The sequence below is a fragment of the Schistocerca nitens genome, chromosome 1, assembly GCF_023898315.1.
Source record: "Schistocerca nitens isolate TAMUIC-IGC-003100 chromosome 1, iqSchNite1.1, whole genome shotgun sequence".
Taxonomy (NCBI): domain Eukaryota; kingdom Metazoa; phylum Arthropoda; class Insecta; order Orthoptera; family Acrididae; genus Schistocerca; species Schistocerca nitens.
The window spans coordinates 1,073,004,626-1,073,076,714 of record NC_064614.1 but is presented as its reverse complement, the minus strand read 5'-3'; positions in this window follow the sequence as shown (position 1 = coordinate 1,073,076,714).

Here is a 72,089-nt window from a genome sequence, read left to right as displayed (position 1 = left end):
ATGCCACTGCAACAAAAGTATACAACAATTCTCACGTTTCCTTTTCCCTACACTTCTTTTTTTTTTACTTTTTTAGCTGCTGACTAGCAATTGTTTCTCCATTTACTCCATTTCTTGCTTTACGCCCCTTAGTGCATCTCTTGCGTGATTTGCGTGTCCGTATTTTCTGCTACCATGCTACTGACGTCTCTAACCCATTTCAGCGACGTGTTCAAAAACTTACAGTACCGTACAATGGGAGTGCATACCGCTAATTACAATTCTTTGACGAATCGTACTTGAGACGTGCATGTATTCCAGTACTAGTTGTTCCATTATAACCCAGTTGTACAAATACCAACGCCTCCTTTCCTCTATAGTGAGTTTCCGACACTTAATATTAGTCAGTGAATGAGAACTCTCTCTCCACTCACCCTGGTTACAGTTTCCAGTTGCATGATGCGCTTCGCACTTTGTTTATGCTGACAGGTTCCATGCTAGGATACCACTGACCTCACTACAGATATCTGGATATTGGTTCCAAAATCTCCCATCCATAGCGCCACTTGCCGTTTGTATTTTTTATTTATCATTAGGTTTTTGTGTATTACCTATTATGCTGCTCATGCCCACTTGTAATTTCATTTTTTTGCTATCGCAACGATATTTGTTTTATTATTTTATCGTACTTTTACCCCCACACTGAGACCAACCTCGAGACATGCATGTCATTAGCTGATTAGCTCCAGTTCTGGCATGATGTCTGCACTTTTTGCTTGACTTCTTCATACCATTTCTGTGCAGGCATTATGAATCACATGTAAGCACTTACGAGCTATTTTTGTATTGATGCGTTCATTATTGTATTATATATCGCTCTTGTATCGGTTAGGACCACAGCAATATGCTGCATGCATATTAATGTTGACACTTGCACATAATGTGACGGTTATAAGTATGTAAATTTTTTAACTTTTATTCATTAAATTTTAATATTCTTATCTAACTTCTACTTATTTTTGGTACAATTCCCTGTATAACCTTCTGAACAAGAGGACTAAGTGCTTGAAACCAGTTAAGGACACAACATTTCTTTTGTGCAGCTGATTATTTCGATAAGAGGAGAGTCGGTTGCTGAAGATGGATAAAATATTAAAGATTTAAGAAAGGACTTTCGCAGAAGGCAGAAGTGTCTCCTGTAATAAAAAACTGATTTATAGCAGTTAAGGATTACTTTACCCTAAGTATCTGTTTCAAGCACTTTGATTATATATGTTCGTGCTGAACTTAGGATAAAACCTCTAGCGGGCATTGTCGGGAAATGGACAATGAGAAGAAAATTATCTCGGAAAAACATGTCAAGAATTTTTTATTCCACGCAGGAAAGAAAGGAATGGTTATGCTACTTACAAATCCAGCAGTCTAATAATAATTCAGCTCACGATTAAACCAGCGACAGAGAAAATACTCCCCTTAAATCTACGAAACACATGTAGACCGACACCGTTTGCCAACCTAAATAACCTTCTGTTGCAATCGAGAATATTTTACTGAATTTTAAAATACATCTCAGTGATAAGTGTGTTTATTGCGTGTTGTTAAATGACACTGTACATGGTTAGCGAAAACCAGTGGTGCACACCATGTCATCTCTTCGAACGAGTCCCGCTTCTGCATTCAGCAATACAAAATGTTCAAATGTGTGTGAATTCACAAGGGACCAAACTGCTGAGGTCGTCGGTCCCGAGACTTACACACTACTTAAACGAACCTATGCTAAGAACAACACACACACCTGTGCCCGAGGGAGGACTCGAACCTCCGGCGGGAGGGGCCGCGCGTCAGTGGCCACTCCGCGCGGCCTGCATTCAGCATCGCGATAGATGTTGAGATGGAACTATTGGTTCTGCCTCATTACTGTGTCGCGTTGTATCCTGTCTCACAGGTTTTATATGATGCATTAAGCATTCTCGTGAGTGTAGTATGATACAGCGAGCCTCTAGAAAAGGGATGGACGGCACTGTGTTCATTTATTTAATTATTTGATTGTGTACATCCTTTCCCTTATCCATATTACGTTGCTATAAATTACAGAATGAGTGTTTGTTTTATTTATGGGTTTGTCTACAGAACAGCTGTAGGACAGAGATGCATGCTTGGCTTAGATTTTGGTGCCACCATAACTCTTGTGGGCAACCGACAAAGATGCATTTGTAGCAGTAGAGTCTTCGAGGGTTGGTAGGATCCCTCACCTACTGCCCCTCAGGGAAGAGTAGAGTGACCATTAGGGGCACTCCGCCAGTTTCTGGCATTCGGCTCCTGCTCTGGCTAGAGGATAGAGGGCTCCGCCATGCAGTTTCAAACGTTGAAGAGGCTGAGGTATATTGTTATTAACATTACTAATCCGTTATTTTACAGCCAAGTTATAAGGTTATGTGGAGACTGCTTTTGGTAGTAATTTTATAGATAAATTAAGTCATTAGAAGTTTGGCATGTGTCGAGAGCATGGAGCACAATAGAACCTCGTAACACGGAGTCAGTCTTGAGGTGCCTTCAAGCACGTTTGCTTTATTTGAATTCTGTCGTCAATTTCTTTCCTTTAATAATTAATGTAAATTTGTTTGACAAATATTAAACGAATTTTCTCTGTAGCGTGGGCCTCACCCAGTGTGTTCGATCCAACCACGTGCTCACCACTACACAACAACATACAGAGGAGATTATAGTACATTTTCTCGTTGGCATTTTGCGTGTGTATTTTCTAAGATACTTACGTAAGCATGTGGAATTCTTTGCTTCTTTTTTATTTCTGTTCTGCTGCTCATTGTCTCCACACCACCACGTCAGCAGATTTGCAAGGAGACTTGACCACCTGCATCCTACATTATTTAACGTAGGAAGTGCGTGTGAAGTTTAATTTTGTTAAAAAACCGAAAACGACCCACATGGGTGAGTAACTGTAAGAACCATCGATTTCCGACTATGCTCGTGGAGTTGGGTGCACAAATAAGTGAGCAAAGGAAGGTATTGACGTAATTCAATGTAGTATTTGCATGTGTCTCGAGTGAAGTTTTGATTACGTTCCAAGAACGATCGACCAATGTGAGTTCCAGTGTACCACTTTGACTTCCAACGAGGTGCTGGCAGCACAGTCATTGTAAAATGATCGTTCTTGTTGAAATTCATATTAGGACAAATATGTCCGTGTGAAGAATTTAGTAGGACGTAATAAACTTAATGTATGCCTGATTTAAGAATATTTTTGAATGCGAAGCCCCATGTCAAACATTACGGTGTTTCATGGCATGTTCCCGTCAAAATGAAATAGTGCCAGTAACTAAGCTCAGTTGCTATTTGATTCAAAGTACTTCCATCAGAATGAGAATGAATGACGAGCAGTAGAAAGAACAGTAGCAACATATTCCTGTTTCAGCAGATATTTTAAATTACGAGAACGCTGCGTTGGAGATAAGCGCCATCAGCGCGTAAAAAGACAGTAAGTAATGTTCTTTTTTAGAATGAGTCCTGACTTGCATGCCACAATAAATTGCATATTCAGTTGAGAATCATTGGTTTCGTAGTCTAGTAATTTCAACTTCGAAAGCACTCCTGAAAGGAATATTGATTAGTTATCGCAATTGGTGAATTATAATCAATCAGTAAATAATTTCTGTGAAGTTATTGAAATATCATGTCTGACTGTAAGGGAAGTATCCCACTAACTTCCTAGGTTGCTTGAGGCCTCCATTCCGTTAGCCATTGTGTATAGAGTAAACAGTTTGTATTTGAGTTACTAGTCAAATAATTAATCTGAGCCAACCCCTTTTTTATGAAGTCCCAAGCATTAAATCAAGGATGGCAGCAAAAGTAAATCTTATAATTGGAAAGTAAGTGCATACAGTCCGGCAATGATCTCCCTATGAGTTCGATGCAAATAAATGAAGTACTATAGGACGTAACCAATAGTTAAGAAGCAAATCAGAAACGAACGGTTATCGTTCAATGTATCCGAGTGTAGAGCCTACGAGGAGAACGAACGATTACCTTTGGTTTGCTTAGACAGTAATCTGGCCAAAGACGGTACATTTCAGACAAATTAAGGCTGGTCGCTGTAATTTTCAAGGTCTCCGTGACGTTATCTTTCAACAAGATAAAGCAGAAGTAAATGTTGCCCATGTTGTCTTGACCTACGACCATATATCTGTCCACCACGTTCTGCAATCAACATGTTATGTGTTACCAAGAGACTGGGACACAGCCACTCGCTGATGTGACCATTGATTGACTCTGGTTGGTTGGTTGGTTGTTTCGGGGAAGGAGACCAGACAGCGAGGTCATCGGTCTCATCGGATTAGGGAAGGACGGGGAAGGAAGGCGGCCGTGCCCTTTGAAAGGAACCATCCCGGCATTTGCCTGGAGCGATTTAGGGAAATCACGGAAAACCTAAATCAGGATGGCCGGACGCGGGATTGAACCGTCGTCCTCCCGAATGCGAGTCCAGTGTCTAACCACTGCGCCACCTCGTTCGGTGATTGACTCTGGTACAGTGTTGAAGTAGCATGGAATGATGCGCCCTTGCCTGCGATCCAGCATCGGTTGGACTTGTTGCCACACTGTTATAGCCATTTTTGCCGATATGGGTGTCAGCTTTGTGTAGCTACTATATTACGCACCTGTATGCTCCAAAATCACCTACAAAATTCAATCATTTACTTTTCTTACTGTACTGCATATACATAAGAAGTGAAATTTCGCCATTTGCTATCTTACTTAGGCTGCAATTGTAATGGTCAGAAGTGCAAATAGCACTATGAACAGTATGTGGTTGCTGCTTTTACCTATTGCACAAACCTGTACTTCCAGACAGCATTTTAGAGTAAATTAGAATTGTAACACAATCCTTTTTGTTTCTGTCCCTCAGAGGAAAGTCATTTTTCCCTAAGGGGTGGAACTAGCCATCTCCGTATGCTTCGAGATTTTACTCGGCAGTCTCCGCCACTGTTCGTTTAAATGGAAACGCGTCGTTCAGTCTCTTACGAATGTAAGAGGGCTATATCCGTGCAGGAAGGAGAGCAAGTACATAAGCTAGCATGAATAACCCAGCACTCGCAACATTGCCAGTACATACGCAATCATTGGGCATGACGATTGTTTTCTCCCATTACATTGACCAAGCGATTAGCAGTGAATATTGTATTGTTTATAGTATGTATATGTATGAATTTGTTACTGTGTACGCCTATGCATATATGTAACTACATATACGTGTGTATAGTATATTATGTAAGTATGTATGATACAAATGGCTCTGAGCACTATCACTTGTTCAACATTAGCTGAGATGAACAAGCTCTAAAGACATGCACTTTAGAACCCACAATTTGTTCTTATTTGGTCCATGCCCCTTAAAATATGGCAAGGAGCTTCCAGATAAGAGATTTGTTTGACCGTATTGAAGAAGAAGAAGTGTTCACAGATCTTAAAAGTATGCGGTTTAGAGACCATATTTATTGAGGCTTTTTTGTTCTAATATCGTGTAATTTCAGCTGTATGCGTTTACGCCGTTAATTATGATACATCCTGTATATATCTAAAGAATTTCGAAGGATACTCTAAACCTGTAAAACAAAAATAAACTATTTTGTTCTCATCTACCATCCTAAAGTCTCTACTGGCCCAATTACAGCGATGCTACCTTCTTGTTCTGGATCCAGAACCAAGGAACACTCTCTTGCTTCCAAAACTTTAATGCTCTTACCCCAACCTTTTCACCTGGGACAGAAAGCTCACTTTCATGAACCTTTATCTCCACCTCTCTGATTGTATAGTAAAACATCCAGACAAGCCTAGCAACAATGCACAGTATCTCCAATTCGACAGCTGCCATCCCTTCCATATTATTAATATGATCCTGTGTAGTCTTACCACTCATGGATGGTGTATCTTCAGTCACAAACTAGTATGCTGAAGACTAAGGCCTTTACAGACAGGCACTACCAATCCGAATCTACTTGGCGAAACACATCCGTGCCATAAGCACTCATGTTTCTAATTCTCCAAACAACCCAAGTATCCAACTACAAAAGAACCCCCTACCACCCACGACACCCCCACTTGACCACGGAGTCTGCACCTGTCCCCACTCTACTGTAGAAGTTGAATTCAGACAGAGAGATTAGCAAGGAGTGGGACCGGCGCTAAACCTCCGGCCGGTTGCACAGTCGCGCAGCGGCGCTTGACGCGGCAGAGTAACGGCGCCTCGCTTCGCCTCTCCGGCGCATTTGCGACATGAGCGGCGGGGGCGGCAGCATCTGGCGCCCAGACGGGCCGCCCCCGCTGCCGGCCGCCCCCGCCTCTACCTCCTCCTCTGCCGCCGCCGCCACCGCCGTCCCTCTTCGGGCGGGCGCTGCGCTGCGCCGCGGTCATTATATCCATATTTGCAGTAAACTATCCCGTGGCTGTATATCTTGACTCAACATGCAAAGGTTTGTGCTAAATGGGCTCTAATGATGAACGATATAGGCACCAGGTGGACCTAACATCGCTTCCTCGACACATAAATAGCGGACGGCGGCGCACGCGCCTGCAGGCCGGCCAGAGAGAGAGGGAGGGTGGGAGGGAGGAGGCTGCGGGGCGGTGTCGCTGGCCAATGGCGGGGCTCGCCGTCCGGCCTTCTTAATGGGGGCGGCTGGCGGCGGCGGTGCGACGTCCCGCCGGACACTGCCGCCTCCGGGGGCGGACGAGCTCGCGGCCGCCGAAAAATAGTCGCCGTCTGATTTACGGCGCCACAGCGCGTCTCCTCCGCAAAATTAGTAGCGCTTTCGCAGAGCCGAGAGCAATTATCGAAAACTTATAGCGAAAAGAACTGCGCGCTGGCCCGCCGGAAGCCTTCCCTCGCTCCGAATTTATTAATCCATTCATTAGGAGAGGTTTCGGCGTGCAACTCTTTGACCGTCGTTGTTCCGCAACGCTGCGCAAACTATGCGGTCTCGAATGCTTTTTCCGTAAATTTCAACAGTCGGTCGGAATTTTTCTCTGCTTTGCAATAATCCCCTGCTCTTACTATCGGACACTTTTCACAGTACTAGCCGGATACAGGAAGTATGAACAGTATAACTAGTGCAGAATTTGGCTTGAGGGTAAAGGTGATGAAACGTACTAAAATAGAAAAGAAGTACTTGCTTATGATCAATGCTGAAAATGATGCAATAGTGGAAGAAGTAACGCAGTTCCTGTACCTAGGAACCAAGATGTCACAATATGGATGATGAAAGGAAGATAGCAGTAGCAAACTGTCGGAAACAGAGAATACTTTCTTCAGTCAATTAGCTCAACTTGATTTCTAATATTGATAAGAAATCGAGGAAGAAATTCTAAATGAATGCGTTTCGATCACAACAACGAATGAAAATAAAGCGGATAGTTTTCACGGTGTTAGCCGAATATAAGGAAGATCAGTTAGTAAGAAGAATGAATAGCGCACTTAGTATAGAATATGGCATGAGGATAAAAGGGATGAAACGTGTTAAAGTAGAACATACGGATCTGCTTAACATCAAAGTCTAAAATGATGCAATAATGGAAGAAGTAACGTGATTCTTGTACCTAGGAAGATTGTACAATATGGAAGATGAAAGGAAGACATCAGAAGTAAATTGGCGGAGACAGAGAAGTCTTTCTTCAGTAAAACAGCTCAACTTTATTCCTAATGTTGATAACAAACCCAGGAAGAAATTTCTAAATGAAAACGAAACGTTTGAATTCGGAAATACGAAGAAGGAAATAGTGCACGCATAGGAAACAACTATGGAATAGTATTGGGTGGACACATAAGAGATCTTGAACAAACAAGCGAAAGAGTAGTTCTGTGGAAAATCCTTATCAGAAGAACAGATGAAATGAAATGATCGTACGGCATTGTTGGCCGGGAGACCCCATTCGGGGTGTGCGGCCGCCGAAATTGCAAGTACATTTTGGCTGACGCCACTTCGGCGACTTGCGAGTCAATGATGATGAAATTATGAGGGAAGACACACAACACCCAGTCATCAGGAGGCAGAGAAAATCCTTGACCCTGCCAGGAATCGAACATGGGACCCCGTGCGCGGGAAGCGAGAACGCTACCACAAGACCACGAGCTGCGGACAGAAGAACAGATGAGTTAGTTGTGTGAGACATCTTCCACGGCATCCGGGAAATAGTTCTAAAGACCGGAGGGGGAGAAAAACAGAAAGGAAAAACAGATTAGAATATTCAGCAGACTTTGTAGTCAGGGCAGCCATATCCACGATATATCGTTTTGAAGATAAGATCGCATCAGCTGTAAGTCCTTTATTTATGACCACGATCGGTTTATCAGCATTTTAGCTGCATCAGGCACGTTAAAATCCAGACATGTTCCGATCGAGGAAAAGAGAATGGGATAGAAAACAAAACCGGGTATTGAGGATGTGCGATGTAGCAATTACCTGGAGCTGAAAAGATTAGCACAGAATTGGAAAGGAGGAAGGGCAACCTCAAACTAGTCGAAAGACTGACGACTAAAAATTAGGCTCAGAATTGCAATGACGCTATATGAATCGCATTCCATAAATGAAATAAACACATAGCTTCATCACAACGTGGGTTCTTACACGCCACATAATTGTGAGCAGTATGGGCGTGCGCATTGGAGGAGGGAGTTGAGCAAGAGTGGCACTTCACATCCCCAACTCCTTGGAAACTGGAGTACAGACGTAGATTCATTACATAATTCTTATAGATTTCAGGAAGTGTTTTCCAGTGATTTCGAAAACCCGTCGTTTAGCCGACTATAGCATTATGTGGCTCATCGCAGTGAGACAGTACTATAGCTGCTAGCATCTTCTGTTTCGAAAGTGTAACACCAGACACTCGATTATGGAGAGTGCACTTCATTCGTTAGTGAGTCGTCCGTCGTCCCTCCCATAATAATGAGCACGCAACTGTACTGCGGATCAAACGAAGGCGGAAAAGAAGCTGCGACTTCCATTACAGGCTTCTTCGAAGTCTTGTCAAGTTGGCCACGAGGCGTAACGCAACGGTAGTCAAATCAAATTCTGCATCGCAGTCTTCAACAATACCTGAACACAGCCCTCCCTGCAGCATTGTCTGGCTTCACAGAGCGCCAGGTGCGGTACCCATTGTTGCCAAATCAGCTTTTTAGAGCTAAATCTGGCGTCTTTTTTCATCTGGCGAATGAGTGATTTAGCTGTGATCCAGAAGTTTGACTTTTTCAGAATCATTTCCCTTTGTTTCTGGCTTTTTTCTTAACTATAAGAAAGATAAATCCATCATTACCAAAGAAAAAAATGCTTACATTGTAATGAGAGTTCAAAACAGGTTTTCATATCCCATGAAAATTTGTTATTAGATTGAACTGAAAAGCACAACAAAGCACACTAAAGCTATGCTGGTGTATATTCCGGGTTCGTCAGAATACACGTACACAAGAAAAAAAACATAACTAGTAAACGTAAACAGTCGAGAGCGTTACTGGAAACGTTGTTGCAGCGCAGCTGACATCAGCAGAGTATCATAATTTCAAAATATTGAACGAAGCTGTTCGAAGCAAAGCACACTCAGTTTTATGCTGGATGAATTAGAAATCGTACCCTTCACAGTTGCTATAAATAATGTGCCAGAGACTCAAATGACGAAGGAACAACGAACTTCTATTCAGTGCAGTGGTTTGCTAAGGTGTCAACCTAACCACAATGCACATACGATTTGGATAAAGCAATACTAAATAAACATTCATGGCTATAAATTAATTTTTAAAGTAGCATGTACAGTGGTGCATATCGTCCGCTTTGAACTTTTAAGAGTGCGGATCTATCTGTATTATCAAAGATACGTTATTCAAATAATTTTATACATTCACAATTAACTGTTTGCTTTACTGTAACGTTCAGCTGATTCAAAATTAAGATAATACATTATAATTAATACTAGTCTATTACACGATATAATTATTGCAAAAATAAAACTGCACATAATACATTTTTCTTTATTTCACCTTTTCGCTGGATTCTTTTTGTAGGCACAGTTAGCTTATTTCGTTTTGGAGAGTTGGCAACACTGGCGGTACCGTGTGCTCTGGCTATGCCTCAATGATCGTTTTCACAGCAGTTTTGTCGTGTTCATCACGAGAAGACATCCAAGAGTACGTTTCGCCCTTTCGTACAGCTGGAAGGAAGTGTAGCGTACGTAAGGGACTTTAGTGAGTTAGTTAAGTGCATTATGTTCATTTAACAACAGGGGGACGCTACAGTGAAGTCCGGACATTCAACCTCGAAATGAGGTTAATCCGATGGACTTCAGTTGGCAGACGCCGGAAACAACGATCATTCATATTATTTCTCAGGGCTGGCATGGCTTGGCGGGAGTCAGTATCCGATGTTTCAAATAGTACACAGTTACAAGTCGGCAGCTGAATCCGCTTCTAAATAATTCGAGCATTAGGACAGAAATACCTTCAGCATGGGAAGACGGCAGAGCAGCCAGCTTTACACTCTGTGGAGAGTTCCCGAGCAGTCCTTTCTCTATACGAAAACGTCCACTTCCGACGAACGTCTTTCTATATTCTTAGTTCGGCTTCGAGTGAAAAGGGCTACATGGGTAGCGACCAATATTGTAATTAATGTTTTCTCAAATCACAATACTGATTAGGTTCACTGTGAAATTATCCACACCTGTCTGTCACCTGGATGGGAACTGAATGGCTACCAGTATTTTTCTCTCGAAATTACAAGAAATTTGGTATGCAGAGATATGTGTATGTAATAATATACTTATTGCCCACATTTTTCCTGCGGAAAAGCGGCTCAAAAATATGATGATATTGATAACCCCTTATCTTAAGCAACATCGTCACATATTGATCACTGAGAGTACAAATACCTATAAATCTATCAGTCACAAATACCGTTGATAAACATACAGAGTTTTTTTCTGTTACTAAAAAAGCTGTATTAATTGCATTTGCTTTGTCTGCTACTACGTCCACAAACTAACGATGTTTCGGTGCTCTAGGAAGGGTAAAATGGGGGGTTTGTGTTCTACAGTGAGTGAAAACAAGGTATGTGAGTTGCACACACTAAGTGTGATTGACAAATCTGTTTTTACTGATTTAGTCATTGACAAATTTTGGAAACAGCCTTGGCGATTGTTAATCACCTTCAAGCAAGATCATGTGTAATATTACGTTTTGTTTAGTTTCGTATGACAAGTGTTTCTTCACGGATATTCTTTTCTTCAGCAGATCTTGTTAGAAAAAAGATTAATTTTTTTCAGTATTTACAACCGTAATTTGCAAGCTTTCTTTTGGTATCACTGAAGTTGCATTTTTGTAAACGGGAATGTATTTTCTTGCAAGCAAAGTCTTAGAAAGCAGTGTATAAGCATTTTTAAATTTTTCTCTCAGCATTGTCACTTTCGAAGAAGATTAGTCAAAGGCTCTTTACGATTGGTTATTTTTGTTTATAAGCAACATCATTAATGATTTTTTCCTGTTTCAGAACAGTCACAGTCAGTGTCAATTTAACATCTTTGAATATGAATTAAAATATCTTTTCTAACTATTTAATGATTCCTTTCCTACCCCACTGATCATTATGTAGAATATTTATTACACTTAACTGTGAAAGGATATAATTTTATATCATCAGTTTCAAAAATTTGTCTCAGCCATTAAGATTTTAATAATACAAAAAGGTTTACTTTTAGGGCAAGCATGAAATCGTGCATAACTATTAAGTAGCAATTTAAACTACCTAAAACAAATAGACTGACTAACCAGCGTTTTACTGTGGTGTAATAAATAAATGGACATTTTTGAGTTTTCACTCCCTCCCCTGGAAAAATTTCTGCGGACGCTCATGGGAAGCTCTGACACGAGATAGAAAAGCTGTTGGTGGAACCGTTAGTTTTGAATACACTTACTAATAAAGGTTGAAACGTCCCCTTAGAAAAATTTATGAATGACTGTGCTGATAAACTTCTTGCATTATTTGATTTTCAAACAGCTGAGCAAAACTGAACGTACTCAGACATTCACTAAAGTGACACACAATAGTTTTAGCGCAACGCAATCTGACTTTTAATAATCCCTACAAAAGAATGGCCCTGACCAACAATAATCTATACCTTTCATGAATCACTTACCTCACAAAAATCTTCATTACTCGAACAACTGCAATACAGCGAGCGCCAATACTGCCAGCTAAATAAAATATTCTAACTAATGGACTAACTACTGATAGGCGTAGTTAGCAAATGAAAGATTTTGATAAAGAACAAACAATGTATTTACCTTAATAGTGTTCAAAAGTCATATATACACTGCTGGCCACCGTAAATGCAACACAAGGAAAGACAAGAGGTAGCACAAAAAAATTTATTTTGTAGATAACATGTTGACCAAGTATCAAATGATTGCGTTTACAGACGTCTGTGACATGTGGCTCCTGCCAGAATCAGTAGCCAGAGTAGCCGCCATTGTTGGAGATCACCGCTGCCACACGTCTCGGCATTGAGTCAAAGAGACGTTGGATGTGTTCCTGGGGTACAGCAGCCCAAGCAGCTTCCACACGTTGCCAAAGATCATCTGGTGTGGCAGCTGGGGATGTAATCTGGGTCACTCGTGGAGCAACCATGGACCACATGTTTTCTATCGGCGAAAGATCCGGAGAGCGAGCCGGCCAGGGAAGCAATTCAATCTGGTTATTGACGAAGAACCTTTGGACGATGCGTGCCACGTGTGGTCGCGCATTATCCTGTTGAAATATGGCTGTGGCCGAGCCCTGAAGGTAAGGAAGGACAACTGGCTCCAGCACCTCGGATATGTAGCGCCGGCTATTTAAAGTACCCGCAATGCGTACTAGAGGCGTGCGAGAGTAATATCCAATACCGCCCCATACCATAATACCCGGTGCAAGACCAGTGTGGCGGTGCATAATGCAGCTGTCCAGCATCCTCTCTCCACGGTGTCTCCACACTCGAATCCGACCATCGTGGTGCTGCAGACAGAAGCGTGCCTCGTCAGTAAAGACAACGTCATTCCATTCTGCCGTCCACATCCGTCTGTCATCACACCATTGGCGACGGAGACGTCTGTGGTTCTGCGTCAATGGTAGACGAAGCAATGGACGTCTTGCGGACAGACCACTCTGCTGTAAACGGCGTCGAATGGTACGCGGAGACACTGGATGATGCGTTACAGACGCAATGTGCTATGCTATGGTTCGGGATGTCACTGAGCGATCCGTCACTGCCATGCGCACAATTTGCCTATCAGCACGTGCAGTGGTGCACCGAGGTGAATGCGATCGACCACGTCGGTCCGTCGTACCCTCCTGCATCCAACGGTCACATACCCGCATTACAGTTGTTTGGTTTCGTCCAACACGACTAGCGATTTCTCTGTATGATAATCCACAATCTCGGTAAGCAACTATCCTTCCTCTGTCGAACTCGGATACTTGATCAAACGATGTTCGCTGTTGTCTACGAGGCATAACTGATCGTCTTGTGAAACAACCACAAGGTAAACACACGTGCCGAACGTACACTCGTCGAAATCGCTAAGGCTTAAATGGCGCTATGAGGTGGCGCCACAGGCGCGCGTGAAGTGCGTCTGCGCTGAAATTCTAATCAGTTGCATATCTCATCGCTGCAAACTCATGGTGTAAATTTCACTTGATTCGGATGCTTCCTTCAGGGTGTTGCATTTACGGTGGCCAGCAGTGTGTGTATATATATATATATATATATATATATATATATATATATATATATATATATATATATATATATATATCCACCACTGCTGGCGGCTCACCTCCAACTGCGCAACGCTACGCGCTGTTAACAGCCAACTGCCCAACACTACAATAGCAAATTCCAACAATGCCACCCAGCCATAGACTGCACACAGCACAGCCATTGATTTTCATACAGAGCGCTACGTGGCGGTGGCGTTACCAATATAAGAACCCAAACAGCCTACTTACAAGGTGCTTCGGAGAAACATGATTCCATTTCTTAAAGAGATTGACAGCCTTATCTACTAAGATAGTGATAGCAGAAATGAACTGAAATGTCCTATTCTAGTGCGTAGTAAGAAAGGAATATTGACTGACGCGCTGCGTTCCTTAATTTCCGTTATCGCGTCCTTAAGACACCTAACTGTGACTTGGCGTGCGGGCAATTGAATGTAGCACGTTTCTCGAATACATGCTTTCTGAGTTCACCAAACAGGAATTCGGAAGAACGTTTTTTCTTCCAAATATTTCTATTTCAGTTTGAAGTCAGACAGACTTTTTGTGCTGTACCACTGAGGACTTTGCCGCCTGTATGACATATAGTGAAGTACGATACGTAGAATAATGTGTGACAAAATTACTGATTTTACCGTAGTAGTAGTTATTAAACGCAAAACTACGAGGACGTTCTCAAAATTAAAGCTTCCGAATTTTTTATTGTGTTCTCAACATCGGTTGAGGTATCACGTGTCATGGGTATTACTCAGTCGGTGTTCCCGCGTCGCTGACGCAAGTTGCAACCCTCTACATCTAGACTGCTCCTAATTGTAGCGTGTATCATGGCCTTGTGTAACGTAACCTCTGTCGGTGCTTGAGAAACAGCATGCTGTAATCCCACAGAAACCTGAAAGCACGAATTCGAAGAGCCCATCAACACATGGAGCACGTTCTCCTTCAGCATTACAATGCCAGACCACGCACGAGCGCTGCGACGTCTGTAACAATCCGACACCTCGGGTTCACTGTCATTGATCATCCTCCATATGGTCCTGAGTTGATCTCATACGATTTTCATCTGTTTACAAAATTTAAAGAACACCTTCGAGAACTTCACTTTGGTAGTGATGGAGCGGTGCAAGCAGAGGTCATGTTGTGTTTCTGTCAACGAAGTCAAAGATTCTACAGTGATAATTGGTTTTGGCAGACTACCTGTAACAACAATGTTGTCTCTCCAACCATCAATTATCAAGTTGATAGTTCATGGCTGGAGAGACGACGTTTATAGACGTTGGCCACTGACGAATAGTGTGTACGGATGGCGTTAACCCCCTCAGCATTAGCTAAGACATGAAGATGGTCCATTAAAGCACCGAAACTGGTAGTCATAAAACAAATGACATGGTAAGGACGGCTGCAGGTGTTCCATTAAATTACATAAAGACGCAGAATGTTAATGAAGTTTGTTTTATTTAAAAAGCCTTAACAGTATTCACATAAAAACATCGGTGGCATTACTCTTCAACACGCCCACGTACAAAGTGATACAGTGAGCGGTAACTGCTGTTCTTGGCGCGGGAAGGAAATATCTCGTCGCCGGATTCTGTCCTCACCGGGTCGACGGCTGTCAGTCGCAGCAAGAGACCCGAAGCTGTACCACATCTTCTGGGACAACTATGAGTGCACAATTAAAAAGAAAGAATATTTTAAAACTACTGAAAGTCAATGACGTTGTAGTCAGCTCTCATTCTGGCCATAATCATGTCAACATGATTCTTATTGCTTCTTTAATACGTGGCACTGCATTTCATTCTTTGATGGTGAATAAACCAGGCTACAGTTGGTGGGAAGACAATTAATAACAGTCGCTTTATATATACATATATATTTTCTGAAGTATTTATGAAGAAGTTTATTTTCAGTGGTGTCATTGTGAATATTTAATCAACTGATTACATACACTGAATTCTGCAGAAAGTAAGATGATTTATCTATGGTTTTTAAGTAATTCGCCGAGATATGTTTCCATAATATTGTCTGATGATCTTTAAAGACAAAGTGAGCTATTTCGTGCATGTGCGCGCAAAATACATTATTCCTATTACATGAAAGCAGCCACAAACTACATTAAGGTGGAAAATACTTAATATCAGATTTGACTGATAATGCTAAAACCAGCGAGTCGCTCAATGTAACTGAGCGCCAGAGTAAGTATTCTCGTTGGTTATCTGAACAACGAAGACAATTAACAAGAACTATAGAGTGTTTCACGGTTCATGTTCCACACTTCTAGAGGTTGTAAAGGAGACTTAGTAGATAAAATTTTACCCTACAACCTTAGCAAAATTAGTACTAGTATATGTATTCCACTGCCAGAGGTATCAGAACGGTTTTCACTTCTAACTTTCGATTCGTTCGTTTCTGGTACAGGGTCCCTTACGACAGATTGATGCATTTACCCTTCTCCATCATCCTAGAAAGTCTGTAAAATCATCACGGGATGACCCTGTATATATATGCATTTACAGGCGCTGGCGTCTGTAACTTTAACGCTCTGTAGCGTCGTTTGATGACTTCGGACATGGGTTTCTACGTAAAACTTGATCTGCTAAGGTCCCTCTGCAGCCTCTAGAAGAAAGTAACATAAACAGTGAAACATCCGTATATTACGATGGCTTTTGGTATGGATTACAACAAAAATATTTATCCGTTATACCCTATTCTGTCTCAAACCAGACGAATCTGCAGGCTATTACTGGACTGAATACTGTATCTTAAGAAGACATGGCAGTGTACGCGTAGCAACACACTGTCGGCGTAAAATTCAAATACGAGTTCAGTATCATTTGTAACGACATTCCATCAGTCTTCTGACTGGTTTGATGCAGCCCGCCACAAATTCCTCTCCTGTGCCAACCTCTTCATCTCAGAGTATCACTTGCAATTTACGTCCTTAATTATTTGCTGGATGTATTCCAATCTCTGTCTTTCTCAACAGTTTTTGTCCTCTACAACTCCCTCCAGTGCTATGCAAATCATTGGTTCAAATGGCTCTGAGCACCATGGGACTTAACATCTATGGTCATCAGTCCCCTAGAACTTAAAACTACTTAAACCTAACTAACCTAAGGACATCATACACATCCTTGCCCGAGGCAGGATTTGAACCTGCGATCTTAGCGGTCGCGTGGTTCCAGACTATAGCGCATGCAAATCATTCCCTGATGACATAACAGATGTCATATCATCCTGTCCCTTCTCCTTGTCAGTGTTTTCCACATATTCCTTTCCTCTCCGATTCTGCGCAAAACCTCCTCATTCCTTACCTTATCAGTCCACCTAATTTTCAACATTCGCCTGTAGCACCACGTCTCAAATCCTTCGATTCTCTTCTGTTCCGATTTTTCCACAGTCCGTGTTTCACTCACACACAATGCTGCGCTCCAGACGTATATTCTCAAAACTTTCCTCCTCAAATTAAGGCGTATTTTTGGTAGTAGTAGACTTCTCTTGGCCAGGAATGCCCTTTTTGCCAGTGATAGACTGCTTTTGATGTCCTCCTTGTTCCGTTCGTCATTCGTTATTTTGCTGCCTAGGTAGCAGAATTCCTTAACTTCATCTACTTCGTGACTATCAATCCTGATGTTAAGTTTCTCGCTGTTCTCATTTCTGCTACTTCTCCTTACTTCCGTCTTTCTTCGATTTATTCTCATCCATATTCTGTACTCATTACATTATTCGTTTCATTCAGCGTATCATGTAATTCTCTTTCACCTTGAATTTTAATTTTACTCCTGAACCTTTCTTTTATTTCCATCATTGCTTCTTCGATGTACAGGCTGAACAATAGGGGCGAAAGACTACATCCCTGTCTTACACCCTTTTTAATCCGAACACTTCGTTCTTGGTCGTCCACTGTTATTATTCCTTTTTGGCTCTTGTACATATTGTACATTACCCGTCTCTCCCTATATCTTACCCCTACTTTTGTAAGAATTTCGAACATATTGCACCATTTTGCATTGTCGAATGCTTTTTCCAGGTCGGCAAATTCTATGAACGTGTCTTGATTCTTCTCTAGTCTAGCTTCATTATCAATCGCAACGTCAGACTTGCTTCTAGGGTGCCTTTCCCATTACTAAAGTCAAAATGATCATCATTTAGCACACCCTCAAATTTCTTTTCCATTCTCCTGTGTATTATCCTTGTTAGCAACTTGGATGCGTGAGCTGTTAAGCTGATTGTGCGATAACTCTCACACTTGTCAGCGCTTGCAGTCTTCGGAATTGTGTGGATGATACTTTTCCGAAAGCCAGATGGTATGTCGCCTGATTTACACATTCTACACACCAATGTGAAGAGTCGTTTTGTTGACACTTCCTCCAATGATTTTAGAAATTCGGATGGACTGTTATCTACCCCTTCCGCCTCATTTGATCTTAAGTCCTCCAAAGCTTTCTTAAATTCTGATTCTAATACTGGTTCTCATATCTCTTGTAAATCGACTCCTGTTTCTTCTTCTATCACATCAGACAAATGTTCCCCCTATGGAGACCTTCAATGTACTCTTTTCACCTACCTACTCTCTCCTCTGCGTTTAATAATGGAATTCCTGTTGCACTCTGTATGCTACCGCTCTTGCTTTAATATCACCGAAAGTTATTTTTTTTATTTTATTTTATTTTATTTTTTTTACTTTCATATACGCTGAGTCAGTACCTACAAGAGTGATTTCTTTTCCGATTTCTTAACATTTTTCATGCAGCCATTTCATTATAGCATACCTACACTTCCTGTTTATTTAATTCCTCAGCGACTTCTATTTCTGTATTCCTGAATTTCCCTGAATATTTTTGTACTTCTTTCTTTCATCGATCAACTGAAGTATTTCTTCTGTTACCCATGGATTCTTCGCCGTTACCTCTTTTGTACCTACGTTTTTCTTTCCAAATTCGATAAATGTGTACACTGCACAAGTTCCCTAAACGCATTTGTTAAACTTACGAATGAGCTATGCATACATTCCACGACCCTAGCAGCACAACTCTGGTTTCTCTCGTTCTCTGCTGTCTCTGTGTGATTGCAAACAGAGGAGCATCAGTCCTGAGGCGGTCATACCAGCTTGTACACGGTTCCCTTTACAGGTTCTCTGTCGTTCCTCACAAGTCTGCTATCGAATCTACGTCTTCCATTAACCTCCGATGCTACAGGTTTGAGATGTTCATCAAATTTCATAATGCTGGTCATGCTTAATCCCAGACATTTAAACCATTCGAACGGAATCCAGTAGTTTACCAGGTATCATCTAATAGAATGCAATCGGTTTATTTCTATTTGATATTGACGTTATCTAGCATTTAGCGATAAACCGAAAGAGGATGCGATCTTTTTATCCGATAGGAGGATGGAGGCTGTAATCGCAAACTGGTCATCCTGATTTAGGTTTCCCACGGTTTCCCTAAATTACTTCATGGAAATGGCGATGTGGTTCCTATATAAGACCACGAGAGGTTGTGTCTCCGTCCCCTGATAAACTAGGTTTGTAGGTATGTAAATGATTGTGTATATGAATTACGAGTACTTGGTCTCTTAAACTGCAATACCACACGTCCAATGAATGTGTTAAAGTGAACTACAGGTGAATAATCTTCAACAGGTACCACTACCATATTTACACACTTTTAAAGAGGCTGCCAATCATTTCATCAAGATGAAATCCGCATTTGCTTACGACCGTCCAACTGCGATATTTCCTTGAAGACAACAGTGTCATCAGCCAACAACGCACGACTGCTGATGCATCCATCTTAATAATCGTTTAGGTATACTGAGAACATTAATGATCCCGTTACGCTGCCTTGGGGAAAACGAGATCGTACTCACGTTATTGTAGAACATTCAGTGTCCAGTCTAATTTCCTGAATTCTGTTCGTCACATTTCTTTGAACCAGACACATATATATGAAAATACGCCATATCATCAGTTTTTTTTATAAGTCAACAATACTGCATGCTGTCGAACGCATATCCTGCATATAGGAAGACGTAATCTACCTTTGCATCGTCATATAGTATGTACAAGATATCGTGTGTCAATAGGTGACGGGGGGGGGGGGGGGGGGGGGATGTTTCACACAATAGCGTGTTGAGAGAAGTTTGTACTCTGTATTTCATGATCTCGTATGGATGGGACGCTAAACGCTAATCTTCCTTTCTTCCTTGAATTTACGACATATTATCATTAGCTCCTCAAGGACTACCTTAACGTTGATGGGGAGGTTCGTGTGTATCAGTGATCCACTGATCTTTCCTGGCGGGATCTATGCTCTCGGTAGGTTCACCCTTGCCAGACAGATCAGTTGGTCAGATTCCAGACAAAGAGTAGTTCCCTTACGGGGCTCCTGTCTTGGGAGCATGTGGGTGGCAACCACATGGGCCCTTAGCTAAGTCTGACTTACTTGTGTCAGTCTTCTTCTGCTTTCTTCCCTATCGGCCTCCCTTGGCCAACTCTTACTCTTTCGTCCTCAGTGGCATTGGGTTTCGAGGCCTCAGGCTGTCTTTCATTTCTCTTTTCTATTCTACGACAATGAAAGGTTGGCAAAGAACCCAGGAGTCTGATCAGCCTGCCAATACCTGTTTGTAGAAACAAAACTCTGGGAAATATCCACTGAAATTTGAGAAATCAATCAGATCTTATGGATTTCAATGCAGCTCTGCCAACAGACCCTACCCCCACATCCTTGAAGGCATGAGTCGTGAGACCCCTAGACAATGTGTGACACACAGTGGATACAGACTAGAAAACCAATGGGAGATGATGAAAGGCGAATTTACTTAAATAATGCAACATATCGGCTAAGGGAGATAACCCTGAAAGAAAATTCTGGTCCTCCTACAAGGGGGTTGAGCAGATGGCTGGTTACCAACTCTCAGAAAGGACAGACAGCTCCCAGTACCCAAACGAGCCTCGGAAACAGGACAGTCTCAAAGGTAAATGACAAGGCTATGAAAAAGGACAATCGAAAATGGATAAATGGACACATCAAATTAGCAACTTGGAATGTGAGAGGAATTTCCCAAAAGGAGGTAGAACTAGTAAATATATTAAGCGACGTGAATATCGATGCTGTATCACTCATAGAAACTAAAAAGAAATTAAGAGGAAATAAATATGTAGGTTATTACATTATGTTCTATAGTGGTGTTGAACAACATAAAAGAGTAAGGAAAGGTGTAGCACAAGTCCTGCATGAAAAATGGGAAAAAGACATTCAAGATTGTACATATAGAAGTGAAAGAATACTTACAGTAAGGATGAAACTGAAAAGGGGTAAGGCATGAAAAATGGGAAAAAGACATTCAAGATTGTACATACATAAGTGAAAGAATACTTACAGTAAGGATGAAACTGAAAATGGGTAATGCCACCGTTATAAGTATATATGCACCTGACGAAGGGAAAAAAGATGTCTGAAAGCTTCTATGAAGAACTACAGAAGGCTTTGCGTAAATACAGTGCTACTGATCAGATTATTATGATGGGAGATTTCAATACCATAATAGGAAATATCCCAGTAGCAAACGTTATAGGTCTGAGGTCTGTTTGGAGAACCAATACGTAATAAAAATGGAAAATTAATAAGTACATATAAATCATCCGTCCGCCGTCTCTTCCTGACGGCGCGCAGCGCAATATTGTATGTGGGAATCCTTAGAGAAGGCTCCCCCCCCCCTTCCACCCATTCCTTAATTTTATTTAAGTTTATTTATTTAATTTGTATTTCCGGCCCAAATCTGTTGCTGATGCTCACGGGTGTCGAGTAGTAACTGGACGAATTTGTATTCGTCCTTCTTCTCCCGTAATTTCACTATTTCTGTTTTCAATCGTTCTTTTTTTCATTGTACCGAACAGACTTCACTATTTATCATAAGTCATCTCCTAGTGTGGATTCTGCTTCTATTAGTATATATCAAAGCAGGAATGCGAACCCTAATTGATGAAATCTTGTTCATAAATAACCATATTCCGTTATGTGTGGAATGATCATCCGTTAAAGACGCGCTTTTGTCTAGACAGGAAGTCGAGCTTCTAATCTGTATGTCAGCCAACATTATTTACGAAATTATGAAACCGTCAAATTTGGACAGAAATTTGTTTTTTATTTAAATGGCGACCAGTTTCGAACTTTATGTCATTGTCAAGCCTTCCACGTAAGTCATGCCATAACACCATGACGTGTGTACGCTGACCACATTCCTTGTATGAGTGGCTAAGTGCAAGGTGCTGTTTGCGTACGACAGTCCAGTGCTGCTGTTTTTATGCACTCACGATTTTGTAATTCCATTGAATCACATTAAGTTACTACCTGTTGCTAGCCAGTATGCTGTGCGTGAGTAAACATTATGTATCTAGACAGCCATGCATATTACTAAATCAAAGTTCCCCGCCGCGTTTTTCTGTCTGTTTGTGAAGGCTAACCTCAAGAACTACAGCAGAGATATTGATACAATTTTCACTAACAGACAAACTGATTTACGAAGTCGGTTTGTGGATATACTCATAATTTATAAATAGTTGTCCTTCGTTTCTTTGGGACTTCATTCTCTGACCTCTCACTCCACTTGTGTATCTTGTTCCTTTACATATTTCTGTCTTCAATTTATATTTCCATGGTCTTGGTGATTTGACCCCTTGTATGTATGTTAGAATTCTCTTGGTGAGCCGTCTTGGTGACAGCCTGATGATTTGCTCATAGTACTTCAACCTTCTTTTTCTGATATTTGCTGCTATGTTTGACATCTTCTCTGTAGTTTTTCTAGAGCGTAGTCTGTATCCCTCTTCTGTCAGCTTTGGGCCGAGAATTTTCCTCATAATTTTCCTTTCTTCCTTCACTATGCTTTCCATGTTAATTTTCGTATGGACTGTTAGCGTCTCACTTGCATACAGTATTTCAGGCTTGATTACTGTGATGGAGTGTCTGAGTTTTGTGTGAATGGACATGATTTTTTTAATTATATACGTGCTGTGTTTTACCGACCGCTCTTTTCATTTTTTGTAGTCGAGTCTTCTGTGCCATCTTTTCTCCTCCTGTAGGTTCAAGGATTTCATCTAGGTACTTGAAGTGTGCCACTCTGTTTATTTTGCAGTATTTTGTGTCTAATTTTGTTATGTTTAATTTTGAACAGAAAAATTCAGACTTCTCGAAAGAGGTCTGCAGCCCAATTTTCCCCGCGCATTCTTTTAGTGCTTTTATTTGTTTGGTTGCTGTTGCTTCGTTGTCTGATTAGTATGGCCAGGTCGTCTGCGAAAGCTAGGCTTGATATTTCTATTTTGTACCGGCATCTTCCTAGTCGTGTTGGTTTCCAGTGTCCTTGAGTTTTCAGTTCTTTTTCGCATTCCCTCATTGCTTTGTCCAGGACTAGGTTGAATAATAGGGTGGATAATCCGTCGCCATGTCGCACTGCAGTTTTGGTCATAAAGGGATCAAATGAATTTAATTTTCGATGTTGTGTCAGCTAATATCTGTCTGATTAATCGTGCTGTTTTTGGGTCGAGTTCCTGTTTTTTTAAGACGTTGAACACGGATTGTCGGTCAACAGAATCATACGATTTCTTGAAATCTATGAAGGAGCAAATGATTTATTCATTTCTGATGGCGTTGTATTTTATAATTGTTTTCAGACTGAGGAGTTGTTCTGTGCATGAAAACCCGGGGCGAAAGTCTGACTGGTATTCACCAATTTTGTGTTCTAGTTGTTCTTGTGTTCTCTGGAGTAAGCATGCTGGGAAAATTTTTTAGATGACTCTTATCAGGGAGATCCCTCTGTAGTTTTTCACATTCGTCCTATCTCCTTTCTTGTGCAGTGGATGGAAAAGTGCACGTTTCCAGTCGTCAGGAAGTTTTTCAGTTTACCAGATGGTAGAGATTATTTGCATAAGCTCCTGTAGTAACTTTAGTCCAAGGTTCTCTAGTAATTCTGCAATGATGCCGTCTTCGCCAGATGTCCTCTTGTTGTTTTTTTTTTTTTAGTTTATGTGTGTACTTGTTTATCTCTTCACATGGTGGTGGGTTCAAATGGCTCTGAGCACTATGGGACTCAACTTCTGAGGTCATTAGTCCCCTAGAACTTAGAACTAGTTAAACCTAACTAACCTAAGGACATCACAAACATCCATGCCCGAGGCAGGATTCGAACCTGCGACCGTAGCGGTCCTGCGGTTCCAGACTGCAGCGCCTTTAACCGCACGGCCACTTCGGCCGGCTCATGGTGGTGGGAGTGATTCTGGTTGGGTGGAGATATAGTTCTGTACTGGAAATCTTTTTACAGGTTCGGGGCTGTTAAGAAAATCGGAGAAATAGCATGCCAGTTCTTGACAATTCTCTTGGGTAGTTAGTGCCAGTTTTCCATGTAGTTTCCTGAAGCACAAATTTTGAGGTGTGTACCCTCAGATCTTCCTTGAGAAGATCCTGTAGAATTCTCTCGTGTTGTGGTTGCGGAAGTTTACCACTATAGCAACCAGTTGCTACTTCATTTACTTTTGCTTCTTTTGCCTAATACGTTTTTCAGCCTGTATTCTTGATTCTTGGAAACATGCTTTCTGGGGATTTTTTACTATTGTGGTCCTTGAAAGCTTGTCTGCGTATTTCCAGGGCCTTTTCACACTCTTGAGTCCCACCAAGGGTATTGAGTGTTCTTTTTCCGTTGTATTAGTTCTTTTGCGTTTTGTGTGATCCTTCTATGGAATTTTTCCCATGAGTTTCCTGGTTGTTTTTCCCATTCCTGTTTTACGTTGTATTCCACGATCCTTTTGTATCAAACTTTTTTCTGTTCGTTGTTTTATGGTGGATTTTCTTCAGTGTAAATTTTATCTTGAGTCGAATTAGATAGTGGTCTGAATCAATAATGGCAACTCTGCGTACTTGAATGTCATGGATCTCTGGGTAGGAAATCACTACATAGTCTATTTGGAATTCTCCCATCTCTTGTATAGGTAACCTCCATATTTTATACTTTAGACAATGTTAGAAGAACTGAATAATGTTGATTGGATACTTCCTGAGCCAGAAATAAATCGTTAATTTCGTAATGCAAGGAAATGTTAAGTGGTGTAATGGAGGGAAGTGTAATAGTATGAGGGATGAAAGGAGTATTTCGAAGGTAGACTAAGGTTTGACTACGGTTAAGCATATACAAACAGACATAGGTTGCAGTAGTTATGTAGAGATGAAGAAGCTTGCTTGCAGAGGATATGCTAACGTTGAGAGCTGCCTAAAACCATTCGGACAAAAGACCACAACAACAACAACAATCGCATATCAGACGATGAAGGTGACAACTGTGTGTAAGCGCGCTGCAGTTTTGTGCTTCAAGACCAGAGTTATCCATCCATGAAGTATAAGATCGCTGGGTGTACCGCAGCACTAGCATATAAAAGAACTCTCTGGTTTGAAATTTGGGCCGAAAAACTGCTCTTTGATAATCTATCCCTTACCAGCATCTCAAAGATACAGTTAAAGAGTTTACGGCGCCATATGCCTAACACAGCACAATTAAAAGCTTCTCTGTTTTCAGAAATTTATATTTCACCAAAGTCAGCTACACAGTGGCACTCGCCTGAAACTTTGTTACAAAATGTTTTCAGTGCACAATTACTACGTGTGTGGGATGGTAAACAATATGCGCTATTAAATTAATCGGCGTAGCTTTAGTACACAAAGTGGCTACTACATAATTTCACATTGCTGTGTATACAGCGTAGCATTTTATAAAACGATTTCTTGTGTTCACATATCGAGAGATCCTATGACGTCATTGCGAATTCTCTTTATTTGAATTCTTGGGAAAAAATAACATTTACTTCTTCATGCGACACAGCTTGCAATGGCAACATGTATCGCCCATTCTGGCGAAATTATGAACCGATCATTTTATTCTAGTATACAACGGTTCTCTCACTGTGTAGCGTTTCATAGTGAATGCTGGCATATTGTTGTCATTTTGCGAAACGCTACTGTCCATTACCATCATTTGTTTCTCGCGCATAATAATCTACAACCCTAATGACAAAAAATGTAACGATTTAGGCTTATCAGAAGAGGGAACAAACTACATATACCACGTCGGTGCGTCCGTAACAAATTAAATAAAGAAGATCACATGACTGATAGCTGATACTTTTTCTCAAGATGAGGGAAAGCATACATTAGGACACAATTCGTAGTTGAGACAAACACCTGCGTCTACCGCGTTAGTTTCCTATCACAATAAGTACAATTTTTTAATATCTAGTCTCTTGCAAATAGTGAATTTGGATGACATATATACTCTGGTTGTCAATTTAAGTGACAGTTTCTAGTGGAAATCTTTGGTGCACGTTTAATTGGAAATGGCACATCTGTTCTGCAGTACGTTACAGTTCCTATCATTGAACTTTTTGGAAAAGCTTAGTACGAAGCATCTTGTATCTTTCATTTCCTGCTGCAGATGTAGCCGGACGATACTTCTTATTGCGTCGTAAAGAAATATGGACGTATTTTTTTAACTTAATTCCTTACACTGCAGTTCCAGTGACAGATAAACATTTAAAACAAAAAAGTGAAAATTCATCTACTAGAGGACTAAATTTGCACATGTAGGTATTCTTAAAATAACTGGATTTAAACTACAACTGTCCTCATAGCGCTTGAAATAAAAGTCAATAGTTAGAAAGACGCAACTGTAAGGAATCCACTAAATAGAAAAATGTTCTGAGTCCCTAGTAGGCCTATACACAATAGTATCACTGTAAAAAATAGTTGACTAAAATAGTTGAGCGAATGTAAGCTTAATTTTTACATGTAAGCATGAATATATTTTCTCCTGTATGTGAGCTACGGCAAACTGGACAGAACAGAAAGGATAGAAAGGGATGGGGGAGATAGGGAGAGAGGGGAGGACAACAAGTGTTGAAAATCAAGTTCATTTCTTATGGGTCTGTTTAACCTGGAAGTAATAAACCGTGCAGTGACGTATCACGGTCTTTGTCAGTTAACAGATCCCATTTCGCCGTAACTTTGAGTAGAAAGTGCATATTTGCTGCTGAAATTGTGTTTAATCATGTCTGTTGCGCATCTCTGCAACCTATTACCAGAGCAACGTCGAGCGATTGAAATCGGCACTGCGATTAGGTTCCCCAAACAGAGACTAACGTATTTTCGCTTATTTGCTCGCTTGAAGGGCAAATACGTTAATACTGGTTGCCATCTAACAAACAGGAGTTCCCGTCTATTGACACACGCAAGTTTTACTAAAAGTAGTTCCCGATATGATCTCCACAGGCCATAAAGATACTGCGTCAAACAGAATATTGTGTCGCCAGCTGCTCATGGAAATTTAATATCGAGTCCTCCCGCGTTAAAGTTGCTCCGCCATATACTTTTTGAGTGCGGGTGTAACTTATTGGACCTTAAAAGAGCAGTGATTCGGAGAAAAGCAGAGAACATCCCAACTCAGTCAGAGGGAACTGGTTCTGGTTTTCATCGCTTTGTTAAGAAAAAGATGTACAGCAATCAGCTAAATACGCGATAGAAGCGGCTAAGAGATTTCTTTATAGCTGCAGAAGGAAACCTGTCACTACTTGCACACGGAGTTAAGCAAACACTGCCGAATACACTCTAATGAATATTTTATCAAGAAGAACAAAGTGTTTACCTCTAACACGCAGCTATACCACAGAAATTGATCAGAACTATGTGGTCTGTTTCCTCATTCAGACATCTTTATCCCCTCTAAGTTGTGTTAATCGCCGTGGAGTTTCATCTATGAAACCTAATCTGCGTGAAATATTTCCCGGTATGCTAATCATCATTGAAGAAATAAAGGAACTGCAGTGCTGTAATTAGGCACTTGCGTTTCTAGAAACACAAACAACTGTCCCATTGTACTGTTAATTGTGTTGTTGTGGTCTTCAGTCCTGAGACTGGTTTGATGCAGCTCTCCATGCTACTCTATCCTGTGCAAGCTTCTTCATCTCCCAGTACCTACTGCAACCTACATCCTTCTGAATCTGCTTAGTGTATTCATCTCTTGGTCTCCCTCTACGATTTTTAGCCTCCACGCTGCCCTCTAATGCTAAATTTGTGATCCCTTGATGCCTCAAAACATGTCCTACCAACCGATCCCTTCTTCTAGTCAAGTTGTGCCACAAACTTCTCTTCTCCCCAATCCTATTCAATACCTCCTCATTAGTTACGTGATCTACCCTTATCTTCAGCATTCTTCTGTAGCACCACATTTCGAAAGCTTCTATTCTCTTCTTGTCCAAACTATTTACCGTCCATGTTTCACTTCCATACATGGCTACACTCCATACAAATACTTTCGGAAACGACTTCCTGACACTTAAATCTATACTAGATGTTAACAAATTTCTCTTCTTCAGAAACGCTTTCCTTGCCATTGCCAGTCTACATTTTATATCCTCTCTACTTCGACCATCATCAGTTATTTTACTCCCTAAATAGCAAAACTCCTTTACTACTTTAAGTGTCTCATTTCCTAATCTAATCCCCTCAGCATCACCCGATTTAATTTGACTACATTCCATTATCCTCGTTTTGCTTTTGTTGATGTTCATCTTACATCCCCCTTTCAATACACTGTCCATTCCGTTCAACTGCTCTTCCAAGTCCTTTGCTGTCTCTGACAGAAGTACAATGTCATCGGCGAACCTCAAAGTTTTTACTTCTTCTCCATGAATTTTAATATCTACTCCGAATTTTTCTTTTGTTTCCTTTACTGCTTGCTCAATATACAGATTGAATAACATCGGGGAGAGGCTACAACCCTGTCTCACTCCTTTCCCAACCACTGCTTCCCTTTCATGCCCCTCGACTGTTATAACTGCCATCTGGGTTCTGTACAAATTGTAAATAGCCTTTCGCTCCTTGTATTTTACCCCTGCCACCTTCATAATTTGAAAGAGAGTATTCCAGTTAACATTGTCAAAAGCTTTCTCTAAGTCTACAAATGCTAGAAACGTAGTTTTGCCTTTTCTTAATCTGTCTTCTAAGATAAGTCGTAAGGTTAGTATTGCCTCACGTGTTCCAACATTTCTACGGAATCCAAACTGATCTTCCCCGAGGTCGGCTTCTACCAGTTTTTCCATTCGTCTGTAAAGAATTCGCGTTAGTATTTTGCAGCTGTGACTTATTAAACTGATAGTTCGGTAATTTTCACATCTGTCAACACCTGCTTTCTTTGGGATTGGAATTATTATATTCTTCTTGAAGTCTGAGGGTATTTCGCCTGTCTCATACATCTTGCTCACCAGATGGTAGAGTTTTGTCATGACTGGCTCTCCCAAGGCCATCAGTGGTTCTAATGGAATGTTGTCTACTCCCGGGGCCTTGTTTCGACTCAGGTCTTTCAGTACTCTGTCAAACTCTTCACGCAGTATCTTATCTCCCATTTCATCTTCATCTACATCCTCTTCCATTTCCATAATATTGTCCTCAAGTACATCGCCCTTGTATAAACCCTCTATATACTCCTTCCACCTTTCTGCCTTCCCTTCTTTGCTTAGAACTGGGTTGCCATCTGAGCTCTTGATATTCATACAAGTGGTTCTCTTCTCTCCAAAGGTCTCTTTAATTTTCCTGTAGGCAGTATCTATCTTACCCCTAGTGAGACAAGCCTCTACATCCTTACATTTGTCCTCTAGCCATCCCTGCTTAGCCATTTTGCACTTTCTGTCGATCTCATTTTTGAAACGTTTGTATTCCTTTTAGCCTGCTTCATTTACTGCATTTTTATATTTTCTCCTTTCATCAATTAAATTCAATATTTCTTCTGTTACCCAAGGATTTCTATTAGCCCTCGTCTTTTTACCTACTTGATCCTCTGCTGCCTTCATTACTTCATCCCTCAGAGCTGCCCATTCTTCTTCTACTGTATTTCTTTCCCCCATTCCTGTCAATTGTTCCCTTATGCTCTCCCTGAAACTCTCTACAACCTCTGGTTCTTTCAGTTTATCCAGGTCCCATTTCCTTAAATTCCCACCTTTTTGCAGTTTCTTCAGTTTCAATCTGCAGTTCATAACCAATAGATTGTGGTCAGAATCCACATCTGCCCCTGGAAATGTCTTACAATTTAAAACCTGGTTCCTAAATCTCTGTCTTACCATTATATAATCTATCTGATACCTTTTAGTATCTCCAGGATTCTTCCAGGTATACAACCTTCTTTTATGATTCTTGAACCAAGTGTTAATTGTATTGATAAGAAAATGTATTCGTCTTCAAGCCAAAAATCGATAATTATGTCCAAAATTAATGTATATTTGAAGCAGTGAAAATGGAAATCGGGTGTCAATAGGAGCCAAGATTATGTGCGATTTATACGACACAACATAATGAGAGTTCACCAATTTGTTTGCGTAGCATGTCTGCAGCCTCGGAAGAACAGCAATGCAATATAGCAGATTAAAAGTTCATGCTTAAGGTACAGGTTCTATGTGAACAACAAAGAATTCCAATGTACTAGAAGTTGTTCAATACCTCTGTCTCTTTGTATCAGTATTTCTTTCCCTTTCAGTTCTTCTATTTTATTTCGCTTTCATTTCCGTTTATCCCTCTCCTTCTAGTTTCAAATTCTTTCTTTAGTCTTTCTGTACACACTATTATCTTTAGGATACCTTCTCACTGCGTCTTATCCTATTGTTCCCATTTCTAACTTTTCTTATGAGCACTGGCCTATACTTAAGCAGAAATGATATGCTGTGTCCTACATCAAAAATTCGCTCATTCAATATAAAGCACATACTGAAAAATGCTTACGAGGCACATCGGTGCTGCCGACCGGTTAAATGTCTGGACAGATGTAAAATGGATAATTAGCGAGTACTGAAGTTATCATTATCGTATATTTGCCAACGTAAATCGAATGCCAAACCACAGACGCGTAAGCAAGGCAAGATGCGCTGTAGTTCTAGGCAAGAGCAACTGTATGCGACACTGCTTGACAAGACCCTTTGTAGTAAACCTCTTGAAGACTTGTGCCGAAGTTGACCCCTGTGAATATGCAAATTTAAAAAAAAAAAAACCGAAAAGTCTGCAAGGTAAAGACTGCATTCCGTTAGCTCCGTTACCAAAACAGAAAGTTATGAGAATATTTATCCGATCCTGGATAGCTCTACGATTTAGCCCGCGATTATGAAATACTGTTTCGAACGTGAAAAACCTTGCAGATTCAGAACAGGCTCCATTACACTTTCAGACAACCATGTGACTGCGTGGTATAGGTTTTCGAGTCATAGGAAGTTAATGGAGCACAATCCCCAATTCGAAGTAGCCTAACAATGCACTCCGATATTTAAGCCAACATTCGAAGTGACGACTGTCAGTCACTAAAGGTAGAAATCAGGAGGGGTTACTACACATTGTTCTTTTACAATTTAACAATGATGTGCTCAGCACTTACAGCCAGTAATAATTAATTTTTGATTTAGCAGAGCTAACAATTTAGATCTGAATTTCCATTAGCACATTATTTTCGCCTAGTCTAAGTTTAAATTCTGTGTGAGGCAACTAATACCCTCAGTAGTTCTCGAGTTGCTCGGATAACGGTCTATTGAGGGTAAAAATAAGGATAGGATATTGGACATACAAAGAATTGTCACTACATGAATGGTTCCAATTCTACTACTACTTGTATTCTGCTAGTATCATCTCTCTCTCTCCTCATGCAACAGCAGTTAATGCTCATTTCGCAGTTTCGGATGGTGGTATGTACTTTGATCTCTTACAGACTCTCAAACATCAGCGCCAAAATGGCATCTTCTAGGAAGCCTTAAAATAGCCCATGAGCATCACGAATAAATAAACAGCATTTCTTTGTTGCCAGGAGTTATGAAATCAATGCTGACTCCACCGCGGAGGGAAATTTCATTCTGGAGGTGCGATATGAGTTTTATATATGGATATCTTCAGATTTTGCGACATACGTTTATTTGTGCTATGTTCAGCAACGCTTTCTCTGTTCTACTTTTCATTTCATATTCGACATTGATGGGTATCAAAAATGGTCTCAACATAATTCAATTGATTTATTTTTTAGATTCTTTACTGCACCTATTTTTTGCTATGTACTTCATTAGCTTACCATTAGAGGATCAAGTATTTCCTTTTACTATCAATACTTTCCAGTTCTGGACAGAGTGAGCCATTGCATAACGTTTTGGTGAAATAATAAATTTCTTACTCACTTTCTCTTAAACTTAATGTATCATTTACATTTTCCAGAAGATTAAACCTCCCTTCTACTTTTCTTCCAATATATGAAGACTTTCCACAACTACACCGGAAAGCCAGGTTACGTCGACTCTCCTTGGTGTACTACAGATGTTACAAAGAATATTTCTAGAGGCTGTTTTGCATCTCAGTTCTAAAATACACTGCTAGTTTCCTTCTGTTCTGTTTAAAAATCTGATTAAACAGTTGCGATGCAAATGCAAAGGTATTAGACAGGAATCTTTTGTAACTCCTTGTAGTGTCTAGGAAGCCTGCCCGGTTCGCTAGACACTCAAACAAGTCGCATTAATAAGTTTTATTACAATACGAAAATTACAGCACTTAACTTTGACAATTACGCAGATGTATCGCAAGCAAAGGGCGACGTGCAAAATAATCGATCATCTTCAGTATACACAATCCCAAGTCTGTGCAACATAGAGAGTAGAAGCGAAGTGACTGCAGTTGACTCTGCTATCCAAGTCGATAATCTTGAAGGTCCTATTGAACTGGGCCATCACCAGTCGATCGCGGGGCTTATATCGTCTTCACATAGCGGCCGCTGTCGCCGCGTTGTCGTCCTGGAGGGAGCCCGATCAGCGTGCGGTTGGCTGACTTCTTCTCACAGCTTCCTGTTCCCTGTCGTTCCCGACAGGCGTGCCAGCCGTACCACTCCTGGCATTTGTGTTGGAACTGCCTGTGACTCGAAGGCATGCATAATAAAGTAAGAGAAATAAGAGCTCGCACGGAAAAATTTAAGTGATCGTTTAGCCCTCTCGGTGTTCGAGACTGTAACGGCAGAGAAACAGCTTGAGGGTGGTTCCATGAACCCTGAGCCAGTCACTTAATTATGAATTGCATAGTAATTACGTAGATTTAGATGTAGATAAAACGTTGTCCTTAATGGTGTGTCCATAGTGCGCCAGAAATATATGTTTCGAACACTGTCTAATTATTTTTTCATCAGCTTCGAGGAATTAATATTGATGTGTTTTAGTCTTATATTATGTATCATCTTACTGGTTTGGAAAAAACCGCTATGCATAAAGTCTAAGTGGCATATCAAAAGTTCGTTGCTGTTCAGCTGACTTTCATCTTCGATTTAGCAATTCGCTTTCCATGTTAATGGAAGCAGAGACAAGAGATGGTGATAGTTACGGGTGTTTGCTCTACAACAGACAGTTTCAAGGACAGAAATCATGGGAAAAATATCGTACTTTGCTATATTTCTTTGGCGACCTGAGGCAAAACAAAGTAGATCATTCCCTGGCTAGCCTCGCTACACTGTACTCCTTTCGTTTGGCCTAATGATCACATTTGCCACCATCATTCTACCATTCTGGACCGATGTCCATTGAGCTAGAGCTTAGATATCCTCAGCGTCGACACCAGGCAGTCGCTATTTCCTGTTAAAATATTGTTTGATTGGTTTGTATTTCAATTTCTCTGTATTAAAATTCAGTTCTTGAATGTGTATTTAATGCAAAAAGCGTTTTCAGTAGTTTCTGTACTGGTAATGTATTCCAGTCTCTACAAATATTCACCGTTACTTTTTCCTTTCACCTTTCTTGCGTTTGCTTCCTTCGTTTTTTCGACAGTCTCCTGACTCGTACTGTTTGATGCAACCCCTACACGAACTCCTCTCCTGTGTCACCCTCTTCACATCAGAATAGCAATTCCACCAAACGTGCTGTTATTTCTTGAATATATTCCAATCTCTGTCTTCCCGTACAGTTCTTACCCACTACAGCTACCTCTAATACCGTGGAGGTTATTCCCTGCTGTCTTAATACATGTCCTATTATCCTGTCTCGCCTTCATGTCATTTATCGCCATATCGAATCTGCGGAGAATCCCCTCTTTCCTTATCTAGATGGACCTGTACCAATACTAGTAGACAACGTTTGACCAAGAATAAGTCTGTGCTACTCTGCCTTTAAGGCCCGCTCGCTTCGTCCTTCATGTACCTTACTTCCAAGGTAACAGATTCTTTTCTCTTCGAGTATTTCATTTATTATTTATATTTTACAATTATTATGTTAAGTTTATCATTTGTGCTACTTCTCATTGTTTTCGTCATTCGTCTGTTTTCTCTCAATCAATAGTGTGTCCTCATTAGTCTGTTTGTTCCATTCAACAGGTCCTGCAATTGTTCTTCACTTTCGCTAAAGTTGTCGTAGATATAATTTTACACTGAAGTTTAGTCCCACTCTTGAGTCTGTCTTTTACTTCCGTCATTGTTTTTTCAATGTAAAGATTGAACAGTGGGGCGAAAAACTGCATCCCTTTTTAATTCGAGAATTTTCCACTTTTACTTTTGCCTCTTGATTCTTGTGCATACCATATACTACACATCTATCCCAACCCAAGAGCTTACAAGTATTTCCAAGATATTGCACCATTTTACGTTGTCGAATGCTTTTTATAGGTCAACAAATCCTATGCAAGTGTCTGGCATTCCGTAAATGCAGGCCTCCATTTATCTGCATTTCGTTAGCATTTCTCTTGCAGTTAAATCAAACAAAATATGCCTCAGTGATTGATTAACACCTTTAAACAGCGACTACTTTTAGTACATCGTTACAAACCATACAGATTAGTCACAGGTATCCAAATTCGTATGTAGCAATTTTTTAAAAATGTTTGTCTTACAATAAATTTACTAATTCTTCAATTAGCGAATCGATAACACATCATACCTCCGGCACCATTTTCGATGGGCGTACAAATTCAGCACCTAAATGAATACTATTTATTCTTCGTGAAATACAGAAACACTAAAAAATGAAGAAACGGGAAATTGAGTACTTATTTGGATATCAGGTTGATAGTTTCAAAGTATTGTTGCAAGACGCATAGCAGGTGTAATTTTTTTAAAGGTCTTAACACCAGAATTTCTTAGAATATATGCCTTTGTAATAAAAATGTCCTATATATTTATTAGGTTTGTCGATTTTCGCAATATGGGTCAATGTCCATTAAATTCTTCTCGGTTACAGACTTAGCCAATCTTTCCCAATAATGAACCAACATTTCTGCTACTTCTGCAAGTGGCCGAGAGGCTGGTACATATTTTTACGTCCACAACCGAAGAATTTAGTTCATTTAAAACTGAAACTGGGAAAAATTCTTTTCCACAAACGAATGTTCATTAGAATAACAGATGCAGAACACTCTGTCGGATAATTTTCACTTACTTTTTCCTTATTTGCGATTTATGGATACGATTTACAATGTGATGGACGAACATGTTGTCTCTGCTGATTGCTAGTACCTTTTCCTCGATATAAAAAGTCTGCCCGGTTCAAAAATAGGCCTTACTTTCAGGAAAAAATTCTGAGAATATACGTTTAGAATACAGCTTCGTGTAGAAGAGAATCAGAGACTCTGCATGGATCAGTGAATAAGAAAATCCCAATAATTTGAAATGCGGTGTTACAGATGGATGCAGAAAATTAAATAGAAGCATAAGAAATGGGGAGGTTTTCTGCAGAAAGGGCTAATAAAGGAGTGTGTGGAAAACACTGGCTAGAAGCAGAAAAGGAGGTAGAACGTGACTGTGTTATGGCACAGGGAATTACTTCCATGATACTGTAGAGTGCAGACCACCGGGAAGGACAGAAGCTGGAATATTCTTTTTCCTTGCCTTTCCCCGTGTCCGCACCGGGTCAACATGTTATTCTGTATTTGACATACTTGGCGGTAGTGGGTGGCCGGATGCACTTATTTTCGCCACTCCTTCCCTCCCCGAACCAAATCTGTTTATCTCTTCTGTCTGTATCTAGTGTTACCCCATGCGACAGTGCACTGGAAATGGCTGCGAGTCGTTTAACTGAAATGGGGCGTGGGTAGCAGCCCTGTATTCATCTAAAGTCCACATCGAGATTTGTCGGCACGCTGGTCTCCGTCGTTAATCTTCGTGGCGAATTCTACCCGAGGCCGTGACGTCTGTCTCCCCGAATCAGGGAAGCGGCGTACTAACGCACTCGGCTATCCGGGATAGTCAAGGATGTAATTTGGAATATATTCAACAAACAACTGAAGGCGTCGTGTACAAGTGCTACTCTGAAGTAAAGCCATTGGTACACAAGAAGTAGGCGGGACGGGCCGCATCAGAGCACAAGAAGACTGATGACACAAACAAAAAGAAAATAAAAAGAAAATGACATATTTCTGCATTCGGCCTACTCGTAGTCGGGTCAGGACGGGACGGGACGCATCAGAGCACAAGAAGACTTATGACACAATCGAAAAGAAAAGAAAAGGACATATGAAACTCATTCTGAAAAGGACATATGTCTGTATTCGACTTGCTCGTAAATCTAAGTCACTTTAAACTTTTCCTGTTGCTATATGAAGATGATATCTGCTCCTTCGGACATGTCCGAAAGAACAGATACCATCGGTGACCATGCAGCTTGTTAGGATGAAATTACAATGAAATGAATACCCTTAGCTGCATACAGGCGTTGATATGAGTCAACGGGGATAGCTGAATATGTGTGCCCTGAACGGGACTCGAACCCGGGATCTCCTGCTTACATGGCAGACGCCTAATCTTCTTTTTTTACATTTTATTCCTTGTTGATCGTTGTATTTAGTCGTTGCGGACGTGACATGACATCCGTTCAAGTTCGTTGTTGAACCTTTCACTCAGTTTTATTATTATTATTATTATTATTATTGTTGTTGGCGGATTTTCCCTAAAAGGAAATCGTTAAGCTTATGACTTTGAAGGCTTGTTCTTCTTGTCCTTCCAGTACTCCTTCATTCTCTTGGAGAGGGCCTCTTTTCTCTCCTCAGACCATTCTTGTTTGGTCCGCTGTTTTAGCGCTTCTGACTTTACTTCCCAATTGTCTATGTGTTTTCGGAAGGTGCTTCTGTCTGTGGTGTTTGTGGTGCCAATTGCTTGTAGGTCTTTTCGGACTCCTTCCATCCAGGGTGTCGAGACTTTAAGTGTCTTGATATGTTCTAGAATTTTCTTGGTGAGTCTTGTTTCAGGGAGTCTATCTAAATGTCCGTAGAATTTAAGGCGCCTTTTTCTCATATCGTTCTCGATGTTCGAATATGCTTCTATTGTTGAGTTCTTCTGTAGTCTGTAGCCATCTGGTGTGGGTCTTCCTCCTAAAATTTTCCTCATGATTTTGCGTTCTTCTTTTTTGATTTCTTCAATTTTGATTTTCCTGTTGAGTGCTAGTGTTTCGCTGGCATACAGTACGGCGAGTTTGATCACTGTGTTGTAGTGTCTGATCTTGGTGTTTCTGGAAATGCATTGTTTGTTGTAGACGTTTCGTACCATGCCTAGTGGTTTCCGTGTCTTCTGTTGTCTGTCTTCGTAAGCCAGTTTCTCTGTTCCGGTCGGTTCGATGATTTCGCCTAGGTATCTGAAGTGTGTGACCCCTTTAATTTTGCCGTACTTGGTTGTGATGTCGTCGCCTTCTCTTGTTGCGTTTTTTCAAAAGAGATTTGTAGGCCGACTTTCTTGGCGCATTCTTTCAGGATTTCGATCTGTGTTTTTGCTGATGTTGGGTCATAGGTCAGTATCGCTAGGTCGTCTGCGAATGCTAGGTAAGGGATTTCCAGTCTTTTCCTTCCTAATGTGACTGGTCTCCAGGTGTTTTGTCTCCTGACTTCAGCTTCCCATTCGCTCATTACTTTGTCCAGGACGATGTTGAACAATAGCGGTGATAGTCCATCTCCTTGTCTTAGGCCAGTGTGGATTTCAAAGGGGTCCGAGATTTCGCCCATGAATTTGACTTTGGATTTTGTATTGGTTAGTGTCTGTTCGATTAGTCTTCGGGTCTTTTGGTCTAGGCCTTTTTCTCTGAGGATTTAGATGAGGGACTTTCTGTCGATCGAGTCGTAAGCCTTTTTGAAGTCGACGAAAGTGCAGATGATTTTTTTGGGGCTTGTCATGTGGGATTTTATGATTGATTTCAGGTTGAAGATTTGTTCGGGGCAGGCTCTGTTGGGTCTGAAACGCGCTTGGTATTCCGAGATGGTGGGTTCCAGTTGTCCTTGCGTTCTGGCGAGAAGGCAGGTTGATAGAATTTTGTAGATGACCGGTAGCAGGGAAATTCCTCTATAATTGTTTGTGTCTGTCCTGTCACCTTTCTTGTGCAGCGGGTGAATGAGTGCGGTCTTCCAGTCGTCAGGTATGATTTCGGTTGTCCAGGTGTTCTGTATGATTTGTGTGATTTCGTTTAGCGAGTTTGGTTCTAGGTTCTTCAGCCGTTCTGCCGTTATTCCGTCTTCACCGGCTGCCTTCTTGTTTTTCAGTTTCTTTATGCAGTGGAGGATTTCTTCTTTTGTTGGTGATGGTGAGTCTTCCGGTGTGTTGGCCGGTTCTCGGGGTTCGAAGGTTGAGTTAGGTTCCGGGCAATTTAGTAATTTTGAAAAGTACTTCGCGAGCTCTTCACAGTTTTCTTTGTTGGTAAGTGCCAGTTTTCCGTCTTCTTTTCTGAAGCAGAGGTTCTGTGGTGAGTATCCTTTGACTTGGTTGGCGAACGTCCTGTAGAAATCCCGTGTGTTGAAATTTCTGAAGTGTTCTTCGATGGAGTTTAGCTGATCGTTTATGTATTTGCGTTTCTCTTGTCTTATTGTTTTCGATGTTTGTCTTCGAATTTCATAGAAGTTGTCCTGTGTTTCTTGTGTTTTGTTGCTGTTGTAGTTTGTGAAAGCTATTCTTCGATTTTGTAGGGTAATTTCGCAGGTAGTGTTCCACCAAGGGTGCCTGGGTTTTCTAGTCAGCGGGATCAGTTCTTTGGCTGTGTTCACAATTTTTTGTTTAAGGCTGGTCCAATCTTTCGCCTCTTGTTTTTCCCAGTGTTCTGTGATGTTCGATTCTCTGATCTTTCTTGTATCAAATTTCGGTGAGGTCAATTTCTTTTTGTGTTGTCTTCTTGGTGTGAGTTTGATTTTGATTCTTGTTAGGTAGTGGTCCGAATCTATGTTGGCGCCTTTTCTCACTTGGACCTCGTGGATTTCTTTCTGGTATTCATAGGAGATTGCCACGTGATCTATCTGGAATTCGCCTAGTGAGTGGACTGGTGATCGCCACGTCTTTTGTTTCTTGGGCTTTTTCATCAGGGAGGTTGACATGATTTTGAGGTTGTTTTGCTGGCAGAGTTCGATCAGTCTGGTGCCGTTTTTGTTGGTGAATTTGTGCGCAGGGAAATTTCCTACTGTTTTTCTGTAGCGTTTTTCTCTGCCGATTTGTGCGTTGAAATCGCCTACTAGAATTTTCGCGTTGTCTTGGGGTATTTTTGCCAGGGTGGTTTCGAGTTTGTCCCAGAATTTGTCTGTTTTTATTATTATTATTACGGAGGCCTACCAGCTCTCTGACCGAACACGCTGAGCTACCGTGCGGCTTTACCGCCGATTCCCGTTAGAGTTCGGTCACTGTTTGTGAATCCGCACAGAAGAAGATGGTCAAATGGCCGGTGAGCTTTAACTATATATAGATGGCATCTGTTCTTTCGGACGTGTCATACGAGAATCGGCGGTAAAGCCGCGAGTAATGAGTATAATGGGCAGCGGCACTATGAATATGGTGCGGGACAATAAGTTGCGAATGTGGGTCTCACAGGTGGCGTGCCAGAGATAAGTCCTTGCAGTCGCACTATCCTGTGTGTCCTCGGTGGCTCAGATGGATACCCTAAGGTCAGGGTTCGATTCCCGGCTGGGTCGGAGAGTTTCTCCGCTCAGGGACTGGGTATTGTGTTGCCGGCACGGTAGCTCAGCGTGTTCGGTCAGAGAGCTGGCTGGCCTCTGTAATAAAAGAAACTGAGTGAAACGATCAACAACTAACTTGAACGGATGTAATGTGACGTCCGCTACGACGAAATACATCGAACCATAACGAAAAAAAAAAGGGGGGGGGGGCAGATGGTCTGCTATAAGCAGGAGATTCCGGGTTCGCGTCGCGGTCGGGGCACACATTTTCAACTGTCACCGGTGACGTATACCAACGCCTGTATTCATTTCATTGTAATTTTCCTGTTTCTTCTCGCATGTAGAAAATGCAGAAAACGCGGAAAGCAGCAATTTACGTACCGAATTTGAGCATCTTTGACCGGAAAATAGATTGCAATGCCAGTATATAATAACAATACTAAGAATTTTAGGTGCAACATTTAGGTCAAACAGGTACAAAGAAGGTGCTATGCAAGAAAATCCAAAAAACTGCCCAAAGTCGAGTAGGAGTCACGCACTAAGGTTTGCATACAAACTTAATTATATTCACATGTATATCATTTATCCTAGGAACCGTGAGCGTCAACGTTTTTTTCTGTTATTGGTGCCGATACTGGTAAGCTACTAGCTCTGGAAATTCCACGACTTTATCAAAATCTCTGCAATTCCTTCGCAGACTAGCCCGAACGTACAAAAAGCAGAAATCAGAGGACTTCGGTTTATATATGCAGAGAGAGGAAATTTTATAAAACATTTTTATTGACTTACTAAAACATGACTACAGCTTACATTTTATGCTTGCATGTAATAATGTTCAGCTATTACACTTTTGATGGATGATGAATGCAATGTATGTTCAAATGGAATAAGATATTCTATGTGATATAATTACAGTTTAACAAGTTTCAGTTTTTTTGCTTTATTTGTACTGCGAAGCCTTGCTTCTTGCCAAACTTCATTGTTCTAGGTCAATGAGAAGTAACCTATAGGTTTTGATTAGTGAGTTTGCTGTCATCGAAATATATAACATAAATAACCGATTGTTTTGACTGCATTGACTTAGAAGCTCAAAATTTTTTAGAGACTTTAATACGAACTTCATATGCGAACACATTCCTGAGAAAAGGGTTTCTTAACAGTCAGGCAAACAGACAAAAAGTGATCCTATTAGGATTCCGTTTTTACAGAGTGAGGAGCACAACTTTAGAAATGGCGTAAATTTTGCATTTTAATGTTCATATAAACATCATCAAAACCAGTTTTACTTCACAAAGATGACACAAAATTGTCTAATTTTATCATGAATTAAAAATCTGTATAAAAGAAGTCCCAGAACACAATACCATTGCAGTCACATGCCTAGAAAACTGTTAAAACTGATTTCATTTCAATGTTATTTTCAGTGAGGCGACATCTCCAGTTACTAAAAATATACTTATGCACATTCGGGAGGACGACGGATCAATCCCGCGTCCAGCCATCCTGATTTAGGTTTTCCGTGATTTCCCTGAATCCTTTGAAAGGGCACGGCCGACCTCCTTCCCCATCCATCACTGAACCGACGAGACCGATGACCTCGCAGTTTGGTCTCTTCCCCCAAAACAACCAACCAACTTATGCACAGAAATGGATCGTTGAATATCAACAAGTACAATTAGCGAATATTTTGTTTGCAGTCGATAATTGAAATCCTTGTTTGGTGCAACATATTCAACATCATGGATTTTTGCTTATCTCTGTTATTGTACCCATTTTGCAATACCTTCCAGTGCTACCTTCATATCCATCAGAACAGTCCACTGTTCCGCGTTCTGAGGACACTGCTCCTTCAATTTTGTAATGGAAGTTATCAGGAAACGGTAATCAGGCACAGTAAAACGTTCATCTTGCAACTCGTGTTTACCAGCTACTTCTTTGGCCCTTTTAAGAGCTGAAGGATCATTTGCTATATGTTGTGTACATAGTTCCGCGTAGTCAGCGCGTACACAACTTTCCCACTAGAGCGTGCCTCGCTAAGCACAACAGCGCAGGCGCAGCGCTCGTCCGTCTCCGCACTACAAGATGGCGCTGCCTTAGAGACGGACCAAATTCTGCTTCCGCCGATCCGCGTAGTAATCTGTAACGCAGCCAATGAGATTGCTGCTAACGTAGAACTTTTTCTCCTCGCGGATCACACTCGCGCAGTGATACCTGTACGCGCGAGGTATTATAACAAGTGTACAGACCTCAGATTAGTCAGTCTGCATTTGTCTGCACCAGTCTGTACCAGTCTGCATTTGTCTGCACCAGTCTGTACCAGTATGCATCACTCTGCATTAGTCTGCATTTGTCTGCACCAGTCTGTACCAGTCTACATTAGTCTGTACCAGTCTATAGTCAAGTTTCAGTCTGCGCCTAATAAGATTATCATATTCCTGTACTTAGCCATGAAGATAAATGTATAGACACTTTTGTCAAGTTTCAGACATATGTGAGAATAAGATTAACGTACCAAGACTAAAGGAACTTTAGATTGTCCATTGTAAACAACATCCAGAATCAAGCTACGTAATATCTATGCCTTTTTACTATTTTAATAAATGTGTGTGAAAATTAATCAAGTTCTGTTTACATTTGGTCACCGTCAATCCGCTCCTCTAAGCGTGCAAGTGGCATTTCTATCGTCTGACCTAACGGCAAAAGATAAACACGCCACGATAAGACCACGAGACATATTGCTGACACTCGCCTACTTCGTTAGAGCGACAAGTCAAATAATATGATGGTGTGTGTACCGAAAGTCTTGCAGTACGCACACCACACTATAATACCTAAGAAATCAGTTATAGCCTTAAAATGGTTACCAATAAAAACTGCAGTCTGTACCTAATTACACCATATGTTAAGTATTGGAGAAGTTGGAAGCGGACATCAAAAATGGTTCAAATGGCTCTGAGCACTATGCGACTTAACTTCTGAGGTCATCAGTCGCCTAGAACTTAGAAATAATTAAACCTAACTAACGTAAGGACATAACACACATCCATGCCCGAGGCAGGATTCGAACCTGCGACCGTAGCGGTCGCTCGACTCCAGACTGTAGCGCCTAGAACCGCACGGCCACTCCGGCCGGCAAGCGGACATCCTGTAATTTCAACATACCTTTGCATCTTAGCACGACCTTTTTCTTAGGACTTTCTTAGTGCAAGGCAGAAATGTGTTTGCACACAAAAATTCATATTTGAATGCTTCTCAAACTCTATGAACGCAGGTCACGTGCTGTATATTTCAGTACATGGTTTTCGGAATACATACACCTATAACATGTAAAATGCTTGTTCAGTAAGTATTAGCCACACTCGATCACACTGTATTCCTGTAGGCCACAATAGAACGAATTCATCACTGAAACCATGCATCACATTGGCATTGTTTCTTTTACATTTTCAATACTGTAGTCCCACTTGCTATCGATTTAGGGGTGCTACTGTAATATTCAGAACATTTCTGTTCTGCCTATACTGGTTTCATCTAGTAGGAAATATACTGGATTTTCAGCTACAGGGTTGATCAGTGTTGTCTGATGGTTTTCGATTAATAGTACACAATGAAATTTTAAGATATGGCAACTTATTTTATTTCAAAAGATACACAATGAATAACAGTTTATATCTTATATGTTAATTTTGAGAGAAATTAACTATTTGTGGAAGATAATGTCCTTTAAGTACTGGCCCTCTTTTCCAGCGCACTTGTCGACCATTTACTCGAAGTTCGTCTTCACTCTCTCCAACATGTAACGGGGTACAGCACGAATCTTTCGCTAAATGGTATCCTTCACCTGAACCACAGTATGTGGCTTACTGATGTGCACTTTGTTCTTAATAAAGTCCCAACGAGAAAAAGTCATGTGGATATCGACGATTTATGCCATGGCGACGAAGCTCCGGGACGCAAAATTTAACATGATCAAATAACGCTCTGAGTTCACGGTGATGGCTCTGCCATTTTCTTCAAAGAAATACGGCCTTATGACACCAAATTTCTCTCATCAAGCCCACAGTGATACCCTGCAACAATGCAGTGGGCTCTGGTGCAGTTGCTGAGTGTTGTCTGGAGTCCGTTAGCGACAGTTTTGGTTATTGACACTGCCGTTTAGGTAAAAATAAGCCTCATCTGACATTAAAATCATACTTTTAGGTTCTTCGTTCAATACCTCTTTCATTACTTCAGCAAAACGTCTGCTTATTACAAAAGCTTGTTGCTTCAAATCCTAAACAATCGCTATTTTTGTCGAATGTGTCGAACGGACGAATTTGATAACCCGAGAGACTGTGTGTGTCGACTTGCAGATCGATTGAGGCTCTGTTGAATTACTTGACACATAATTTCACAGTTTTCAGGTGACGTCTTTGCACTGTCTCCCGGTTTTTTCTTGCATAACCTGTGTCACGAAACTTCTAAACCCATAGCGGAATCGTATGGCAGGTTCTAATTGCAACATTGCGTGGAACGTTTGAGTGAAGATGGAACTTCCTCCGAATTGTGGCCACATATACAGCATTTTTAAAGAACGTCACTACGATGAAAGGATGAACACACGATGTTGCATGGTCAACCACTCCATTCTAACTGAACTGCGGTTGTACTGGAAAACAACGAGCCCAAGCACGAATCTCCACAGCGCTGAGTGACTTGCTACAACTCTAGTCGTAAACGTCAAGTAATGCTGACACATCCTGTATTACTTGCCTGATCTTTTGTAATTCATGTTCGTGCAGAGGCTCAAGATCTGATTTTCGTAAGGTACTGTCATCTCGAACAGACGTACCGGTATATTTCTGCAAATATGTTTTCATAATAGGGTTGTTATGCTAAGAACGACGGATACCGCATGCCGCAAATGTCTTTGTTGTTTCAGTAAATGTACCGTTGTCGAACTCAACCCTTACTACATTGCATCTTGTTATTCCTCCCATTTTTGTGCTACCTGTATGCTCCGTAACATAATTACTTTGGCGTACTTCATCAGTTGTTATTGATACCTCACAAACATTGCATGTCAGAACAGGCCTGTTGTCGTCAGTAGCTTCTGCAATATCACGTATTTTACCAGAGTTCACTTCCTGTTTCGGCATACGTGTTTATTGACGCTGGCAAAACTGGAAAATGATGGAGCCACACACACACAGTCAAGGCATATTTTGAAACGTCGCCTTCGTAATACTAAGAACATCAGTAGGCTATCAGTTCAACAGTCACTCAGCAGTTTCGTACTTTGATCCCCATCTGTGCAGTATAGTTCAAATGTGCGTGAAATCTTATGGGACTTAACTGCTAAAGTCATCAGTCCCTAAGCTTACACACTACTTAACCTAAACACATTCACACCCATGCCCGAGGGAGGACTCGAATCTCCACCGGAACCAGTGTCACAGTCCATGACTGCAGCGCATTAGACCGCTCGGGTAATCCCGCGCGGCTGTGCAGTATAGGGAGCCTACGATATTAGCGGCGAACTGAGGAGCAACGTAGAACAAAGCTTTGAAGACGAAAACCTCTCAGTATCGAGGTACTTATAGTAACGTTGGTGTTTTTCATTTCTTTGTGAATAAAATGTGGCAGAAGAGCAAAAAATATTAAACAGGTGGAAAAAGGTGTTCACATTAAGAGAAGATGCTAAAGGGTGGGTACATTGAGAAAAGATGTAGCCAAAAAACAGGAATTTTCGCATTTTCTCTGTACGCCAAGCTAATTTGGCTATTTTGATACAAAAAAAACTAAGGTGCGCCGCCTAAACTATACTAGTAATTACTCAAGAACCCAAACCGAGAGATTACCATCAAGGTCGGGGTATCAAATATTACAATCGATGAAAAAAAAAAGACGTTGAGAAGGAACGTTGACAAGTGCGAGGCGAATTGAACAGCGAATTGAACAGTGCCTGATGGCACTAATAATTACTCAAGAAAGCAAACAGAGAAATTACTGTCAAAGTCTGGGGTAGTGCGTAATGAGAGAAAAAGAGGTTGACAAGGAGCATGTGACGTGCGCGAGGCGAGTTGAACAGAGCCGGACTCGGATTAGTGGCGCGAGTGATTCCGCTCGCCGGCCGAGCACAGGTGCCCCATCCCGCTCTGGCGCGCCAATTGACTGTCGTCATCATTAGGCGTCATTATCGGCGCCGGCCGGCCCTATCGGACAGGAGCACGACCGGCCCCAATTGACACAATCACGTTAAACTCCATAATATACTCGTCCATTCTTTATTCAACCGGGCGCACGCGCAGGGGTCGGCTTTCCCGGGGTCCTGGAGTGGCCGTGTTCCCGCTTATAATCAGCTTTATGCTTGATGCATTGCCAATCTAGCTTTATCAAATGTGCGCATGCGGTGGCGTGCGGCGTGTAGCCGGGGCGCGCATCAGGCGGCGGCGGCGTCTCTGCAGCCGCGGCTGTGATTGCGTCCGCGGTGCTGCGCTCTGGCGGCGCGCGCACTGTAACTCACTTAGGCGCGACCGGCCGCCCATTACTCTGGATTATAAGCCCGCTATTGGCCGCAACTATTACCCACCGGCCTTCCCCCGACGCCTTCGCCGAAAAACGGACCGGCACAGGCTGCCAGGAGCTGCTACCTCTCCTCCCTCCGTCCCTTCCGCCCCCTGCCACCACCCTCTCCCATTCGCGACCCGTTTTGCAGAATTACGAGCGCACAGGTTTCATTACCCAAACTAGGTCCTTAACACGGCCAATAATTTCAAATGGGCCCGTGTTTGCAGCGCCGATACTGGGTTGTGATTGCCTGCTGTGCCGCGAGAGGGTTAGCTCGCTCTCTCCGTGCCCAGTGGAGGATGGGAGGGTGGCGAACGGCGCACGGGGAGTGAGCCGGCAGCCGCCGGGCGAAGGGGCCGAAGTGCTACTCGTAGTTTAGAGGGTTGTCACAAGAGACACTCCTTTCCTCAAAGTAGCTCGTTTGTTCCGAGAACGCGCTGCGGAAGTACTCCCTTATCAGAACGTCTTTAACACCACTGCAGCGTATTTTTGTTCCCTGTGCAGTTGTCGGCCAATCTTCCTGGTAAATTAGACAATTTATTCAACTTTTTTGCTCTACGTCATGTATTACTTGGCAAGTGTTGCACAGCACAAAGAAAAAGATGTGAGACAAGGGAGTAATTTACCGCTCGCACTTTTTAATATCTTTACTGTCGACGTTGTTAGACAAAGGAGGTGATAAACTAAGACCAAATACGTGGAATCTCAGTTCGGTTTTACAAAGGGTACTCTACAGCGTTGACTCCTTACCTAGCTTGCGTTTATCATGAAGTCACAGGAGGAGTTAGTTTATCAGAACAGTAAGGAGGAGCAGAGGAATTCAAAAGGGAAGAAGGAATATGGGAAGAAGAAAAGGATGAGGGGGATGAGAAAAGCAAGTGTGTCAACCACAATGGTGATTAAAGTGTAGTAGCCACTATACCGATTAACCACACTGAGCAATGGGAAGCGAAGGTGAGGGGAAGAAATGAAAAATTCGGATAGCAATAGTGCTTCAGAAACAATTCCCATCGATAGAGACAGAGATGAAAGAAGATACGATTGAAGAAGCAAACAAACTACATAACTAGATGAAACAAAATTTGTTGGAGTTGTAATAATGACTGAAGAAGATAAGAGGATGATGATGATAATGAGTAGGAGAAGGAGATGATGGAGGAGTTGAGGGAGGAAGTGGATGGGGAGATGGTGGTGGAGGAGGAGGAGGTGAAGATTATAGAGGTGAATATGAAAGGAGATGGCTCAAATGGCTCTGAGCACTATGGGACTTAACATCTATGGTCATCAGTCCCCTAGAACTTAGAACTACTTAAACCTAACTAACCTAAGGACATCACACAACACCCAGCCATCACGAGGCAGAGAAAATCCCGAAGAGGAGATGAAAGAGGTGGAGATGAAAGAGTCGGAGATGAAGGTGAAGATAATGTAAGAGAAGATCGAAATAGTGAACACGAAAGAGGTGAAGATGGAGTATGTGAACATGGTGGAGGTGAAAATGGAAAGGAGGAGGTGAAGAACTGAAAACGTCGAAGAGGAAGAAAGTCCCAGGTTCAAAAATGGTTCAAATGGCTCTGAGCACTATGGGACTTAACAGCTGTGGTCATCAGTCCCCTAGAACTTAGAACTACTTAAACCTAACTAACCTAAGGACATCACACACATCCATGCCCGAGGCAGGATTCGAACCTGCGACCGTAGCAGTCACACGGTTCCGGACTGCGCGCCTAGAACCGCGAGACCACCGCGGCCGGCGAAAGTCCCAGGCGACTAGATTTTGCGCAGGTGACTCCTCTATATAAGAAGGATAAAAGAATGGACGTGGAGAATTACAGACTAATACCTCTAACTTCGGTTTGCTGCAGAATCCTTGAACATGTTCTCGGCCCGAACTTCCTTGAGACTGAGAAGCTCATAGCCAAGAATCAGCATGGTCTTAGAAAGCATCGCTCGTGCAAAACTCAGCTTGCCCTTTTCTCGCATGATATACTGCTAGCAGTGGATGAAGGACAACAGGCACATTACGGATTTCTAGAAATCATTTGACACGGCGCCCCATTGTAGGCTCTTAATGAAGGTACGAGCTTTTGCAATAACTTCAGAGATATGTGAATGGCTAGAATACTTCTTAAGTAATAGAACACACTACGAGGTGTGGCTAGAAAAAAACCGGACTAGTACTGGTGAAACAATAAAACGAATGCAATAAGGCTGAAAGTCGCGTGGCCTGTCACGTGACTCTCGCTCCGCCTACTGCTCGGGTTGCATCTGCCTCCTGCACTCAGTCTGCCCGTGGCGTCTGTTTTAAGTAGTTGACGTTTTGTCTGTGGGTCGGAAAATGTTGAGTGTACAGAAAGAACAGCGTGTTAACATCAAATTTTGTTTCAAACTAGGAAAATCTGCAAGTGAAACGTTTGTAATGTTACGACAAGTGTACGGCGATGATTGTTTATCGCGAACACAAGTGTTTGAGTGGTTTAAACGATTTAAAGATGGCCGCGAAGACACCAATGATGACACTCGCACTGGCAGCCCATTGTCAGCAAAAACTGATGCAAACATTGAAAAAATCGATAAACTTGTTCGACACTTTCCTTGTCAACTCCTGTTAACTCAGACACTGCTCTGATTGTTAAAAGGCGATCTTGTCGAACAAGTTTACCGATTTTTTCAATGTTTGCATCAGTTTTTGCTGACAATGGTCTGCCAGTGCTAGTGTCATCACTGGTGTCTTCGCGGCCATCTTTAAATCGTTTAAACCACTCAAACACTTGTGTTCGCGATAAACAATCATCGCCGTACACTTGTTGTAACATTACAAATGTTTCACTTGCAGATTTTCCTAGTTTGAAACAAAATTTGATGTTAACACGCTGTTCTTTCTGTACACTCAACATTTTCCGACGCACAGACAAAACGTCAACTACTTAAAAGAGACGCCACGGGCAGACTGAGTGCAGGAGGCAGATGAAACTCGAGCAGTAGGCGGAGCGAGAGTCACGTGACAGGCCACGCGACTTTCAGCCTTATTGCATTCGTTTTATTGTTTCACCAGTACTAGTCCGGTTTATTTCTAGCCACACCTCGTATGTTATCGTCGACTGCGAGTGTTCATCAGAGACAATGGTATCGTCAGGAGTGCCCCAAGGACGTATTGTAAGACCCCTATTGTTTCCTATATCCATAAATGATTTAACGGATAGGGTTGGCATCAATCTGCGATTGATTGCTGATGATACTGTGAGGTGTCGAAGTTGAGTGGCTGTAACAGGATACAAGACTACAGTTTCTAGTTGGCATGATGAATGGCAGATAGCTCTAAACGTAGAAAAATGTAAGTTAATGCGAACGGGTAGAAAGAGTAAACCAGTAATGTTCGGAGACAGTGTTAGTAGTGTCCCGCTTGACACAGTCAAGTCGTTTAAATATTTGGGCGTAACGTTGCAAAGCGATATGAGATGGACCGAGCATGTGAGAACTGCAGTAGGGAAGACGAATGGTTGACTTCTGTTTATTGGGAGAATTTTAGGGAAGCGTTGTTCACCTACAAAGGAGACTGCATATAGGACGCTGTTGTGGCCTATTCTTGAGTACCTCTCGATTGTTTGTGATCCGTACCAGGTCTGACGGAAGGAAGAAATCAATGTGATTCAGAGGCGGGCTACTAAACTACTGGCCATTAAAATTGCTACACCAAGAAGAAATGCAGATGATAAACGGGTATTCATTGGACAAATATATTATACTAGAACTGGCATGTGATTACATTTTCACGCAATTTGGGTGCATAGATCATGATAAATCAGTACCCAGAACAACCACTTCTGGCCGTAATAAAGGCCTTGATACGCCTGGGCATTGAGTCAGACAGAGCATGAATAGCGTGTACAGGTACAGCTGACCATGCAGCTTCATCACAATACCACAGTTCATCAAGAGTAGTGACTAGCGTATTGTGACGAGCCAGTTGCTCGGCCACCATTGACCAAACGTTTTCCACTGGTGAGAGATCTAGAGAATGCGCTCGCCAGGGCAGCAGTCGAACATTTTCTGTATCCAGAAAGACCCCTACAGGACCTGCAAAATGCGGTCGTGCATTATCCTGCTGAAATGTAGGGTTTCGCAGGGATCGAATGAAGGGTGGAGCCACGGGTCGCTACACATATGAAATGTAACGTCCAGTGTTCAAAGTGCCGTTAATGCGAACAAGAGGTGACCGAGACGTGTAACCATCTGTTGACTCAGGGATCGAGACGTGGCTGTACGATCTGTTACAGCCATGCAGATAAGATGCCTGTCATCTCGACTGCTAGTGATACGAGGCCGTTGGGATCCAGCACGGCGTTCCGTATTACCCTCCTGAACCCACCGATTCCATATTCTGTTAACAGCCATTGGTTCTCGACCAACGCGAGCAGCAATGTCGCGGTACGATAAACCGCAATCGCGATAGGCTACAATCCGTCCTTTATCAAAGTCGGAAACGTGATGGTACGCATTTCTCCTCCTTACACGATGCATCACAACAACGTTTCACCAGGCAACGTCGGTCAACTGCTGTTTGTGTATGAGAAATCGGTTGGCAACTTTCCTCATGTCAGCACGTTGTAGGTGTCGCCACCGGCGCCAACCTTGTGTGAATGCTCTGAAAAGCTAATCATTTGCATAGCACAGAATCTTCTTCCTGTCTGTTAAATTTCGCGTCTGTAGCACGTCATCTTCGTGGTGTAACAATTTTAATGGGCAGCAGTGTAATATTTTTACTGTCGACATTGTTAGAGAATGGAAAACCAGTGTTAAAGGAGGCGCTGAACTAAGACCAAATACGTGGAATCTCAGTTTGGTTTTATAAAGGGTAGTCTACGGCATTGACTCCTTACCTGGCTTGCATTTATCGTGAATCTCTCGCCCGGCATAAAGTCCCAAGCGACTGGATTTTGCGCAGGTGACTCCTGTATATAAGAAGGATAAAAGAATGGACGTTCAGAATTACAGACCAATACCTCTAACTTCTGTTTGCTGCAGCATCCTGGAACGTATTCTCAGCCCGAATATACGAGCGTCACTCAAAAAGAAATGCACACTTTTTTTTAATCCAGCTTTTATTCTACATGTTTGAAACTTTTACAGTGTGTAGATACATCCTTTAGGAACAATATTTTCATTTCTCCACATAATTTCCATCCCTCTCAACTGCCTTACGCCATCTTGAAACCAGCGCCTGTATACCCGCACGGTAAAATTCTGGACCAACCTGCTGGAGCCACTGTTTGGCAGCGTGCACAACGGAGTCATCATCTTCAAACCTTGTTCCACGACGAGAGGCTTTCAGTTTCCCAAAGAGATGATAGTCCCATGGAGCCAGGTCAGGACTGTAAGGCGTGTGTTTCAGTGTTGTCTATCCGAGTTTTGTGATCGCTTCCATGGTTTTTTGACTGACATGTGGCCGTGCATTGTCGTGAAACATCAAAACATCCTGCTTTTGCCGATGTGGTCGACCACGACTCAGTCGAGCTTGAAGTTTCTTCAGTGTCATCACACATGCATCAGAGTTTATGGTGGTTCCACTTGGCATGATGTCCACAAGCGCGAGTCCTTTGGAATCGAAAAACACCGTAGCCATAACTTTTCCAGTACAAGGTGTGGTTTATAATTTTTTTTTTTCTTGGGTGAATTTGCATGATGACACTCCATTGATTGCCTCTTCATCTCTGGTGAAAAATGATGGAGCCATGTTTCATCACCTGTCACAATTCTTCCAAGAAATTCATCTCCACCATTCTCGTACTGTTCCAAAAGTTCGCTGCATACCGTTTTTCCTGTTTCTTTGTGAGCCACTGTAAACATCCCGGGAAAAAATGGTTCAAATGTCTCTGAGCACTATGGGACTCAACTGCTGAGGTCATAAGTCCCCTAGAACTTAGAACTACTTAAACCTAACTAACCTAAGGACATCACACACATCCATGCCCGAGGCAGGATTCGAACCTGCGACCGTAGCGGTCGCGCAGTTCCAGACTGTAGCGCCTAGAACCGCTCGGCCACTCAAGCCGGCCATCCCGGGAAACCACCTGGAGCTAACCTTTTTTAATGCCAACACTTTCAGTATTCTGCAAAGACTCCCTTCCCCTATCCTAACGTAGCGTGACAATTCGTTCACTGTGATGCGTCTGCCAGCAGTCACCAATTCGTTATCTCTCTGCACATTGTCTGGAGTGTGTGCAGTACGAGTCCTGCCGCTGCGAGGACAATCCTCAATATTTCCGTGCCCGCTTTTACCACGTAACCTGCTTGCCCACGGACCAGCAGTACTGCGATCGACAGCAGCATCTCCATACACCTTTTTCAACCTCTTGTGGATGTTTCCCACTGTCTCGTTTTCACAGCACAGGAATTCTATGACAGCACTTTGCTTCTGACGAACTTCAAGTGTAGCATCCATCTCGAAGACATGCTGTGACGGTGCCGCTCACGGGAACAGGTTGAACTAAGTTCGAAAACAAGCAGGAAGGATGTATCTACACACTTGAAAACTTTCACACATGCAGAATGAAAACTGTATTTTTACAAAAATAGTGTGCATTTCTTTTCGAGTGACCCTCATAATAAACTTCCTTGAGACTGAGAAGCTCATATCCAAGAATCAGCATGGTCTTAGAAAACATCGCTCGTGCGAAACTCAGCTTTCCCTTTTCTCGCATGATATACTGCTAGCAGTGGATGAAGGACAACAGGCACATTCCATACTTCCAGATTTCTAGAAAGCGTTTGGCACGGCGCCCCTTTGTGGGCTGTTAATGAAGGTTCGAGCTTTTGCAGTAACTTCAGGGATATGTGAATGGCTCGAAGGCTTAATAAGTAATAGAACCCAGTATGTTGTCCTCGACTGCGAGTGTCCATCAGAGACAAGGGTATCGTCAGGAGAGCTCCAGGGAAGTGTCGTAAAACCACTGTTGTTCTCTATATTCATAAATGATTTAACGGACAGGGTGGGCAGCAATATGCGGTTGTTTTCTGATGGAGCTGTGGTGTACTGTAAGGTGTCGAGGTTGAGTGGTTGTAGGAGGATACAAGACTACGATTTCTAGTTGGCATGATGAATGTAGAAAAACGGAAGTTAATGCGAACGGGTAGGAAGAGTAAACCTGTAATGTTCGGATACAGTATTAGAAGTGTCCCGCTTGACACAGTCATGTCGTTTAAATATTTGGGCGTAACGTTGCAAAGCGATATGAGATGGATCGAGCACTTGTGCAGTAGGGAAAACGAATGGTTGACTTCGGTTTATTGGGAGAATTTTAGGAAAGCGTGATTCACCTACAGAGGAGACTGCATATAGGACGCTGTTGTGGCCTATTCTTGAGTACCGCTCGATTGTTTGGGATACGTACCAGGTCTGGCGCAAGGAAGAAATCGAAGTGATTCAGAGGCATGCTGCTAGATTGGTTACCGGTACGTTCTAACAACACTTAAGTGTAATGAAGGTACTTCTGGAACTCAGATGGAAATCCCTGGAAGGAAAGCCGGCCGAAGTGGCCGTGCGGTTAAAGGCGCTGCAGTCAGGAACCGCAAGACCGCTACGGTCGCAGGTTCGAATCCTGCCTTGGGCATGGATGTTTGTGGTGTCCTTAGGTTAGTTAGGTTTAACTAGTTCTAAGTTCTAAGGGACTAATAACCTCAGCAGTTGAGTCCCATAGTGCTCAGAGCCATTTGAACCATTTGATCCCTGGAAGGAAAAAGACGTTCTTTTCGTGAACACTATTGACACAATTTAGAAAACAGGCATTTCAAGCTGAGTGGCTAAAGATTCTACTGCCGCAAACATACATTTCGTGCCGGCCGCGGTGGTCTAGCGGTTCTAGGCGCTCAGTCCGGAACCGCGCGACTGCTACGGTCGCAGGTTCGAATCCTGCCTCGGGCATGGTTGTGTGTGATGTCCTTAGGTTAGTTAGGTTTAAGTAGTTCTAAGTTCTAGGGGACTGATGACCACAGATGTTAAGTCCCATAGTGCTCGGAGCCATTTGAACCATACATTTCGTGTAAGGGCTACTAAGATAAGATACGAGAAATTGGAGCTCATACGGAGGCATATAGACAGTCATTTTTCCCTCGCTCTACTTGCTAGTGAAATAGGAAGGGAAATGAGTAGTAGTGGCACAGAGTACCCTCCACCAGGCGCCGTATGGTGGCTTGTGGAATACCTATGTAGATGTAGATGATGTAGAAGTGAATAGACACCATGACGTATACAGAAGACATTAGAGTAAAGAACGACCAGCAAAGGGAAATACAGGATGTAGAAAAAATGCCGCACCTGGCGGTCGGTATGAGATTCCTCATCCCAATTCAAGATAAAAGTATATCAAGCAAAACCTAGTCTCGCCAATAGGTTTAATAGAAATGCGATTTAAAAATGAGGCTGTAGCAACGCTGTAATTGCGTGCAGCGTGGCTAAAAACAGTGCAGGAGCTGTCCCATTAGCTCAGTGAAACGAGGCAATGCCGGGTGCAGCAGATTCGCTGATGTTCGAGTTGCGTTCGCGCCAGACATTTCCTTTTTGTTTTCAGCTACACCATGAAACTGTCCATAGTTTACACCTCCACAGTGCGTTGTCCTGTATATTTCTTTCTGTTACTGTTACCTTTATTTAAACATTAAGCCGTAACGCAAACTTCTTACAGACGTAAAAGATCACTTTGTTTCGTCCAAGTCACAAATAAAACCAATAAAAATAATAGTGTACACACTAACATCGGCTGTATCCAATGAGGAACAAAAAACACTATAGGTTAGTCTACACCAGATTTAACGTTATGCTATGCACAATAATTCCATTCTGTATGATTCACAGAGCCGGTACGTACACGTACGAGCAACTTTCACTTTAGATAAGATGTTCAACGCGACCACTTTGCACATGCAAACACTTCGCCACTCGCTGGATCATATTTTGCTGGACCCTTTGCAACACACCTACATCGTTCACTTCTGAAGCGGCGTGCACGCGAGCTATTATGTTGTGCACATCCAAGGGTGCAATACTGTAAAAATCTTACTCTACGTCTCTCCACAAAAAAAAATCTAGTGGACAAAGGTTCAGGGAATGTGGAGTCCAGAATATTGGACCTCCGTGAACAATACATTTTTCTGGAAAAGCTTCATTTAAATAGTTATGCACATGCATTGCAAAGTGTGGCGGTGCACCATCATGCTGAAACCATAGTTGTCGCCGAACACCGAATGGAACGTTTTCTAATGGGCCAGGCAAAGCATTGCAGAGAAACGTATGCCTGGGGGAGCATTCAACTTGTTCACCGATAGGTAACGGTTCAAAAGCATTCCTCCCACGATTCCATCCCACAAGTTTATACCAAAATGTGCCTGAAATCCACGTTCACGGATTACATGTGGATTGTGTTCAGACCAATAATGGCTGTTGTGGAGGTTGCAAATACGTTGACGAGTGAAGCTAAATTCGTCATATCATATAACGTTATTTAGAAAAAGTTCGTTTTCTTCCACTTGGTACAAAAGCCATTCACAAACCTGTACTCGTCAAATACGGTCTTCTCGCCGCTGGTGTTGAGTTAACGTGTAATGTTATGGATGCAGTTCTTTATTGTGCAACACTTCAAAAACCAGTCTTTGAGATACCTGGAACTGTCTTGCAATAACACGGGAACTTTGCCGAGGTGATTGGTGAATAGTTTCTAGAACCGCATCCTCCTTTTGTAGAGTACGTTTAGTCCTTGGACAACCTGCGTCGATTACTTTTGGAATAAGATTACCTGTTTCCCGAATGCGTTGCTCCAGGCGACAGAAAACATTCTTATCGGGATGGAGCATTTGTATGTACCGTTCACCATACGCACGAGCAGCAGCAGCACCTCGGTTATCGGATGCACACTGCAACAAACGCATATCGACGTATTATTCGTCTGTGAACTCCATTGGGAAAATATCCTACCTGAACTCGAGAGGACCAGCTATAGTTGTGAGCTGCACAGTTAGTAGACAACGCATCAAGTTTAATGGATCCTTGTGTCATGTGGTAAGGTGTTGACATTTGACAAAACGATATACTGCTTATAAACGACGAGAACTCGGAAACGGTCGTCTAAAAAATAAAAAAGGAACCTGATGAGAATTCGATACACAGTTTCTAGGTGGATGTCAGTTTCAATCCGAACAATCTACTCAGTAATCTGATTCGACGGTCATTCAGTGGAAACGTGTCGGCTCTGCGACCGAATCACATTTTTGCTACAGTGGGCACTGGTCGTCTCCACAAACGCCGTCATGAAGGTGAACAGTGGCTCGAAACGTGCAGCGCAGCACGGACGCAGTCTGGTGGGAGCAGTATTGTGCTGTGGGAGACATTGTCCTATGCTTGCGTAGAATCTGCCGTAGTAACCGAAGACAGGCTCACAGCTGCGAACCACCCGCATCCCTTCTTCCGCGACGGCAATGTCATCTTTCAGCAGTATAACATTCTCCGTGTCAGACTCAGAACCGTGCTAACTTGCTTTGAGGAACATTATAGTGAACTCACGACGTTCTCTCGCCGATCAAATTCATTTGATATACATCCTATGGACCTCAATTATTTGCTACATGTGTTCCAATCTCTGTCATCCTCTGCTGTTTTTGCCCTCTATAACACTCTCTAGCACCATGGAATTCATTCTCTAATGTCTTAAGAGATATCCAATCTTCCTGTCCATTCTCCTTGTCAGTGTTTTCCACATATTCCTTTCCTCTGATCCCTCGCAGAATCTCCTCATTCCTTACCCTATAAGTCCACGTAATTTACAACACTCGTCTGCAGCACCACATCTCAAATCCTTCGACTCTCTTCTGTTCCGATTTTCCCACAATCCATGCTTCCCTACCATAAAGTACTGTGCTCCAGACGTACATTTTCAGAAATTTCTTCCTAAAATTAACGGATATGTTTGAAACTATACTACTGGCCATTAGAATTGCTACACCAAGAAGAAATGCAGATGTTAAACGGGTATTCATTGGACCAAAATATTCTACTAGAACTGACATGTGATTACATTTTCACGCAATTTGGGTGCATAGATCATGAGAAATCAGTACCCAGAACAACCACTTCTGGCCGTAATAAAGGCCTTGATACGCCTGGGCATTGAGTCAGACAAAGAGCTTGAATGGCGTGTACAGGTACAGCTGCCCATGCAGCTTCAACACAATACCACAGTTCATCACGAGTAGTGACTGGCTTATAGTGACGAGCCAGTTGCTCGGCTACCATTGACCAGACGTTTTCAGTTGGTGAGAGATCTGGAGAATGTGCTGACCAGAGCAGCAGTCGAACATTTTATGAATCCAGAAACGCCAGTACAGGACCTGCAACATGCGGTCGTGCATTATCCTGCTGAAATGTAGGGTTTCGCAGAGATCGAATGAAGGGTAGAGCCACGGGTCTTAACACATATGAAGTGTAACGTCCACTGTTCAAAGTGCCGTCAATGCGAACAAGAGGTGACCGAGACGTGTAACCATCTGTTGACTCAGGGATCGAGACGTGGCTGTACGATCTGTTACAGCCATGCAGATAAGATGCCTGTCATCTCGACTGCTAGTGATACGAGGCCGTTGGGATCCAGCACGGCGTTCCGTATTACCCTCCTGAACCCACCGATTCCATATTCTGTTAACAGCCATTGGTTCTCGACCAACGCGAGCAGCAATGTCGCGATACGATAAACCGCAATCGCGATAGGCTACCATCCAACCTTTATCAATGTCGGAAACGTGATGGTACGCATTTCTCCTCCTTACACGAGGCATCACAACAACGTTTCACCAGGCAACACCGGTCAACTGCTGTTTGTGCATGAGAAATCGGTTGGCAACTTTCCTCATGTCAACTCGTTGTAGGTGTCGCCACCGGCGCCAACCTTGTATGAATGCTCTGAAAAGCTAATCATTTGCATAGCACAGCATCTTCTTCCTGTCTGTTAAATTTCGCGTCTGGGCAGCAGTGTAATATTTTTACTGTCGACATTGTTAGAGAATGGAAAACCAGTGTTAAAGGAGGCGCTAAACTAAGACCAAATACGTGGAATCTCAGTTCGGTTTTACAAAGGGTAGTCTACGGCATTGACTCCTTACCTGGCTTGCATTTATCGTGAATCTCTCGCCCGGCATAAAGTCCCAAGCGACTGGATTTTGCGCAGGTGACTCCTGTATATAAGAAGGATAAAAGAATGGACGTTCAGAATTACAGACCAATACCTCTAACTTCTGTTTGCTGCAGAATCCTGGAACGTATTCTCAGCCCGAATATACGAGCGTCACTCAAAAAGAAATGCACACTTTTTTTTAATCCAGCTTTTATTCTACATGTTTGAAACTTTTACAGTGTGTAGATACATCCTTTAGGAACAATATTTTCATTTCTCCACATAATTTCCATCCCTCTCAACTGCCTTACGCCATCTTGAAACCAGCGCCTGTATACCCGCACGGTAAAATTCTGGACCAACCTGCTGGAGCCACTGTTTGGCAGCGTGCACAAGGGTGTCATCATCTTCAAACCTTGTTCCACGAAGAGAGGCTTTCAGTTTCCCAAAGAGATGATAGTCCCATGGAGCCAGGTCAGGACTGTAAGGCGGGTGTTTCAGTGTTGTCCATCCGAGTTTTGTGATCGCTTCCATGGTTTTTTGACTGACATGTGGCCGTGCACTGTCGTGCAACATCAAAACATCCTGCTTTTGCCGATGTGGTCGAACACGACTCAGTCGAGCTTGAAGTTTCTTCAGTGTCATCACACATGCATCAGAATTTATGGTGGTTCCACTTGGCATGATGTCCACAAGCACGAGTCCTTTGGAATCGAAAAACACCGTAGCCATAACTTTTCCAGTACAAGGTGTGGTTTATAATTTTTTTTTCTTGGGTGAATTTGCATGATGACACTCCATTGATTGCCTCTTCATCTCTGGTGAAAAATGATGGAGCCATGTTTCATCACCTGTCACAATTCTTCCAAGACATTCATCTCCACCATTCTCATACTGTTCCAAAAGTTCGCTGCATACCGTTTTTCCTGTTTCTTTGTGAGCCACTGTAAACATCCCGGGAAAAAATGGTTCAAATGTCTCTGAGCACTATGGGACTCAACTGCTGAGGTCATAAGTCCCCTAGAACTTAGAACTACTTAAACCTAACTAACCTAAGGACATCACACACATCCATGCCCGAGGCAGGATTCGAACCTGCGACCGTAGCGGTCGCGCAGTTCCAGACTGTAGCGCCTAGAACCGCTCGGCCACTCAAGCCGGCCATCCCGGGAAACCACCTGGCGCTAACCTTTTTTAATGCCAACACTTTCAGTATTCTGCAAAGACTCCCTTCCCCTATCCTAACGTAGCGTGACAATTCGTTCACTGTGATGCGTCTGTCAGCAGTCACCAATTCGTTATCTCTCTGCACATTGTCTGGAGTGTGTGCAGTACGAGTCCTGTCGCTGCGAGGACAATCCTCAATATTTCCGTGCCCGCTTTTACCACGTAACCTGCTTGCCCACGGACCAGCAGTACTGCGATCGACAACAGCATCTCCATACACCTTTTTCAACCTCTTGTGGATGTTTCCCACTGTCTCGTTTTCACAGCACAGGAATTTTATGACAGCACTTTGCTTGTGACGAACTTCAAGTGTAGCATCCATCTCGAAGACATGCTGTGACGGTGCCGCTCACGGGAACAGGTTGAACTAAGTTCGAAAACAAGCAGGAAGGATGTAACGTCCACTGTTCAAAGTGCCGTCAATGCGAACAAGAGGTGACCGAGACGTATAACCAATGTCACTCCATACCATCACGCTGGGTGAAACGCCGGTATTGCGATGACGAATACACGCTTCCAATATGCGTTCACCGCGATGTCGCCAAACACGGATGCGACCATCATGATGCTGTAAACAGAACATGGATTCATCCGAAAAAATTACGTTTTGCCATTCGTGCACCCAGGTTCGTCGTTGAGTACACCATCGTAGGTGCTCCTGTCTGTGATGCAGCGTCAAGGGTAACCGCATCCATAGTCTCCGAGCTGATAGTCCATGCTGCTGCAAACGTCGTCGAACTGTTCGTGCAGATGGCTGTTGACTCCGGGATCGAGACGTGGCTGTACGATCCGTTACAGCCATGGGGACAAGATGCCTGTTGTCTCGACTGCTAGTGATACGAGGCCGTTGGGATCCAGCACGGCGTCCCGTATTACCCTCCTGAACCCACCGATTCCATATTCTGCTAACAGTCATTGGATCTTGACCAACGCGAGCAGCAATGTCGCGATACGATAAACCGCAATCACGATAGGCTATAATCCGACCATTATCAAAGTCGGAAACGTGATGGTACGCATTTCTCCTCCTTACACGAGGCATCACAACAACGTTTCACCAGGCAACGCCGGTCAACTGCTGTTTGTGTTTGAGAAATCGGTTGGAAACTTTTCTCATGTCAGCACGTTGTAGGTGTCGCCACCAGCGCCAACATTGTGTGAATGCTCTGAAAAGTGAATCATTTGCATGTCACAGCATCTTCTTCCTGTCGGTTAAATTTCGCGTCTGTATCACGTCATCTTCGTGGTGTAGCAATGTTAATGACCAGTAGTGTAGTAGCACTTTGTTTTCCACGACTGCCCTTATTGGCAGTGTTAGTCTATTTTTGATGTCCTCCTTGCTCCATTCTTCAATGTTTCTTTCGCTGCTAGGTAGTAGAATTCCTTAACTACATCTACTTCGTGAACGTCAGTATTGATGTTAAGTTTCTCGCTGTACACATTTCTGATACTTCTTACTATCTTTAATTTATTCTCAATTCGTTTTCTGTTCTCATTGGACTGTTCATTCCATTCAGCTGATCATGTAATTCTAATTCACTTCCAGTGTCATCAGCGAATCGTATCATTGATATCCTTTCACCATGAATTTTAATGCCACTCCTGACCCTTTCTTTTATTTCCATCATTCCTTCTTCGATGTATATATTGAACAGCAGGGGCGAAAGACTGCATTCTTGTGTTGCAACTTTTTTAATCTGTGCGCTTCGTTCTTGGTCGTCCACTCTTATTATTCCCTCTTGGCTCTTGTACATATTGTATGTTACCCTTCTTTCCCTATAGCCTGCCCCTATTTTTCTCAGAATTTCGAACATCGTGCATCATTTTACATTGTGGAACACTTTTTCCAGGTAGACTAATCCTATGATCGTGTCTTGATTTTTCGGTAGTTTGGTTCCATTATCAACCGCAACGTCAGAATTGCCTCTCTGGTGCCTTTACCTTTCCTAAAGCCAAACTGATCGTCATCTAACAGATCCTCAATTTTCTTTCCAATTCTTCTGTACATTATTCTTGTCAGCAACTTCGATGCATGAGGTGTGAAGGTGATTGTGCAATAATTCTGGCACTTGTCAGCTCTTGCAGTTTCTGGAATCATCTGGATGATATTTTTCCGAAAGGCGGGTAATATGTCGCCAGACTCATACAGTGTACACACCAACATGAATAGTAGTTTTGTTTCTTCGTCTATCACATCAGACAAATATTCTCCATCATAGAGGACTTCAATGTACTCTTTCCATCTATCCACTTTCTCTTCCGCATTTTCCAATGGAATTCTTAATGTTACCACCCTAGCTTTTAATTTCTTACATGGTTGTTTTGACTTTCCCATATGCTGAGTCAGTCCTTCCGACAGTCACATCTCTTTCGATTTGTTCACATTTTTCAAGCAGCCATTCCGTCATAGCTTCCCTGTGCTTCCTGTTTATTTCATCCCTCAATGACTTGCATCTCTGTATTCCTGAAATTCCCTGAACATTTTTGTACTTCCCTCTTTCTTCAATAAACGGAAGTATTTCTTCTGTTGCCCTTGGTTCCTTCGCATTTATCTCCGTTGTACCTATGTTTTTCTTTCCAACTTCCGTAATTGCCCTTTATAGAGATGTCCATTCCTCTTCAATTGCACTGCTCCCTGAGCTACTCCTTATTGCTGTACACATACGCTTAGAGAATTCAATAGTAACTCGTCATTTCTTAGTACTTTCGAACCCCACTTCCTTGCATATTGATCCCATATGGCTTGATATGGAGCGCCATCACCACGTACGCAAATCAGCGGCCCGTTATTTACGCGAATTACATGACCTGTGCGTAGACATCTTATGCCAAATGCCTCCACAGACCTACCAACAAACTTTCGGATCCCTGATACACAGAATCAGTGATGTATTTCGTTCCAAAGACTGACAAACAAGCTATTAAGCAGGTAGTCATAATGTTTCGGCCCATCAATGTATATTGTACACATGCCTTTTTTGCCAACTGTGACTATTACAATCATAGGAATTTCTAATATTGTAATGAAATAAAGAACAAACTGCCAGAAAACCCTTTTGTACGTTGTAGGCCTTCCGAAAGTGTCTCATAAAGCTCACTCTATCCTGCGGGAATGTTTTGTGCAACTTTTTGTAGAACCTACACTTTTTATCATTATTGGCACATTACCAACGATGTGACCTTTCTCATGAGGTGCACTCGGAGGGATACCGTAGCATTTAAGAGAATATGTGTGCTTGTTTCGTCAATCAATATACTAATAAAAAGCAGCCTCCCCTTTCCAATCTGATTTATATACAATATGCTTCAACTTGGACAACTGAAAGATAATTTCATTTTCCTTACCACTTTCTGCCTTCTCATCTGATACACACCTTTTTATGATGGATGGTCAGTCAGTTGTTGAGAGCTAAAGTATCATCTACTCTGATGGAGAAGCGTCCAGACCCACTGTTTTTGCCATAAGCTCAGAGTGTTCTTCCTGTGTACATATTTTGTCACTCTTTCTAACGAACCTTATAACAGCCCCGGAGTCCCTGTCACAGGGCAGAAGGAAATGTCGTCGTAGAGGGAAATAGTGGAGTACAGTTTTCAGTAAATGCTTATCAACCATATGAAGTAGAACACGAATCAGTGTGTGATTTCTATTTGGTCCAGCCAATGCGCCACTGAAAAATATTAGATGCTGTGCATCTTGTTCTTTAATATTTGTTGAATGTAGTCTAACAAAAAGCTACAAACTTCATGGTAAACATATAGTGTCACATGGATGACATTCTCTACTTTGCACAAATGGGACAGCTGTGCTAGATTTGATCATTCTGCATCTTTCAAGACAGTCAACAGCCAACGAAACAATGTTTAAGTGGGTATTTTTACGTGTATCCCTTTTGTACAATGAACAGAGATACACTGCAGCTATCGGTTGATGTATAAAACCGAAAATTTCAAGTTTTGTTAGATACGCCGTTTCTGCATCTTGTAGTTAAAATAAATATGGGATGAAGTTTGACACAATACGTAGAATCGTAGGTATATAATGTGGAAAGAAACATAAAATTTTATAAAAGGAATGGCTACAACTGTTCTGACATGTGGCTCAGAGTCTGGACAATATATTATCTGATCCAAATGTCGCCTTTGTAACTGCTTGAACTCTGCTGGGGACACTTTCAGTGACGTGTCTGGATCTCTGTTGTGGGATGGAACCCTATTATTCCCCAAGGACTGTACCAGAGAAGATATTGGTGATGGGCGCTGGGGTCGTGACTCTCGGCACGCTAGTGCATGACAGGACTGTCTTTGTCCACAAACCATTGCCATACAGATCCTACTTTATGAACGTCGTCTCCGAATTGTTCCTCTACCTTACACTGAACACAATGCTATCAAATGTGTTCATATCCTTCAGCATTTAGCATTTTCTTATGTGGAGTAAGGAGAAAACATGGAATAAGGGGAACACACCCTAGCCATGACATACAGTCCCATACCATAATACCAGGTGCTCCATACTTATCTAATGGCACTATACTTGATACTTCCATCGAATTGCCACAGGGTACAGCGTAGGACATTACTCCAGATCACTTGTTTTCAGTCAACTACTATCCACAGGCGTCGCTGTTTACACCACCTCAGCTTCTCTAGCTTTAAGTAGAGAAGCCGCGCGGGGTAGCCGCGCGGTCAGAGACGTTGCCAGGGTCCGCGCGGCTCCCTCAGTCGGAGGTTCGGATCCTCCCTCGGACATGGGTGTGTGTGTTGTCCTTAGCGTTAGTTTAAGTTAGATTAAGTAGTGTGTGAGCCTAGGGACCGATGACCTCAGTGGTTTGGTCCCATAGGAATTTACCACAAATAATAATAAAAAAAAACTAGAGAAATGTGTGGCTTATAAGGAGCTACTCGACCAATATGCCCCTTTCTTTTCAACTTCCTGCCCACGACAATTGTGCTAACTAGACTTCTGCTCGAACTTTTGAACTCACGAGTGATTTCTTCTGCTAATTTCATGCGACTGTTTACAAACCCCCTCCGCAATGCTCGATGTTCCGTCAGTACATGAGACCCGCCTGGTTTTGTTTTGGCTGTGATTGTTCCTTCGCGTTCCTACTTCTCAATCACATCACCAACCGGCGACTTGGGTAGCCGAAGGGATTTGAAACTCAGGTGACATACAATGACCGGTCTAAGTTTGACGTTAATAAGCTATACTGAACCATCCGTTGTACTGTTACAGATTCTGAGAATTTAATACTCCCGGCCTCCTATTGTACTGGCGAGTCCACCTCCCATGACATCTTGCGGTCAACTCCGCATTCCATAAAGCTGAACGGATAGTTTTGACCAGATGCAGGCTACAAAAATGAAGATCATGAGACGCATGAAATCTTCTAGCCTGAGCGATCACATAGGAAACGGAGATACCAGAGCTTAGCTGGGAACTTATTGAAAGACGGTTAAATGTGTATAACTTATGACAGGATGACAGAAACAAGACTAACAAAATAACGATTTTGGTTGCGTCATTCAGGTGCAAAGGTAGACGCATAGGCTAATTTCAGTGAGAGCTCTTGTTGCCAGTAGTTTAACTACATGTCCAGAATCTATACGTACTTTCTGCACCGTACTGTATGAATAGCTACGGTTTGTAGGAAGGTGTGGGTTTTGTGAATGGGCGTGTCAGTCCGAAACTGGCAACCAATGCAGCAAAAATTGAATATCAATTCAACTGAGACGGACAAAATAAAAACAATTATCCAATTTCCTCAGTCCTCAACAGTCGCAGATCTACGATCACCTAACATCATGTCTCGAATCAGCAAATTTTTCAAGAACCTGCCATAAGAGCTTCCTAAGCTTCGCAATAGCAGACATACGAAAGTGATTCATTTCTTTGAATCTGAACTGCACACTTCCCTCTTTAGAAATATTTGTTATAGTGAGACACAGGGAATATAATTACATATTCAAGCAATATATTTTCATTACTGTTGCTTTAATAAAACCTAAAGACTAGAATAAAGAGGAAGAAACAAGTACGGTACATTTAGTGCTCAAGAATCAAGTCCAGAATTCAATTATCTATTCAGGGTATCAAATAATAACACTTAAATTTACTCTTCTTCAATATGTGAATACATTATGCAAAATATCTTCTAGAATTCAAAAGGTATAAAATTGTGTAAACTTTCCTGTAATTAATTATTCAGCAAAAACTTTATGTCCATTTTTCTCAGTACTTTCTTATTGTGACTTGATGCTGTTGTACGCTGAACGCCTCATATATTGACATACAAGAATCCTCCACTATCTATAAATCTTCCTCTAGCCGGCCGAGAGATTCTAGGCGCTTCAGTCCGAAACCGCGCTGCTACTCTGGTAGTAGGTTCGAATCCTGCCTCGGGCATGGATGTGTGTGATGTCCTTAGGTTAATTTGGTTTAAGTAGTTCTAAGTCTAGGGGACTGATGACCTCAGATGTTAAGTCCCATAGTGTTTAGAGCAATTTGAACCATTTTTGAATCTTCCTCTCTACGCTTATTTCCAAAGATACACTACGGGACAAAGAAAGTGAAGCACCCAAAACGGAACGAGCAAATGAAATAGAACTTCACTATTTGGAGGATTATGCGACGTTATTTCACTGATAACAAAACCGAGCCAATCATTCAAAGAACTTTGTAGTGTGAGCCACCTTATCACTACGATTTGGCACCCCTCCCCCCCCCCCTGTCCCTGGCTTGGATACTTTTACTAATTGTTGGCAAGTGTCTCAAAAAGCCGTTGCATCCTGTCCTGAGGCGAGGTGGCCCATAACTGGGTACTAGTGCTGGGACGGCGTTGACACCAGAGTTGTTCCCACATACGTTACATTGGGGACAGTTCTGAGGATCTAGCTGGGCACGGGAATAAAATCACTGCGAGGGTTCATAGGGACACGGGCCATGTGTTGACAAGCATTGTCCTATTGAAAAATGGCACCAGGATACTTTCACATAAGAGGTAACGCATGAGGAGACATGACGTCCGTGATGTGCCGTTGTGTCCGCAGAGTTCCCTCAGTTACTAGTAGTTGTGACATGAAGTCATACTGATACCACTTCATATTGTGATCACCGCTGTGTCTCTCCGAGGCCATGGAAAATGGTACCTCTTCCCAGGTCGCAACCATATTCGCCGACGATTTTATTTATTCGTATCACTAGGGCCCCCCATCGGGCAGACCGTTCACCGGGTGCCGGTCTTTCAATCTTACGCCAATTCGGCGACCTGCAGTCGACGAGGATGAAAGGATGATGGTGAGGACAGCACGACACCCAGTCCCTGGGCGGAGAAAATTCCCCGACCCAGCCGGGAATCGGGGAGAATTGAGAATCCGTCACGCTGACCATTCAGCTACCGGGGTCGGACTGCGCCGACGATGGTCATCTAGGATAGTGCAGAACCGCGGTTCACCTCTGAACACGAGGCACGTTATACGTCAGTAGTTCATACTCCCCGCTCACGGTATCACTCCAGACCCAGCCGCTTTTGTTGTGATGTTAACGGCAGGCTACGAGTGGGACGGTAACTACCTAATCCAGCAACTGGTACTCTCCGACCAAAGGTGCGGAATGACACAGCATGTTTCAGGATGTCTATTAGTTATTCTTGGTTGGTAGACGTAGACAGGCTGGGGTTACGTTGTGCATGGTGCACAATATGGCGTTTATCCCTTGTGGTGGTGAGGCATGGTCGAGAGTATGCCTGACTTTATGTTCGCATGCCGTCCGACATCGGACCACTGTCGCAACTGAATACCCCACAAATCTGGACATCGCACGAAGCGACCAACCTGTCCAACGGAGGGCCACAATGGGGCTTCAGGTGATGATACAGCTGTCTCACACGAGTACGCGGCATCTCCGTCCTTCACTGTGATCACTCAGTATCTGACGACATTCATACCCCAGTCTGATAACAACCTCAAACGCAATAAATGCACTCTGGTGCTTTTCTGTCTGTCATAGAGAACCGCATCTCTGCTCATTTACGTACCGGCCATTTTGTGCACAAAAAAATGTTCAAATGTGTGTGAAATCCTATGGGACTTAACTGCTAAGGTTATCAGTCCCTAACCTTATACACTACTTAACCTAAATTATCCTAAAGACAAACACAGACACTCATGCCCGAGGGAGGACTCGAACCTCCGCCGGGACTAGCCGCACAGTCCACGACTGCAGCGCCCAAGACAGCTCGGCTAATCCCGCGCCGCTTTTGTGTACAGTTACGAAGTTAAGCTGACATCCGACCTTGTTTTCTAGGTGCTTAACATTTTTTGTTAGGCAGTTTACTTACGAAAGTGGTGTATTTTAACTGATCGATTAGCACTTGCTTCGTACATCTCTCAGCTACAATACACCCTACTCTCGTGAACATAATGTGATATTAAATTACAACCTTTAACTGGAAGCTGTAACCATTTTCATTTTAGGGCTATATAAATACAAATAACGAGACTTTTTACGTCTTTTATATTAGTTCACAGCTTCTGATAATCTTCTGTCTTGCCACGATTGTTAATTTTAGCAAGGAGACAGTGAAATTTTTTTTGCACATCGAGGAAAAAGAGAAGCTCATTTGTTTCCTTTTTTTAGTATTTTCAAATACGGACATAGCTTCTGACGGAGCGATTTTTTTCTCTGTAAAAGTGAATGCAGCGAAAGAAACCCTCTGTAAAATACATTGTTTATAGAGCCATTCGTACAGATATACTGCCCGAAGTCTCGGCGTAATGTCCTTCAGATCGACATGAGAGGCCTCCTCCCTGCGCGGAGTTGCTGGCTTGATAGTCAATAAATAGCAGCAAATCGCCGAGCGCTCACAGGAAAGTTCGCTTATATATTTTTAGCCCGCATCCCTCGGCCCCCTCCCTCTACAGTGATTTTATGTATGAGCTCTCGTATCGCCGGTCTGCCGGAAACATTCGCAGACAGCCGAGGAGATATACGAGCATTAATGACCGCGTGATATATGTCGGCAACTTCTGAGAATTATGTATTTAGGAGCGGGGTGGAGTTGCCGCCCCTGACGTGTGCCACGGCTGCGGCGGCTGTCGCCTTCAGAAACGCTGGCAGCGGTCGGTAAAGCGGCCAGTTTTGTGGCCGGCCGTCCGCAACTTTTCAGATCGCGCCGCCGCGCGCGCCCCTGGCGTATCATCCCCCGCCCATCAGTAAGGCAGGCATACGACCAGCCACCGGACATTGCTCGACGATCTCTGGAAGTGAATACGGGGGTAGAAGGAAACATCAAAGTTACACACGTTCTCATACATCAATTGCTCTTATTTCACCTCCATCATGTATCTGCATTCATTCAGGTGAACACTACAAAAATGTTATTTGCGCTTGACATCACTCAAGTACGGGGAGTGATCTACAGTAATGCCAAATATTATCACCTACACCTCGAGTGGTCGTCTGTGAGCCTATTCAGTGATGATATATTTTCCACATTCTACTTGCCGTTTAACTATTCTACATCTACGAGGTGTGGCTAGAAAAAAACCGGACTAGTACTGGTGAAACAATAAAACGAATGCAATAAGGCTGAAAGTCGCGTGGCCTGTCACGTGACTCTCGCTCCGCCTACTGCTCGAGTTTCATCTGCCTCCTGCACTCAGTCTGCCCGTGGCGTCTCTTTTAAGTAGTTGACGTTTTGTCTGTGCGTCGGAAAATGTTGAGTGTACAGAAAGAACAGCGTGTTAACATCAAATTTTGTTTCAAACTAGGAAAATCTGCAAGTGAAACGTTTGTAATGTTACAACAAGTGTACGGCGATGATTGTTTATCACGAACACAAGTGTTTGAGTGGTTTAAACGATTTAAAGATGGCCGCGAAGACACCAGTGATGACACTCGCACTGGCAGACCATTGTCAGCAAAAACTGATGCAAACATTGAAAAAATCGGTAAACTTGTTCGACACTTTCCTTGTCAACTCCTGTTAACTCAGACACTGCTCTGATTGTTAAACGGCGATCTTGTCGAACAAGTTTACCGATTTTTTCAATGTTTGCATCAGCTTTTGCTGACAATGGTCTGCCAGTGCGAGTGTCATCACTGGTGTCTTCGCGGCCATCTTTAAATCGTTTAAACCACTCAAACACTTGTGTTCGCGATAAACAATCATCGCCGTACACTTGTTGTAACATTACAAACGTTTCACTTGCAGATTTTCCTAGTTTGAAACAAAATTTGATGTTAACACGCTGTTCTTTCTGTACACTCAACATTTTCCGACGCACAGACAAAACGTCAACTACTTAAAAGAGACGCCACGGGCAGACTGAGTGCAGGAGGCAGATGAAACTCGAGCAGTAGGCGGAGCGAGAGTCACGTGACAGGCCACGCGACTTTCAGCTTTATTGCATTCGTTTTATTGTTTCAACAGTACTAGTCCGGTTTTTTTCTAGCCACACCTCGTATATTTACACTCCGCAAGCCACCCAACGGTGTGTGGTGGAGGGCACTTTACATTACCTCTCTATCCTGTTCCAGTCGCGTATGGTTCGCGGGAATAACGACTGCCGGAAAGCCTCCGTGCGCGCTCGAATCTCTCTAATTTTACAATCGTGATCTCGTTGAGTGGTTTATTTATTTATTTAACCTGATCAGATTAGGGCCATCAGGCCCTCTATTACATCGGACCAGTGTTCCACACATGCAGCATTTCACACATCAGAGTTACATCATGACAATAGTTTAAATAAGAAAATTAGATTACTCTAGTGACAATATGAATAAAGAGTAATGACTAAGACCTAATAAAGTAAGTGCTGGCAGTATTTTTACAGCAGGTGCTATACATACATGATAAAAGCAATAATAGTAACAGAAAAAAATCAAATAATAATGATAAACATGAGAAAAATTGTCAATAGTAATGAAGATTTGTGCAGATGTACATTAATATCTTGGTGCGTAAAGTAGATGTTTACTAGTATAGTGAGTTTTCAGGAAGGGAGATTTAAGGAGGGGGAAAGAGGGAAGTAATGAGGTGAAGTGCATTCATGTACAGAGGAAGGCATTACTGTTGCTGAAGTAGATACGTCATTAACTGTTTTTTGAAGCCGGAGATGTTTTTAAGTTCGCTAATATAAGGAGGAAGGTTATTCGAGAGTCGGGTTCCCGCTACTGTAAAGGACTTGGAGAAGGTGACTGAGCTATGCAGTGGAACAGAGAGGATTTTATTATGATGGGAACGTGTGTTTCTGTCATGTTATTCCGACATAAGCGTTAAGGACGAGGAGAGATATGAGGGACAGTGTACATTTATAAGGCAGCTGATGAGACAAAGTGTATGGAAATCTCTGCGTTTGTCTGCACGCAGCCAGGACAATTTTGCATATTCTGGTGAAATGTGATCAAAAAGTCGAACGTCACAGATATATCGGACGCAGGCATTCATGACCAGTTCCAGACGTTGCGAATTTTCCTGAGAGAGGCCTTGTAGGATAATATCGCTGTAGTCAGTGATTGGGAGTATAAGCGTTTGTACTAATTTCTTTTTCAGATAGGTAGGGGGAAGCAATATATTCGATACCTCATCCAGAAACGCACCCTCTCGAAACCTGGCGAGCAAGCTATACCGCGATGCAGAGCGCTTCTCTTGCAGAGTCTGCCACTTGAGTTTGCTAAACATCTCAGTAACGCTATCACGCTTACCAAATAACCCTGTGACGAAACGCGCCGCTCTTCTTTGGATCTTCTCTATCTCCTCTGTCAACCCGACCTGGTTGCAGGTCGAGCGAGTGTTTTGTAAGCCATCTCCTTTGTTGATGGCCTACATTTTCTAAGGACTCTCCCAATGAATTTCAACCTGGGACCCGCCTTACCAACAATTAATTTTATATGATCATTCCGCTTCAAATCGTTCCGTACGCGTACTCCCAGATACTTTACAGAAGTAACTGACTACATAGGCAGTAGGAGTACAGCTGATACACTATGTGATCAGAAGTATCCGGACACCTGCCTGCAAATTATTTACAAGTTCGTGGCGCCCTCCATCGGTAATACTGGAATTCAGTATGATGTTGGCCCACCCTTAGCCTTGATGACAGCTTCCACTCTCGCAGGCATACATTCAGTCAGGTGCTGGAAGGTTTCTTGGGGAAAGGCAGCCCATTCTTTACTGAGTGCTGCACTGAGGAGAGGTATCTATGTCGGTCGTGAGGCCTGGCACGAAATCGGCATTCCAAAACATCCCAGAGGTGTTCTATAGGATTCAGCTCAGGACTCTGTGCAGGTCAGTCCGTTACAGGGATATTATTGTCGTGTAATCACTCCGCCACAGGCAGTGCATTATGAACAGGTGCTCGATCGTATTGAAAGATGCAATCGCCAGCCCCAAATTGCTCTTCAGCAGTGGGAAGCAAGAAGGTGCTTAAAACATCAATGTAGGCCTGTGCTGTGA